This window comes from Lycium barbarum, chromosome 1 (assembly GCF_019175385.1).
Source record: "Lycium barbarum isolate Lr01 chromosome 1, ASM1917538v2, whole genome shotgun sequence".
Taxonomy (NCBI): Eukaryota; Viridiplantae; Streptophyta; class Magnoliopsida; order Solanales; family Solanaceae; genus Lycium; species Lycium barbarum.
This window is the reverse complement of record NC_083337.1, coordinates 7,044,210-7,116,298: the sequence shown is the minus strand read 5'-3', so window position 1 is coordinate 7,116,298 and position 72,089 is coordinate 7,044,210. Positions and strand designations below refer to the sequence as shown.

The following is a 72,089-nucleotide window of genomic DNA, read 5'->3' as shown; positions in this document are numbered from 1 at the left end:
AGAGACGTCTCCTTTGCCCAAATTCCAGAAAATACATGGTTCCACAGAGCTCTTAATGTCCATCATCCTTTTCCACCCATGGGACTGTCCTGAAGCCCTCTTCTTGGCTACTGGATGAAATCTTTTACAATACTTAGCTTCAAGAAAATCCCTCAGAAGAGACTGCTGAGTTCTGAATTTCCACCAACTTTTGGCTGAAAAGGCTTTGCAAATATCAGAGAGGGATCTGAAGCCAGTACCGCCCTCCTTCACTGGAAAGCATAAATCATCCCATGCTATCCAGTGTCTTAATTTGACGAGTTAAATTTGCACTGATATTAAATTTATAATTTTTTTGTATTAGTTAAGAGGAAGAAACAAAGGTGTTACACTTTAAGCTGTCAAATTTATGAATGCAAGGATTGAGAACAAATATGCAACTAAAAAATGTGGTATGTTGCTTCTCCCTGCACGATTTTGTTCTTGGAAGATTGTGGATTACTTTTAGGACTTAGGACTGAGGGTAATTTTTAAAAAATTTGCTAGAAGAAGGGATAAATTAGCCGAATAGCATAACAGTAGGGATACATTTGACCTAATAATATAACAGATAATGACGGAATTAGGATTTTAACTTATGGGGTTCGAAAGGTTCGAAATATGATGAAGTAAACATACAAAGAAATAAAGGAGACTCAACATCTACTATATATATAAAATAATTTTAACAGACAATGACAGAACGTCTTGAATAATCAACTCGTTTGTCAAGTAGAGTCTCACGAAATCTTCCCTCTTTGCCTTCAATTACATCCGAAAATGACTTGTAAACTTTATTATGACCGTCCGTCAACGTAATCCTGGACTTGAAGGATAAAATAAAAAAGGTTTTTCCTTGGTTGATTTTAAAATTTTCTTAGGATTTGGTCTATTCCACACATTTAACTGAGAATAAGAACAAAGGATAAAACAAAAAATCGTATGCATAGATATATTCCTGCCACATGGGAATTCACAACCAAATGTGTCATTGTTCCAATCGCCGTGTAAGCCCTATATAGAGGATAGGCTGGTTCGCTCAAAGAGGATCTTTTCTATGATCAGGTGCGAATCATGTTGTACATGAGCAAGCTCCGTAAGATCCAGTATAAGTGAACTAGATAAAACGGAATCATAATGTAGTTTTTAGCCGAAGTGGGTTTGGATGAACCCCTTGCACCCACGTGCCTTACGCCCTGATAACGGAGGGTCAATATAACCAATAACCAAGGTAAAGGGATAAATTTGGACCTTTTCCAATTCAAATGTTCATAAATGAGAAATAAAGAAATCCAAATTCATCCAAGTTGAAGTTACAATTTTGTGCAGATTTCATAGATGAACGCTAATTTGAAATCAACATATGAATGAGGCTTCCAAATCCTATGGCCAAACGCCTACTAAGATCTATTTATTTCGTAGGTGTTTTTGTCACAAATGTTTTTCGAAAAAGTATTTTTGGAAAGTAATTATTTTGTTCAGCTAATCAATTTGAAAAGAGTATTTATCAATATTAGATCAACAACTTGTGCTTGGTCAAAGTTAAATTACTTTTTTCAACTTCTACTACTACTTAAGAACACCTTTTTTCCATAAAAGTTTTGCCAAATGATTTCGGAAAAGTATATTTGAAAAGTAATCATTGTTGTTTGGCTAATCAATTTGAAAAGAATTTTTATCAATATTAGAGCAACAACTTGCTAGGTCAAAGTTAAATTACCTTTTTTCAACTTCTAAAAAATAAATTCTGCTACTACTTAAAAGATTTTTTTTCCGTAAAAGCTTAGCCAAAAACTTCAACTGTTTAAAATAGGCCAAAGTCATAGATGGACCTCTAAACTTGTCCTGATTTTCCATTTAGACCCCCCAACTGAAATGTTGACCATCTGAACCCCTGAACATAAAATAAACTGTCATTTGAACTCCTCGTGCCAGCTGGGCACACGCGTGAAGCTCACTTGCTATGACATGGAAAAGTAGACCAATAAAAATAAGCCATGTCATGTTACCTGTTATATAAAAAAAAAATAAGCCATGTCAACAAAAAAAATTAATTTTAACAAAAACTCTATTTTAAAATCTATTTGAATAATTAAAAAAAATTGAAGAACCCAACCCATCCTCTCCGATAGCCCACTTCACCGCCGCCGTTGCCGCCGCCGCTTCAAAAATTTAAATAATTAAAAAAATGGTGCTGTTTTTCCTCGGAGATTTATTTAAATAGATTTTGAAGTGGAGAAGCGGCAGTGGCGGCGGTGAAGTGGGCTATCGGAGAGGATGGGTTGGGGTTTTCATTTTTTTTTTAATTATTTAAATAGATTTTTAAAATAGAGTTTTTGTTAAAATTAAGTTTTAATGATTAAAAATTTTAAAAAAGAAAGCGGCGGCGGTGGAGGAGGCAGCGGCGGCAGTGGCGGAGGTGAAGTGGGCTATCGGAGAGGATGGGTTGGGTTTTTCATTTTTTTTTAATTATTTAAATAGATCTTTAAATAGAGTTTTTGTTAAAATTAATTTTTAATGATTAAAAATTTAAAAAAAGAAAGCGGCGGCGGCGCGGGAGGAGGCAGCGGCGGCAGTGGCCTCGGTGAAGTGGGCTATTGGAGAGGATGGGTTGGGTTTTTCAAATTTTTTTAATTATTTAAATAGATTTTTAAATAGAGTTTTTGTTAAAATTAATTTTTAATGATTAAAAATAAAAATAAAAAAAAAAAAAATTTGGTCTCTCACGCTCTATTTAAAGCAGTGAGCTTCACGCGTGTGCCCAGCTGGCACGAGAGGTTCAAATGACACAGTTTATCTTATGTTCGGGGGTTCAGATGGTCAACATTTCAGTTGGGGGTCTAAATGGAAAATCAGGACAAGTTCAGGGGTCTATCCATGACTTTGGCCTTTAAAATAAGCTGCCAAATAGATTAAAATCCTCACATGAATTTCATTTTCTACTTGTTCTATTTTAATGCTCTCATCACTATTTATTTCCTTGCTCACGTCAAGTATGAAATCTTCAAAGTAAAAAGCACATTAATCAAATTATTCAGACAGAATATATATCTCCTTGATGTAGACATGTTCATTCTTCTTATTTTTCCTTTCGTAATCTCTGATGTTAAAAGGTCCAAGCATACTTAGTATTTCAGACAAAAAATAGTGGATACATTTTTCTTATCAGTAATTTTAATTACGGAAAAGGGCCAAAATTACCCCTGAACTTTGAAAAATAGTTCATTTATACCCTTCGTTATACTTTAGGGCCAATTATACCCTTACAGTTATACTATGGGGTCAATTATACCCTTATGACTAACGGCTGCCACGTGGCATTATCCCAACCCTTCAAAATTATTTTACCCTCAAATAATTTTTTACCCACTAAAATAACTCAACAATTTTTTTTTCCAGCAAAAATAATATGAAATTATTTTTATTTTTTTTCCTGGAAAAAGTATCCGTATTATTTTTGCTCGAAAAAAAAATCGGGTCGGGTTGAGTTATTTTAGTGGGTAAAAAATTATTTGAGGGTAAAATAATTTTGAAGGGTTGGGATGATGCCACGTGGCAGCCGTTAGTCATAAGGGTATAATTGACCCCATAGTATAACTGTAAGGGTATAATTGGCCCTAAAGTATAACGAAGGGTATAAATGAACTATTTTTCAAAGTTCAGGGGTAATTTTGACCCTTTTCCGTTTTAATTATCACTTACTCAAATAGTCAAAGGTGACCAAATTTGCTTAATCAGCAAGTAGTGAATATGGTTCTGAAATGTATTCTATATTCTTAATCACCTTTGAGGTGCCTTCAAAATAACATTGCACATTTAATACTAGTAATCAATGAAAACTTCAAATACCTCCTTATCCTTTTTCAGAGCCTTGTTCTTGTCAATTTACAAAAGAACCAAAAAATTGCTCCCATAAAAAGGGAATGAATTGCAATTACAATTGCACAAAACTAGAAAGGATAGTACAAAAGAAAATAGCTCACTGAAGGGATCCCAATCTCTCAATTCTGCAAAGCAATGGCCCATGACATTCCGACCCTACACCCAAGTTTGAAGGAGCAAGCGTATAGTGAACTCAATTGTTTCATCATTAAAAAGCCAGACAAAGAATAAGTACAGTCAAACCTCTCTATAAAAATATATTACCGAAAAAAAAAGACAGTTGTTATATGAGAGTAATTTTACAAAGACCGTACTGTCATAAAGTTGGTTATTGCTGTTATAGGTAAAACACTGTTAAAGAGAAATAAGATATAACATAAAAAATCGGTTCCAAAAAAACTTAGCTGTTATAGAAAAGTGTTGTTATATGCGGATGTTGTTATACAGAAGTCTGACTGTACCAATTAAAAGGTTAAAAAAACATTAAACCATCAGAAGAATCCAATATGATCATTTGTAATATAGTTTCAACAAGAGGTTCCCCCTGCAAAGCGGGGACTTGGATCCACTGCACCTCAATTAGATGGATTATATCATCATAAGTAACTAAGCAACAGAAAAACAAAAACTCTTTACTAGTTACAAAGCAATAATAATCTCCGGATCTCATTTTTTTTTTTTTTTCAAAACCAAACCTGGGAATATAGAAATTGAATATATGAGTGCAGTGTACTACAAACACAATAAAAAGGGGTGATGAAGGAAAAGTACAACAGAGCAATACAATTATTATTGCTTCTAGTGAACGAGTCAGTCAAAAATGATTATTTCTTGCCAACCAGATTAAGAAGCTTTCATATCCCAACTTAAACATGTTAGATAAAAAAACAAATGTGTAGTATTCATAGTGAAGATAAACAGTAATTTCATTATTAATCAAGTAAACTCTCCAAAACAGGATCTTGGGAAAAGCTACTTTTTGTAAAATTGAACAAGGAAAAATAAAGAGGTCTCAGAAGCTAAAGGTAAAAATATAACATCAGTGGAGCTTGCATACTAGTAGTCGTAGTTGTTTATCCCGGATTCGGATAATCAATTAAATTTGTAAATGAGTATAGGATATGTGCTTCGTTCTTGATGTGTGTTGGATAAAGAAAGTAAATATTTGAGAGCACCTTAATAAAACGGCTAAAGATGATAGTTGGCTAGTAACACAAATGTCTGTGTATAATGTATGATACTTGATGGATTGAATGCAATAACAACAATAACGAGTGGCCTTGGCCGAATCAAATAATGAGAGAGATTGTATATATGAATTCTTCTATTACAAGTGTTCTTGGAAAGTAAAAGGAGCCAACCCCTCCAAAGGAGGGGGATATACCCTATTTATAGTAACACTCCCATGGTTCTCCTACAATATGAGTTAATAAAATAATGACAACAAGGACTGTTCTGCATGGATTTGGTGGGATTGGACTGACGGCGCCGCCTGACACACGCAAGGTAGGTAGTTGACTATTGCAGGACGCTACTGGCGCGTAGCCCGCACACACCGATCACACGGACCAACGGCTACTCGGACTAACGGCCACGAATGCTCGGGTCATCGGCTTGGAAGTTCTAACGATGTCGAAGGCAAACCTGTCGGTGCTCATGCCCAGCTCCGGTTCAAGAATTACTCCGGTCTAGGGTGAACGATATCGCCACCCCATTCCCATTCCTTTCTCCGGCTTCGTTCCCCCGGTTTGTCTCGTATCCGGTATTCACCGTATACAGATAGCCCCCACACTCCCCGGATCTCCGATCTATCGGAGTAACGGGGAGTGGATAAGTTCCTAAACCGGTGGCTCTCTCATCCCGACCTTACCTTCGTATTTTGGCGGGAACGAGCGTGTAGCGCATGCCCTTTATCGGCCACGTGTCTCAACCCTGGTGGTCCACTTCTGTCAACCGCCTTTTTCACGTCGTTTCGAGTCGCTTCAAATTAATGATGGGGCACGTGGCGCCATCTGATTGGTCGTCCTCGGTAACCGTTTCTCTCCCAACATGCCTATATAAGGCCTCCTACCCCTTCACTTTACCATTTTCACGTTTTGCATCCTCTTCAACCCTACTTCAATTCTGCATTTTTTCTACTTGCTCCACACACAACCAACTTCATATCTGGTCTCCCTATTGATCTATTGCTTCATACTGTGTGCACAAGAGTCAACCTTGTCACTGCTGCTGTCGAGTATCCTTTGTTCGAGCGTTGCTGTTTCAACTTTGCCTTTTATTGAACCATCAGTTCCTTCGTTCTCCTTAAATTCCTCTATTCGGCCTTCTTTCTTTCATATCTTCAGGATGTCCGAATCAACTTCCCATGATGCCCCATTGATATCGTCCCCGGGAGCTGAGCCTGCGTCCCCGGTTAAATTCGAGCCCACAGCATCGGATATCATACCGGCCAAATTTAATTTCAACAAAGACCTTGAGGTCGAAAAGTCTTCCTCCGTTTCAGACAGGGGATTCGACGTGAGGCAGTATCCCTCATCCATCACCGAGGAGAAGCTTGACATAGTCCGGGCCGATTGCGGGTGGGACACTCTTCCTATTCGGGTCTTCGCCCCCGGACCTGGTGAATCTGTTACCGACCACCGTGAAGGATTTTTGTACGTTTACACATACCCCTTCACTCTCAAGCTCGACCCTCCGGTGGATCCAGTCATTCTCGATATGTGCCGCATCTACGGCGTTACGCTGGCCCAGATTGGCCCAAATGTTTGGAGGGTCGTAGCGTGTCTCCGGTTATTGGCCAACAACGCCGAGAAGGAGTTCACACTAGCCCATCTGATACGCCTATACTCCCCGAGGCTGTTCCGGGGTGGCGTAATGAAACTGGCCAAACGCAGCCGGAATCCGTTCTTTGCGAAAATGGACGAAGACAGAGACCGGGGATGGTTGGAGCGATTCGTCCGGGTGAAGACCGAGGACATAATTCCAGCCGAGCATATGCCTTTCCCGGAGAAATGGAATAACAAGCGTAAGTCCCAAGCCTCAAATAATTGCCTTGGTATTGCTTTGTCGAATTTTGATTCTTCCTTCACACTGTTTCTCCTTTACTTTTGCCAGCTAATGGGTACGTTCCTCCGGTCATCCGGAATCTGAATGACTGGGTCACAGTGCTTCTCGCCCAGCATCCCTATGACGACCGGACATGGGCCCACTTGTCCCGTGGCCGATGGATCGCCCAAAATCACGGTAGCCCTCTATTCTTATTCTGCCGCATTCTCCTTTACTCGTTTCGTCCTCTGATTTCTGCTAACATCTTGTCTTTTCAGGTTTGCCTAACGGCTAGGTAGCCCCCAAGTCAGAATCGGGGACCGCCCCTCCAGCATCAGCGCCCGAATTTGACACAGCGGGTTCTTCCCGCGTCCTCTCCGATGCTGCAAAAAGAAAGCGGCCCTCCGAAAAGGGGCAGACGCCGAAAGGGAAGAAGGCAAGGAGTGTTTCCCTCCCTTCGAGGGAAGAGGCAGAGCCCGATATCATTGTTCGGAGAGTCGGCTCCGTTCCCACCGTGGCTCCAATACCGGAGGAGGCTGTCTCCGTTTCGCCCCTTCCTTCCATTGGCGCAGGCCTCTTGGTTCCTGCTCCACATCCAGGTGCGGAAGAAATACTTTCACCAGCTCCTCTTCGGTCGATTGACTTTGTCGACATTTCAGGTGAAACTTCTTCGGAAGATGCTCCCCTTCAAAGAAAAAGGTCCGGGGAAGCGGTTGCTGTTGAAGCCGATAAAAGGACCGAACCAGTACCGGAGAGCGAAGCCCCCACAGGCGCGCGTCCGTCTCCCGAGCACGAGCCTGCTGCAACTGTGGAGCCCTCGGCCTTTGCCGAATTTATTGAGGCTGCTCCAAGTTCATCTACCCCGGCTACGCGGGTGGATGATTTTGATGATATGTTCTCGAGAACCCCCCGCTACCGGAGAAGAAGCGGGCTTTGGTCATCTCCCTATTCCTCGGGCCACAAGGCCGGCCAACCGGATCTCCAAGTTAGGGGACAGGGACAGCTTGGTAAACATCTTCCCGGCCCTCAGCGTGGAGCCAAGGAGAACCAGATCGGCCGTAGTCACCGTGCCCGAGGACTGCAGCTTTCTGTCCCGCCCGGTGGGCGTAGCGAGCTATTTACGGCCCCTTATTTCTGACTCGGACAAGCACAAAATGACCGGGCTCACTTGGCAGTGCCTCATTAACGAGGGTATGCATGCAAGTAACCGGGTAAGCTCTTCTTCCATCCTTGTACAGTTTATCTATGGATTTTATCCTCACTTCGCCTAAGTCTTCTAACTTGTTTTACCTGTAGAGTGTGGTGTTGGTTAACGAAGCCTTCATCCGTGCCCAACATGAGATAGATGATCTTCGAGGCCAACTGGATGCCCAAGGCCGAGAAACGGAGAAGGAGGAAGGAGGAAGAGTTCAATCAGGAGAAGGAGGAAGAGTTCAATCGGGCAGCCGTGCTGGCCAACCTTCGTCCAGAGCTCGATGCGGCTAAGGACGAAAACCGTCGTTTGAAGAGCGAGCTGGCCGCTATGACCGATTATAACCGGAGCCTTGAGGCTGAAAAGATCGGCCTTAGACGGGATAAAGCCCAATTTTCTTCGAGGTTAGATGAGCTGGAGACCACGGTTACCCGACTCCGGGGGGAGCTGGACTCGGTGAATGCTGATGCAACAACCCTGGCCGAGAAGAACCGGCGGCTTGAGTCCGAAGCTGCTTTGTCCGACGAGCACAGGAGGGTGTTTGAAGAGAAAGCCGAGGAGCGATCTCGGATATTCCAAGGCCTAAGAACCGAGATCGAGGAGGCAGCTATTGCCAACGATGCCCTTAAGGCCGAGTTGGACGCAGCCATTGGTAGGATAAGTGTCCTTGAGGGGGACCGGGCTGATCTGGGAGCAAAACTGGCCAAGGCTGAGGCCGACTTGGAAGAAACATGGAGAAGCGTTGAGGAGGCTGAGGCTCATACTGCTATTGTTGTCGAGTATGAGAAGTGGAAGTCTCGGCGGATCACCCTCGAGCAAGACGAGCATGGTCTCTCGGATCTCCCGGCCCTGATACTCGAGGCCAAGAAGATGGAGGAAGAAGTCGATCGTGCCCTCGGGTCCGAGTCAGACGACTCCGAGCGAACTGAGTCCGAGCATTCAACCACTTCTAGTCATGCCGGATAGTATGGGGCTGGTGCCTTGCTTTTTGCTTTTTGCCTTTGTAGGACTTTGTTTTTCTTTTGATGTAAGGGACATCTGTTGTATAAATACAAAGTGCATTTTTCTTGCCTCTTCGTTTGAATGTTTGTTTACTGTTTTTGCTATAGCTGTTGATCTGTTCTAGGACCGGCCGACTCATAGTCGTTAATTCATTGTGCCCGCCGATTTTATCCGATATTTTGGGGCCGGTGGCTTGCCAAATTTTGGCTTAGATCATAGTGATCTCGTTGCCTTTGTCGAATTTTGACCAAGGTACCCGGTGTAGGGTATGCGAATGAGGCAGTGTCGAGATACGACGGTTATCGACTGGGCAAAGTATATTTAACCGAGAGTTGTTTTCCTAACTTTTGGTAACTTGTATTTGCAAAAATGTTTGCATATATGAGAATTTTAACTCTTTCTTGCTTAGCCGTAGCAAACGTAAAATGGGACACGATTTATTGTGATCGTTTGGTCCTTACATCGGAGGATATGGTCGGTGGCCGGGCCTTAGTTTTGCCATAGCAAAAGTTGAATGGGACACGATTCATTATGATCGTTTGGTCCTTACATCGGAGGCTATGGCCGGTGGCCGGGCCTTAGTTTTGCCGTAGCAAATGTTGAGTTTCTCCGTTTGTTGTAATCGGTGTCATCTTTGGTGTGGCATAGTACTCCCCTAGCACTTATCCGATCTCCGAGGTCGGGTGAGTGTTATTATGTCCCCAATCGGATGGTGCGACACCGGGTATTCGGGTACTTGCCCTTGATATTCGTTATGTAACACGTTGTACTTGTTGCCTCGTTAAAAACCTTGTCGGAAAACCCGTTTTGGGACAAAACCGTACTAAGGAAAAGAGTGCAACACGTGTTTTTAGATTTGGGTTCTAATTTTGTCCCACTCCTACCTTCCTGCAAAAAAGAGAAAAGTTAACGAGAGAATACGGGGGGACCGTACCTTAGCAGTAGTATCTCTTTAGGTGGGCCACGTTCCAGTTATTACGCAGACGTTGCCCGTCCATGGCCTCCAACTGATACGACCCTTTGCCCGTTATACCGGTTATCTTGTACGGGCCTTCCCAGTTTGGAGCCAGCTTTCCCTCGTTGGGGTTCTTGGTGTGCAAGGTAACTTTTCGAAGTACTAAATCCCCAACTTGGAAATGCCGAAAGTTGGCTCTTCGGTTGTAATATCTCTCCATCCTCTGTTTATGGGCCGCTATGCGGACCGACGCTCTTTCGCGCAGTTCATCCGCGAGGTCGAGCTTCACGGCCATGGCCTCCCCGTTTGAATCTTCGGTGGTATACCTGAAACGGAGGGTCGGTTCGCCAACCTCCACGGGGATGAGGGCTTCGGCTCCGTAAACCAATGAGAACGGGGTTTCCCCCGTGCTCGACTTGGATGTGGTTCTGTAAGCCCACAACACCTCCGGGAGTATCTCCCTCCAATGATGCTTCGATGCTTCAAGTCTCTTTCTCAGATTTTGGATTATTGTTTTGTTCGTTGATTCTGCCTGTCCGTTTGTACACGGGTGATACGGGGTTGACACGATTTTTTTTATCTTCAACCCCTCGAGGAAACTGTTGACCTTGCTACCCACGAACTGGGGGCCATTATCACAGGTTATCTCGGAGGGAACGCCGAAACGGCAGATGATGTGGTCCCATATGAAGTCGATGACCTCCTTCTCCCTTATCTTTTCGAAGGCCTGCGCTTCAACCCACTTAGAAAAATAGTCAGTCATAAACAAAATGAAACGGGCCTTACCTGGTGCCCGAGGTAACGGACCCACAATGTCCATTCCCCACTTCATGAAAGGCCAAGGTGAGATGACCGAATGCAGCAACTCTCTGGGCTGGTGAATCATCGGAGCATGTTTCTGACACCCGTCACATTTTCGGACAAAACTTTTCGTATCCTCGTCCATCCGGTTCCAGTAATAACCGGCCCTGACAATTTTTCGAACCAAAGCCTCTGCACCGGAGTGGTTGCCGCAGGTTCCCTCGTGTACCTCTCTTATCACGTACTCCGTTTCACCGGGGCCCAAACACTTGGCCAGAGGACCGAGGAAAGAGCGTCGATACAGTTGGTCGTCCACCAAGCAAAAGCGGGCAGCCTTGGTCCGTAGCGATCGTGACTCCTTCGGGTCATTTGGGAGCTTACCATCACGCAAGTAGTCGATGTACTTGTTGCGCCAATCCCAGGTCAAGCCCATTGTGTATATTTCAGCGTGCCCAATTTCTATGGCCGTGTTCGATAAGTGCACCGTTGCCCCGAGGTCGATTTCCTCCCCCTCGACCGAGGATCCCAAGTTTGCTAATGCATCGGCTTCGATGTTCTGCTCCCTTGGTACATGCTCCATGATTCATTCTTTGAATTGATGAAGTACCACTTGGGTTTTTTCGAGGTATCGCTGCATCCGTTCGTCCTTTACCTCGAATACTCCATTCACCTGGTTCACGACCAAAAGCGAGTCGCACTTTGCTTCGATTGTTTCGGCTCCCAAGATCCGAGCTAATTCCAAACCTGCAATCATAGCCTCATACTCGGCTTCATTGTTAGTCAGTCTAGCTGTTCTAACGGACTGTCGGATGACCTCCCCGGCCGGGGTCCCAAGGACAATCCCGAGTCCGGAACCTCTAAGATTCAAGGCCCCGTCCGTATGTAGAGACCAAACGCCCGTGATCTTTCCCGAGGTCAGCAAAAGTTCCTTCTCGACCTCGGGGACCATGGCCGGGGTAAAGTCTGCCACAAAATCGACCAAGATTTAGGATTTGATGGCTGTTCGAGGTTTGTACTCGATATCGTAACCGTTAATTTCTACAGCCCATTTTGTTAATCTACCCGATAACTCGGGTTTATGCATGATGTTTTTTAAAGGGTAAGTGGTTATTACACATATGGGATGACATTGAAAATAAGGTTTGAGCTTTTTGGAAGCGCTTACCAATGCTAATGCTAGCTTTTCCAAATGGGGATAACGGGTCTCTGCATCCCCCAAAGTTCTACTTACATAATAGATAGGGAATTGCGTACCTGATTCTTCTCGGACCAAAACGCCGCTTACCGCCATTTCGGAGACTGCTAGGTAGAGAAAAAGCGACTCATCGGCCTTCGGTGTGTGCAGTAACGGGGGGCTGGACAGATACTTCTTCAACTCCCTTAGGGCTTCTTGGCACTCCGGTGTCCAATCGAAGTCGTTCTTCTTTTTGAGCAAAGAGAAGAAACGGTGACTCTTGTCCGAGGACCTCGAAATGAAGCGACTCAGCACCGCTATCCGCCCGGTGAGCTTCTGTACCCCCTTTATGTTGTTCACGACCTCGATGTCCTTGATGGCCTTGATCTTGTCCGGGTTGATTTCAATTCCCCGATTTGACACCATGAACCCCAGAAATTTACCGGACATTACGCCGAAGGCACACTTCTCTGGGTTTAGTTTCATGTTGTATCTGCGGAGTACATCGAAGGTTTCCTGCAAATGCTTTAAATGGTCCTCTGTTTCCAGGGACTTAACAACCATATCGTCAACATAAACCTCTATTGTTTTCCCTATTTGTTCTTCGAACATCCCATTAACTAGGCGTTGGTAAGTTGCACCGACATTTTTTAATCCGAAAGGCATGACGTTATAACAGTAAGTCCCATAACGGGTGATGAAGGATGTTTCTCTTGATCCTCCGGGTGCATCCAGATTTGGTTGTACCCGGAGTAAGCATTGAGAAAACTTAACATTTCATGCCCGGCCGTCGCATCGATCATTCTGTCGATGTGAGGCAATGGAAATGAATCCTTCGGGCATGCCTTGTTTAAATCCTTATAATCGACACACATTCGAAGTTTATTACCTTTTTTGAGCACCACCACCACGTTAGCAAGCCAATCCGGGTATTTCACCTCCCGGATGGAGCCTATATTCAAAAAGTTTGTTACCTCGTCTTTCACGAAGGCGTGTTTTTGCTCTGACATGGGCCTTCTTTTTTCCTTCACCGGTTGAAATTTTTCGTCCAAGCTGAGTTTGTGGGACGCTATTTCCGGTGATATACCTGTCATGTCTATATGCGACCATGCAAAGCAATCGGCGTTAGCTTGAAGAAATTCAATTAATTTACGCCTGAGCTCTGGGGTAAGCCCCGTGCCCAGGTATACCTTCCTGTCCGGTAAGAACTCGAACAAAATGATCTGCTCCAGCTCCTCCACGGTTGACTTGGTCGCGTCCGAGTCATCCGGCATGACGAAGGATCTGGGGGTCCCGAAGTCATCCTCTTCATGTACTGGATCCGGTCCAGTGCACTTTAATTGCTATTGGGGGACCTGCCCTCTGGTTGTACCCTTCTCTTCCTGAGCCGGCTTCTCGTCTACTGCGAACATTTCCTTTGCTGCGGGCTGCTCGCCCCTGACGGTTTTCACCCCCTCCGGAGTGGGGAATTTCAGCAACTGATGCAGTGTTGAGGGAACTGCCTTCATGCTATGTATCCAAGGTCTGCCCAATAACGCATTATATTTCGTGTCCCCTTCGATCACATAGAACATTGTTTGCTGAATGGTGCCATCCACGTTTACGGGAAATGAGATCTCTCCCTTCGTGGTTTCGCTAGCCATATTGAACCCGCTGAGTACCCGAACTACCGGCACAATCCTATCGAGCAACCCTAGCTGTTTGACCACTCCCCATCGGATGATGTTGGCCGAGCTACCTGGGTCAACCAAAATTCGTTTAACCTTAGTTTTAAAGACAAGTACAGAAATTACCAGTGCATCGTTGTGCGGCTGAACGATGCCTTCCGCGTCTTCGTCATCGAAGAAAATAGAGCCCCTGGTCGAATGGTCTCGGATGCGTTTTTCATGAACAATTGAGACCTTGGTCCGTTTCATTACCGGTTCCCGAGGGACGTCAATACCCCCAACTATCATGTTGATCGTATGCTGGTGTTCGACCGGTTCGACCCTTCGATGAGCTTCCCACTCTTTGTAGTAACTTTTGGCTCGCTCGCTCAATAGATCTCGAAGGTGGCCATTTTTTAATAACCGGGCTACCTCTTCTCTCAACTGGCGGCAATCCTCAGTTTTGTCACCATGGGTTCCATGATACTCACACACCATTCTAGGATCCCGCTATCCCGGGTCTGACCTCAGTGGTTTCGACCATCGCATATCCGGTACTCGGCGGACCCCTATGGTTGACAGAACTTCCGGCGTCGCTCCTGAACGAGAGTCCCCGACTGTTTGACGGGCGCTCAACCAGCTTGCTACCTCGACCGGAGAGGTGGTTTGGGCTCTCCTTTGACCCGTCCGACCTGGAGTTTGGTCTCTCCGGGTGGGAGTATGGTCGAAACCTTTCTTTTGATGATTTAGACTTCATCTCATAACCCTTCCTCGACTTCTCGAAACCTCTATCAACTTTTAACTTTACCGGGGAGAGCTCGAACTGATCATCCTCTACCCGAATCTTCGATTCATACCGATTGTGGACATCGGCCCATGTCACGGCCTCGTATTCCAGCAAATTTTCCTTCAACTTGGCCGAGGCAACTGAACTTAGCATGTTGAGCCCTTTTGTGAAGGCTTGTGCGGCCCATTCTTCTGGCACCGGGGGTAGTTCCATCCGTTCCCTCTGGAACCGGGTGACGAACTCCCGTAGTAGCTCATCGTCCCTTTGAGTTATCCGGAATATATCGGCCTTACGGGCCTGCACCTTTATGGCACCGGCATGTGCCTTTACGAAGGCATCGGCGAGCATTTCAAAAGAAGTGATCGAGTGCTCGGGTAGATGGTCATACCACGTCAACGCTCCCTTCGACAGAGTTTCCCCAAATTTTTTCAACAATATCATTGCCTTCTATGGCACAAGTATATGAGGTCACATGCTCGTGCGGGTCCGTGGTGCCATCATACTTCTGTATGTCGGGCATTTTGAACCTCTTCGGGATCATTTTCGGGGCCACACTCGGTGGAAAAGGCCTTTGGATGTACTTTTTCGAATTCGGCCTTCAGTAAAGGTGGAGCCCCCGGTATCTGGTCCACCCGAGAATTGTATGTCTCGACCCTCTTTTCGGTCGAATCCACCCGTTTTGCCAAAGTCTCGAGCATCTTTAGGACCTCTGTCGAGGAGCCGGCTCCGGAGCCATCGCTCTCGACCATTCGTACTTCGTTTCTTCCGGTTCCGACTGTACCCTTTGCCTTTACCGGCCCTGCTTCACCCTTTCCGCTCTGCAGTTGGGCAATTGCTAACCCTTGCTCGGCGATTGCCGCCCTCTGCTCCTGCAGCATTTCAAAAATTAAACGTAAGTTAATCCCGTCGTTTGGTGCGTCCGGTTCTCTCCGGCCCCTATCCCGGGATATCGTAACGGAATGGTGAGTGTTGAGAGGATCGGTGGCCGGTAGGGCGGCGTTCTCTTGATCTAAGGTATTTTGCCGGTTGAGTCCTTCCCTTGAATCAATGGGGTTCGGATCAGCGGGGTTCGGCAATGCCCGCAGTCCGCTCCCTTCGTTTTCCGCCACGATCTCGGTATTATTGACATGACTGGATTGTTCGACGTCAGCCATTCGGACCGTTTTCACAGAGATGGGTAGGGACGCTTTTGGTTTCGATGAATATGGTAGAAATCAAGGCCAAAGACCACTATTATCCTAGCCCCACGGTGAGCGCCAAACTGTTTACCCCGGATTCGGATAATCAATTAAATTTGTAAATGGGTATAGGATATGTGCTTCGTTCTTGATGTGTGTTGGATAAAGAAAGTAAATATTTGAGAGCACCTTAATAAAACGGCTAAAGATGATAGTTGGCTAGTAACACAAATGTCTGTGTATAATGTATGATACTTGATGGATTGAATGCAATAACAACAATAACGAGTGGCCTTGGCCGAATCAAATAATGAGAGAGATTGTATATATGAATTCTTCTATTACAAGTGTTCTTGGAAAGTAATAGGAGCCAACCCCTCCAAAGGAGGGGGATATGCCCTATTTATAGTAACACTCCCATGGTTCTCCTACAATATGAGTTAATAAAATAATGACAACAAGGACTGTTCTGCACGGATTTGGTGGGATTGGACTGACGGCGCCGCCTGACACACGCAAGGTAGATAGTTGACTATTGCAGGACGCTACTGGCGCGTAGCCCGCACACACCGATCACACGGACCAACAGCTACTCGGACTAACGGCCACGAATGCTCGGGTCATCGGCTTGGAAGTTCTAACGATGTCGAAGGCAGACCTGTCGGTGCTCATGCCCAGCTCCGGTTCAAGCATTACCCCGGTCTAGGGTGAACGATATCGCCACCCCATTCCCATTCCTTGCTTCGACTTCGTTCCCCCGGTTTGTCTCGTATCCGGTATTCACCGTATACAGTAGTATTATTCTTGTAGGTCCTTGTCTTTCGATAGTATTTTATCATGCTTATTTCTAGTACAATCTTATTGTTTCTTTTACTATGCTGTCCAATTATCTTGCTGCTATTACTGCTTATTATTACTAATGCTTTTTCATCTCTCCTTAAGCCGTGACGTCTATCGAAAATAGTCTCTCTACCCGTCAAAAGGTCTAAGGTCTGCGTACACTCTACCCTCCCCAAAACCCACCTAGTAGGATTATACTGGGTATGTTGTTATTGAAGCTTAAAGCTCCTCATATTGCACGGACAATTACCATACATCACCGGCCTGTAATTAACAAAAGTCATTATTCCTTAATAAAAAAAAATCTTTTCTCAAACATTAATACTCAATTGGTATTAGATAAAACCATTACACCAATTAAGGTTAAGTCAAAGACTTTTATGCCTATTAAAACTTAATAAGTAAAACATTTTCTAGGAAACATAAGCTAATTGTAAAAAACATACTCCCCCCGTTTCAATTTACATGAACCTTTTTGAAGTACAAGGGTCAAACTCTATAATTTTGACATAGATTTTCTAAGTTTGTAAAAATAAAATTTATATATTTAGAAACTATGTAAGTCACGATAATTTATAATTCAAATAAATTAGAAAAAAATGTAAGGAAAACGTGGTCAATGAACCACCTCGTAGACTTCCCAAATAATAATAAGTTCACATAAATTGAAACAGAGGAGTATGTTTTAAACAAAGTAAAGGCTCAGAGAAATAAACAGCTCTATCGATCATGGAATATCAGAAGCAGAACTGGCATTAAACCTGAATTTATATCATCACTGCCAACTTTATCAGATGAAAGGCTTTTACAGCATATTTGCCATAAAACATTGAAAATATAAGAAAATGTTGGCTCATATTAAGAAATTTACCATTAAAAGATGAACAATATAGCAGTGGACTTAGGAGTAAAACAACAGGAAAAATTGCGTAAACCCTACGTGACACCGCAATTACTATATGCCTCGTTGACTGGACCTGGAACCTTTTTAACCCAAAAAATAACTTTTAGAACCAAACTAACCCTTTAAAAAAAAAACTAGGCTTAACGCACAGAATCTATGCGTGAAAGGGCCAAAGTGTACATTTACACTTTGGTCCTTTTACGCACAGATTTTATGCGTGAAATCCACTGCCCCCCGCCCCCCCGACCCCAACCTTTATTCTTTGGAAATCAAACTCAAAATTAAGCTCTTTTCCGTACTTTGACCAAAGATTAGTCACGTTTCAAAACACCGGAATATAAATATTTTATATAGAACTTAATATTGCGTACAATAATATCGGCTCATTACATCAAGTTTACATATACATTTGGATCGTCGTTATAGGTAGGGGTGGGCGTTCGGTTGTTCAGTTCAGTTTTTTCAAAGTTCGGTTCAGTATTTCGGTTTCGGTTTTTTTTAAGTGGAAACCGAACACCGCACCGAATTAGTTCGGTTCGGTACGGTGTTTTGAAGTTCGGTTCGGTTTCGATTTTCTAATTCGGTTTTTTGGCATTGGTTAAGCAATAGTCACCCGTTACTAAATGATTCATGATCAATAGCAGCAGCCAGCAGCCAGCACCAGCACTAGCCAGCAGCAGCAGCAGCCAGCAGCCGCACCAGCAGCCACAACCAGCAACCTGCAGCCTGTCACGCCCCGAACCATGGCCTGGGCGAAACACGACACTCGATGTCTTACTGCATGTGACCGAGCGAACCACATGGCTTGCTGAATCATCATGAGGCATAACATGAGCGGAATATAACGTGAATGCATGATGAGCCTTTATAAAACGTAGTAAGTCATAATACTTAATAAAAATACTTGTTTAAACATGAGTGCAGAAATAACATGAATGAGCCAAAATGGTCATACTACTCTGAATGTCTGACATAACATAACTGACTTGTCTAGTCTATGAAACCTCTATCATGAGTCTGACTGGAAAACATACTTACTGGGACAAGGCCCCCAGCATACCTTAGATGCATAACTAATCATAAAACAAAAGTTGACTAAACCCCGAATGAGATGGGCTCACCAATAAGCTGATACGAATGCTATCCTACTGAGCAGATATGTCGTCCTGTATATCAGTACCTGCATCATGAAATGCAGGCCCCCGGGCAATAAAAGGGGACGTCAGCACATTGAATGTACTGGTATGTAAAGCAATTGAAAGAAATAACATGGGACATGGAATAACATGATAAGAACTGCAACTGAAAACCTAGACATGAACATGAGCATGAGCATGAGTACATATATATATAACATAAGAAAAACATGATAAGTAGGGAGAGCATTTCATAAACCGACATGTGATATCACCACGTGGGTACGTGGAGTCTGGTACCTCGCCGGACCAGCAGAGCCCTCATACCTTGCCAGGGTATAAGGTAGTAACGTGCCTGATGGATCCATTTAGTGTAAAATTAAGGTATCGTCCTATCCGGGCGGAGCGATCCTTGTCCTATGGTGGCTACATAGTTTCAGGCTATCCGAGCCTTCTCGGTAATTCGTGCAACTCCCAAAAACATGAACATAATATAGTTGGCTAAAAAGCCCATGATTTTCGTGAATTAACTTGTACTTGTCTTGTAATCATGATTTCACGAAATAACTTGTAAACATGGTTTCATGAAGAAATATTAAGAACTCAATGATGGAATTATAACAATTCATACATAATATAATCATGGACATGGACCTAGGGTTATCATGAGCATGGTATTGAAACCCTAGTTTTAGTAGAGAATCATAATTTTAAATTCCAGAATGCTCAGAAATCCTTGGTACCAGTTTACGACTTGAATTACGGCCCGTATACTGAAATACGGTCACTATTCATGGGCGTAAACCCCCATCTTACAACTGAACAGGGAAATTCCAATTCCCACATTCTTTATCTGATTTTCTAAGTCTAGGATCATGGTCAATGCTTAGGTTAAAGGTACGGGGTGTTACAATATCTCCCCCTTGGGATCAATCGTCCTCGAATGATGGGTCATGGTTAAGAATATGGCTGGGCTGGACATGGCTTGAATACGTGAACATGAAAGAAACATGACGTAAAACATAAGAGCTTGACATGGTTACGTGGGAACATGGTCATGGATCATGAGAACTGAGTACGTGATTACATGGAAACATGTACATAGGGAATATGAAACCGAGTAGCGCCTACATGAATGAGAATCATGAAACATTTGTCCTCGATTTATGACTAGTGGTTAAGAATCGCTACTAACTCTGGAATCTACAAAATTTATGATAGGACTTCCTTCATAATTCGGACCCTCACGACATTTCTCAAATGCTTGTTAGCTAACTAAAGTACCAACACACAACTCACACGGTATCTTAATACGCATGATGTGACATAACTTGATTACTACATCTTGTATGTAGCTAACATAAATAATGAGTTGGCTTGAACACACGGACATTGGCTGAATGATTACATAATTACTATACACGTGGGTTGGAAGAAAATCCGTAGGCATGAATGACATGAGTACTGGAAATAGGCACGAACATGACATGATTACCTGGGTATGAGACGCATGACGTGGGACATAAATACATGAAACTTGATGACATGAATACATAAGTGCTAAACTGTCATGAGATATAAATACGTGTAAACATGGATATTGTAACATGGGATCTGAATGTCGAAAACATGATTGTTACAACATGAGGGTTGAATACTGAGCGCGGGTAGGATTTGGACACTTAGAGACTTGATCATAGACGTTCGTATGTCACCATGGTAATATGAGATAGGAGTATGACTTAGGCTTTGAATGTAAACGCAACTCGATGTGAATGCGACAGACTTGAGCCGTATAACAAGAATATGCTCCTAACATAGGTATTCATAAATATCTAGCATAGGCATGACATGAATACATCGAATCTGAGTAGAATACTCTTGAGATAAGTATCACAGGTACATGAAAAGATGTCTATTTGTATATAGGAATGCACCTTACTTCTGATTATCTTGTTAGCTGTTAATCATGATTATGAATACCTTAACTCATCTTGCTCATTCTCGTGAGCGAATTATAGAGGATTGAGAGAAAAGGAATTATTAGTACTATTCACATGAGATACTTTGCTTTAGAGAACAGACATGACATAGTGCATTGTCCATGGAGGACGTAACGTAGAACATGCGTTCATGGGAACGTGATTCATATGGAATGAAACGTGAATAGCATGACATGGGGCATGGGACCATGAAAAATATGGCGTTTATATGAGTACCTACATACCATGGCGTATGGACTTGAGTTCATGAGTATTGAAGTAAGACTAAGGCATTAGTCTGACTTGCATAAAGCACAAGTTGCAGGCTAACTCTTGGGTACTCAGAGACATAAGGCATGGATAAAACATTACCTTTAGAATTTAGATATACCGAAAGAATAGGACATGGTTCAACATAGCTTACACTTATCACCGTGAGTAAACACCCTTGTTATAAATAAGACACATGAAAGAATAGATTATAGACATGTATAACTCGTTCCTCGAGTATCTAAGACATGGGTAGAAAGTCACCTTGAACATAACGAGGCCTAGATACTTAGCGAAAGGAAAAAGGAATCATGTCATCATGATAGTAAAACATTAGCTAAAGGAACATAAGCACGAATTACATAGAATCATGGGTAGGACATCCATCGTGGCTTCATTGTTATCTAACAAAATAATTGTTACGATACTGCTATAAGTGGGATGCATAGCGAAATGGATTGGGGCACAAGTATGAGGTAATATGGATAAAATAATCATAGGGGTCAAGATCATCATCAGATTTGAAAAGCACTTAGATGCTAGAACACGTACATGAGTATAAAAGCATGATAGGTACGTGAGACCTGAATGCGGTTTTTAACTTTAGACATGAGCACACCAGAAGTGCCAGACATGAAAGGACATTCCCTTACATAACTTACTATCGTATGAAGTCTTAATCCTTGTATCTTAAACGCGGAGTATCAATCTCTAACATGGGAATGATATGGGTATGAAAGGCACAAGTAGAGTACGTATGGGCATTAGTACCACATAGGACATGAATTACTCTGGAATTGGAACTGTTACACCCTTAAAACCCACTATTCGATCTAGAACTTTATCTCATAACATAATTACCTAGTACTTGATCTTAACAGCATGACAAAAATCACACTCTACGCACCTTATCTTGGCTACGTGAAACTGTGACCCTCTGACATAATCTCCTTAACACCTATCAACTTATAAAGCACATAGTTTATATCGGCACCTTATCGCACAATCTCCCCCTTAGTTCAAAAGCTGACTTTTAAAGCCTGTGGGTCCCTTGAGTTAGCGATAAGTGGTCATCTAGTGGTTCTACTAATTTTCTCTAACATACTGACGACTCATTTCTTTGGTTTACTTCAAGCAAGTCTTACTTACTGGGAAAACTGGATTACTTAAATGAACGGGTTTCTAATGTACATAACTGGCATACTAGCTTTGTCATTCTTGAGGAAAACTCTTTTCTAATAACCGTTAAAGGCTCTTCTTCTGTAGCTTGCTCTCTTATTGCTTAGATGGTTTTTTTCTTTCACCAATTTCTATACCTCAAATTTAACTTAAACCCTTTGGGTTCTAACACGCATTCGGTGTATTCACACAGTTTACCCACTTAGTAGTGCTAACTTAACTAAGTACTCAAATCGTACTTCTACTAACTCTGCTGAAATTTTTTAATTCACTGTATCTATTCACACTTACTTACTATGTTTCTGTTAACCACTTGCTAACATCATATTCTATAATTCTTCTCTGAGTACTAAAGTGAAGCCGAAGGTTATTTCTAACGTTTCCTCCTTATCTGACTCTATTCTGGGGTTGTATACTAGCTTTCTGAACTATAGACATGAATCACACTTAGGAAACCTCATCTGTCTCAAACAAGGAATTGGAACAACTAACCCCAAACTCCCTATACACTTTCAAAATTATATCATACTATACACATCAGGGATAAGTACTTAATCACATAACCTAAGAGGGAATTATCATATCTCTCATCAAACTAACCCTACAAAAAAAAATCAGTATCGTCTGCTCATGGTTTTCTTATCGCATCAGTCCCTTCCTAGTCATCTACATAGATCATATGGCAAATACGATTTGAGTCTTAGGCTATTTCCTGCTCAAAACTACCATGGACAATTTATGCCTGCTGTAGTTAACTTCCTAACATGTTACCTTGTAGGGTCTTAAATCTGAACTATCAACTGCACAATAACCACCTAAGACATAATAGATCTAGGGCATAATATCTCATATGTAACAAGGAGGGAAAATTATTGGCATACCTATGACACATGTGACGGCACATCGGAGTCCTGGCTATCTACCATATCATGATAACGTGCTTGATCCCCACTTAATCCTAATACTTCATCCTTATCAGTGCCTTGGTCTGCTAGTGCCCGAGTACTATGGGCTGTGAATGGTGTTGTTGAATTGGCTATGCCTAGTCTGGGGGAACGAATTGCACCACCACCCTTAGTGTTACTATTGTACTTGATTGAAGGGCATTCTCTTTGCATGTGGCCTTGGAGACCACAATTATAACACACATCTGAACCCATCCTACACACTCCTGCATGTCTTTTTCCACACTTACTGCAAATGGGGTGCGAAAAACCTTTGTTATCCTGTTTCACTTGTGGGCAATCTTTCAGATAGTGATCCTGCCAGCCACACCCAAAACATCTATGGGTGCCATAGCGGCACACCCCTTGATGTCTCTTATTACACTTGCAGCAAATAGGATTATGAAAACCCCTCTTCCTCACATTGGTCTGAGCTAGGACATTAGTGGTACTTGAAGCAGGTTCTGATGACCTATAGTCGCAGAATTGAAAAATTAGAACTCTCGGAGTCTGAGAGTTCGTCTCTGGGGTCGCATCAATGGTAGGCCTCGGGCCTGAAGTTGCCTTTCTCTTAGTAAACATTTTCTGAAAGAATGCAATGCGCACGAGTTAGAATAACTCCTGATAACTCTATCTGAAAGCAACACATCAATAATGATTAGTTTCACATCTTCCTCATCCATTGAGACTAGGCGTATTCGGTAGAGTTGAAAGAAGTGAGACAATCTTAAATGTCTTGGTGGTCAACTATTTATATGTGTGGCGCGCACACACATATAAAAGTGACCCCACTGGACACGGTTTCATAGACTCCCTAAGACACCTCAACCTAGGCTCTGATACCAAGCTTTGTCACGCCCCGAACCATGGCCTGGGCGAAACACGGCACTCGATGTCTTACTGCATGTGATCGAGCGAACCACATGGCTTGCTGAATCATCATGAGGCATAACATGAGCGGAATATAACGTGAATACATGATGAGCCCTTATAAAACGTAGTAAGTCATAATACTTAATAAAAATACTTGTTTAAACATGAGTGCGGAAATAACATGAATGAGCCAAAATGGCCATACTACTCCGAATGTCTGACATAACATAACTGACTTGTCTAGTCTATGAAACCTCTATCATGAGTCTGACTGGAAAACATACTTACTGGGACAAGGCCCCCAGCATACCTTAGATGCATAACTAATCATAAAACAAAAGTTGACTAAACCCCGAATGAGATGGGGCTCACCAATAAGCTGATACGAATGCTGTCCTACTGAGCAGATGTGTCGTCCTGTATATCAGTACCTGCATCGTGAAATGCAGGCCCCTGGGCAATAAAAGGGGACGTCAGCACGTTGAATGTACTGGTATGTAAAGCAACTGAAAGAAATAACATGGGACATGGAATAACATGATAAGAACGGAAATTGAAAACCTAGACATGAACATGAGCATGAGCATGAGTACATATATATATATAACATAAGCAAAACATGATAAGTAGGGAGAGCATTTCATAAACCGACATGTGATATCACCACGTGGGTACGTGGAGCCTGGTACCTCGCCGGACCAGCAGAGCCCTCATACCTTGCCAGGGTATAAGGTGGTAACGTGCCTGATGGATCCATTCAGTGTAAAATTAAGGTATCGTCCTATCCGGGCGGAGCGATCCTTGTCCTATGGTGGCTACATAGTTTCAGGCTATCTGAGCCTTCTCGGTAATTCGTGCAACTCCCAAAAACATGAATATATATAGTTGGCTAAGAAGCCCATGATTTTCGTGAATTAACTTGTACTTGTCTTGTAATCATGATTTCACGAAATAACTTGTAAACATGGTTTCATGAAATAACTTGTAAACAAGGTTTCATGAAATAACTTGTAAATATGGTTTCATAAAATAACTTGTATTTAGTATGTATGTATCTTGTATCATAGCATGAAAGTAACTATATAATATAGTTGCATGAAAACTTGTAGACATGTAGGATATTCATGAAATAATCATTCTTAGTTAAAAACATGCATGCAAGAACCCATGGAATACAAGATATGGGTTTTCATAGATTACGGACGGATTCTCAATAATCATAAAAGAAATATTAAGAACTCAATGATGGAATTATAACAATTCATACATAATATAATCATGGACATGAACCTAGGGTTATCATGAGCATGGTATTGAAACCCTAGTTTTAGTAGAGAATCATAATTTTATGGATTATGAGGCGTAGGGAAGAACAATGATGTTCCCACACGTAGATAGTAACTCTACATACCTTAGTCGCTCCAAAACTTGAATTAAAGACTTGAGCTTTGAAGAAGATTTCCAAAATCTTGAATTCTTAAACCTTGAGATGGGTTTTCTTGAAAACCCTAGTTTTGGAATGATGATTTCTTGTTTAGATTACAAGGATATGTATTAGAATTGACTTGGAATAATTAGAGTAGGCTTACCTTGGTGTTCTTGATGATGGAAGAGGGTAGGAGGTCGTTCTAGGGTTTGAAGGAATGAAAAATAATGATTTAAACTGATATGGATGAATATATACTGTTCTGGAAAATTAAATTTTCGGCCCAGTTAAATACTGTCCGTATTTTAAAATACTGTCCTATTTTGAAATACGGTCCGTATTTTGAAATATGGACTACACTGCGTCTCTTCAGTAAAATGGCCATAACTCTTTGCACAGATGTCCGTTTGACCCCCATAATATACCGTTGGAAAGGTATTTTAAAGATCTACAACTTTCATCAAGGAAGGTTTCTCAAATTTCAAATACGTTTTGAAATACGGGCCGTATTTTGAAATACGGTCCATATTTAACCATTTGACATTCAAATGTCAAATTTCAGAATGCTCAGAATTCCTTGGTACCAGTTTACGACTTGAATTACGGCCCGTATACTGAAATACGGTCACTGTTCATGGGCGTAAACCCCCATCTTACAACTGAACAGGGAAATTCCAATTCCCACATTCTTTATCTGATTTTCTAAGTCTAGGATCATGGTCAAAGCTTAGGTTAAAGGTACGGGGTGTTACCCAGCCAACAGCAGTAGCAGCAGCAGCCGCCAGCAGCAGTAGCAGCAGCAGCCACCAGCAGCAGTAGCAGCAGCAGCAGCCACCAGCCAGTCCAGAAATAAAATCAGTACCTTAACAGAGGAAACCAGTAACAACATGCAGCAAAACAGCGCACACGGTAAAAACGAGCAACACAAATAAAATAAGTTTAAAACAAATACATCCAAACAGCACAAATTTCTTAAAATCTAGCTCCAAATACAAAACATTAGCTGTCACGAACTAAGTCTTAAATCCATCGTCTTAACACAATACTAGCAATCACAATTTGGTCCAAAATTTACCAAATTCAAAACATAAGCTTAAATTTGAAGGCGAATTTGCCTCTCTTGTTGACGCTCAAGACATTTCTCAATATGCTTCAACAAGGAACTTGTGCCAGTCACTCTTGGATTATATTTAAGTATCATACCGCATGTCAAGCACCTTACTTTACGCCCTTCTTCATTGTCTTGAACTATCGCAAAGTATTCCCAAACATGTGAATGAGCTTTAGGAGGCATGGTTGAACTTGAACATGATAAGAAGTAAGATAAAACCAAAAGTTAGAATATAACTTTCAAGATAAAAGAACAAAACTACAAAATAAAATATTGAACTTACCACTAGTAGCAAAAAATAGCAAATTGCAATCAAACATAAACAATGCAAGGATCTTTTCCACTATTTGCCATCTCTAAAGATAATTTAATCAAATATGTCATACAACATAAATAAGAATATGATTTTTGCACTAAAACACACAAAAATATATAAAACCTTACCAAGTTCAAGTTTCTCAAGATACTCCAAACTTTCTTCCACACTAACGGGTTTAGTCTCTTCTCTAAGCTAATCTTGAGAACAAATAAGAGATTGCACATATTTAGGAGTTAATGAACTTCTAAATGGATCAGGAATACGCCCACCGGTACTAAATGCACATTCCGATGCCACACTAGAAACCGGAATAGCCAATACATCACGAGCCAACTCTGAAAGAACGGGAAATCTAGGAGCATTTACTTTCCACCAATCTAAGATCGAAAACTCAACACGTTCATCTTCAAGCTCTTGATCTTCACTAATGTATCTATCCAACTCCGATTTAGCACCCGCACACCCAGAATCTTCTTTTTGTTTCTTCAAGTGAAGCTTAGCTCTCAAAGCTTTTTTTTTCAAAAAGGTGTCAAAATTATAAGATACATCAGATGAGCATTGAGATGATGAAGATGTAGATGGAGATGATTTATGATGAAATTCTCTTGAATAATTTTTTAGATACTCTCCAAACAAAGATTTCATATAATCATATACTCCTTCGCTTACTTTCTTTCCTACTTCCTCACCAAATAGCTCTTCAAGCCCAAAGTTAACATACACAAACTTATTATGAGGATCCAACACGGAAGCAATAAAAATCATTTTGTTCATTTTTTCGCAAACCCCCCAATACTTTTTGAACTTTTGTCTCATTCGCTCAGCCATTATACTCAAACTAACATCTTCACTTTCTAAACACATTTTCAAATGTACATCAAGCTCACATATATCCTCAAAATGAACATTAGAAGTAACGTAATGTGAACCTGAAACATTTACGGTGAGCTCATGAAATCTTTCTAGAAACTTTACCATATTCCTTACATTCGCCCAATCATCACATGCGACAGGACCTGCAACACTTCCATCTTCAAGAACATGAGTTGAAAGATAATTATTAAAATTCTCATCAAAAAGATCAAAGCTATCAAAGGCCTTCTCAAAGTGTTGTGTTGTATCCAACATCAAGTAGAAACACTTGCTTCGGGCACTTTACAACTCCAAAAACGGCGACCCGGATTATCTTGGGTCTTTGCTATTTTTAATTTACAGTAATAACCGCATTCACAAATATCGGGTTGTATAGCAAACTTTGAAGTTTCAAAACTTTGAAACATATTTTTGGAAGTGCAAAAGTGTATTGAAATGGTGAAAATAGAGGAAATGAAAGAGAAGAGTATGTTAGAAATGGGAGGTTCTGGTGGGTTTTGTTACGCCTTTCACGCACAAAATCTGTACACGAAAGGACCAAAGTGTAAATGTACACTTTGGCCCTTTCACGCACAGATTCTGTGCGTGAAGCCTAGTTTGATTCTTTTTTTTTTAAAGGGTTAATTTGGTTCCAAAATTTATTTTTTGGGTTAAAAAAATTCCGGGCTCCTCATTGACTAGCTATGTTTTTCACTGAATCAGAAAACAAGCTAAAGGTGATATGAGGCATTTTAAAATTAAAGACAAAAAAAATTAACATTTAGTCGTTGATTTGACACAGATGAGCCATGGATAAAGGGTACAAAAGGCTATACTGCAACACCTAGCAGCGAAATATTGATCAAAAACACATATTAACTATCACTTTTTCATGAATTTTCATCAGAATTATTACAAATTATTTATCAAAATACGCCTTAACTATCAGTTGTTCCATTTTCCTACCTCAACTATTTAGCTAAGAAATGAAAACAACTGATAGTTGAGGTGTATTTTAATAAATAGTACAATAATAGTTCAGGCAAGAAACTCGCACACTTAAATACTAAAACCCTTCATCTTCCTTCTTTTTCCTCTTAAAAAAACTGTTTCAATGATTGAGACTTTCTCAGTATTTCTACCAAATCTTGATTTAAGCTAAAGATGAAAATGAGTAATGAAACAAATAAGTGTAAAGTGAATAAGCTCTTAGGGGTTGTTTGGTTCAAAACAAGAGTTGCACATTACACAAAGAACTAAGTGGAAAATCAGCATGAAAAAAAAAAAAATCACAAAATTTGGAAAGAAAATGAAGGGATCAAAATGAATAACCTGACAGAACAGAGAACCAGAAGCTTAGAGTAAGAAGAATGGCTATGAAGAGTTTTGGCTAAATATGTGAAACCCCTCGTCTTCTTTGTTCAAAGATTGAAATTTTTCTCAATGTTTCAGTCAAATCTTGATTTAAGCTATGGATGAGATGAGTAATGAAATGCTCCCTTGGGATAAAAAATAGTTTCCGCTTAATCATCTGCACATTGTTGAGAAAATACTAACCCCTGAAAAAAAAAATTGATTAAACTGTTTCTAATTAAATAAATATTCAAGCTTGATCACATAACATTTAATAAGGGTGAATTTAGAAAAAATAAAGTTAATTTTTTTTTTATTTGATAAGTAAATATCTTTTTGTCCAAAAATAATAATTAAGTGAACATTCTTTTTTATTTGGAGGAGTACTATCTTAATTTGACTAGACACGTAACATAAGAAAAAAAAATGATGGAATGATTTTTTAAAATAAATTTGTGATCTAAAATAAATTTAAATTAAATTATTTATAATTATAGAAATGTAGTACATCACGTACAGTGGGACAGGAGGAGTAAATAAAGGAGTGTGTAAAGCCATGCTTCGGTGGGCATGGTATGGAAGATATCGATTACCATGTTGAAATTGAAATTTTTTATATTGTGATTTTGATATTATGGTATTTAGTACGGTATTTGGTATGCATTTTTAAAAAATTTGATATTGGGTACGATTTTCGATATTCATAAAGAAAATATTGAAATACCGAATACCATACTGAAGTATATAATTACATATACAATTCATATATCTTAATATTATAATACATACTGACAAATATATAAACTGGTATTATTAGAAAACTAATTGTTTAAACGTTAAAACTTTGACTATTCTAGCTTGATTTAAACGTTTTTTTTTTGTGTAATTGATTTAAGAAGGGGATTACTTGTACGTTTTTTGAATATTTTACATATGTAAGGTGTTTAGTACATAATAATTGAGACATTTCTTAAGTAACGGAAGTCATAATTCTCCATGACATGAGTATATGTAAGTCGAAGTTGGATAAATTATGGTAAGTTGGATAAATTATGGTACCCATATATCGTACCGTAAAATATCGAAATCAAACTTTAAAATACCGAATCATACCGAATTAATTTAGTACGATAATGGTATAGTATTTTTAGAAATCGAAAATTAAAATTATCGTATTGAAGTTTCGAATACCGTACCATACCGTGCTTCAACTGAGTTGTCTGAAAATGGGACAAGTCTGACACTTTGCAACAAAAAAAAAAACGCGTGAACTCTTTTTTGGTCCAAACTTTTTGGGATTTGAAATTTGGTTTATCCAAGTCTTCTTCTTTTCTCTTTTTAATCTTTTTTTTTTTTTTTTTCATAGGCTAGTTTTCTTTAATCAGATGGTTCCCAAATGGACGGTGTGTCTTAAGATTACATGTGACACATCTTAGAACTGCTACTTTTTTTTTAATAATATTTCCTCGTTTTAATTTATGTAAGATAATAGGTAGTCTCGTTTATCGTTTCATATTAGTAGTCGCATTATCGCGCTACAGTTTTTTGAGATTTGATTTCTGTTACTACATGTTATTTCTTATACTTTGATTATCTTATTTTATCTGTGGTAGTTATTGTCCATTTGCAAACTGCTTCATCAAGGCTTAGTTGCTTTCGTTATTTTCATTCTCATATCACTCTGAATTCCTTGACCTTATCTGACCTCTTTTTATGCTTTCTATTGAGCCGAGGGTCTTTCGGAAACAGTCATTCTACCTTGGTAGGAGTAAAATCTGCGTACACTCTACCCTCCCCAGACTCCACATTGTGGGATTTCACTGGGTTGTTGTTGTTGTTGTTGTTGTTTAATTTATGTTGTTGTTGTTGTTGTTTAATTTATGCAAGAATAATTTAACTTAATACATGTTTAAGAAATAAAAGAAGATTTTAAAATTTCATGATCTTAAACGAGTCACAATATTTGTCTGGCAGTAAATATTTGAAGCTTACAGTTTTATGGGTGGGTAGGTTACAACTTGGATCTTTTTTTGCGCCAAGAGTGCTAGTAGCTTTTCACGTCTGCTTATCTTTAGACCCCTAGGGTTACCTGCTTGTTTCTTTACATTCTGTTTATCTTATTATCTTGCTGCTTTTACTTTCTTTTATTACTGATGTCTTTTCATCTTTTCTTGAGCTGATGTTCTATCGAAATCAGTCTCTCTACCTTGTAAAGGTAGAGATAAGGTATGTGTACACTCTATCTTTCCTATACCCCACCTGATGGTACTATACTAGATATGTTGTTGTTAATGTTGTTACAGACTTAAATATGATATAGCATTAATTATGTAAAGACTTTGAAATTTTTTTAATACCTACCGCCAAAAATTACTATATATAATATGGGCCAATTAAATAATTTTTGTAGTCCTTAGTTGTATCTCAACTATTTAGTTGAGCGTTTTGCTAATCAAAAGAACTCTTCCAAATTTGCCCTTTTACTTGCTATCTATTGCAAGTTGTACCAAAATATGTTCCAAATAAATCAAGACACTTTCATACCTTTTTGGGAATTACATGGCCCCTAATTAGTTCAACTTTTTGCAAGTGAAGTATGTACCATAACTTTTTTTGTTTCATATATTTAGCCCTACTTTATTCCTTTATTACTTAGGTTGCCACTTTTAATTTGGTAACATAAATAAAATTGAGACTCTTTAAAATGCTTAAAAAGTTGCGGATGGACACCATATAATACTACTCCCTCTGTACCGATATATGTGATACACTTTCATTTTTATTCTATCCAAAAAAGAATGATACATTTTTTTTATGGGAGAATGACGTATATATACATAAGAATATAGGGTATATTTACAAAATCTGATGGTACTTTTCAGTTTACAAAACATAACAATAGATTTCTTACAAAACATATATAAATATTTTCGCTCAAGGCATAAAAGTTTCGCTCAAGATTTGTGTATGAAATGTGTATATCTCGCTCAAGGCTTAAAAATTTCGTGCAATATTTTATGTATGAAAATTGTATGAAATATATATATCTCGCTCAAGGATTAGAATTCTCATAATTTTCGTGTTTGAAAATTGTATAAAAATGGTATGAAATATGTATGTAAGTATATAAAATACAACAACATTGTATACAATTTTCATACACATTTAATACAATTTTAAATCTCGCTTCGAAATGCATATGAAATTTAATACAACTACAACAATATTGTATACAACTTTCATACACATTTAATACAAATTTAGTACAAATGTTTCTTCTTGTTAAATGTACAGAAAGAGAATTAACACTAAAAAGCTAATTTACATCTCCATTTCTCTGATTTGTTGAGCAGTGTGTCTCTGATTTACGGGTCGGAGAGAATAACATTTTAGTAGGGTTTGCGTTTGGATCCATAACCCAAAACACTCATAAATGTAAGAAAGATCCAAAACTCAATAAATTCAAACAAAAAACTCCTATATCAATTCAACTGAAACAGTAGATCTAATCTAGAATGGTAGCAAAAATGAAGAAAGCAAGGAGAGGATGGGACGTGAAGGAGGACAACAATGCCCTGTATATAAAAATGGACATGCCTGGGCTTCACAAGGAGTACGTGAAGGTATCAGTGATAAATATCACAGGAGAAGGCGAGAAAGAATCGGAAGACGAAGAGTATAGAAGCAGGTATTCAACTAGGCTGGAAATTCCTCAAAATTTGTATAAATTGGATGAGATTAAGGCAGAGGGAAGGGCTGAGCTTTTTAACTTTCCAGATCCGTTATGTTTTGTAATTATGTTGGTATGGTTTGTAAATAAGAAAAAAGTATCCTTATATTTTGTAATATAGAATCTTAAGTAGTATTATTAGGTCATTTTTCCTTTTTTTATTTGACAACAATTTAACTTGAAACTTTACCTTTTACGCTTAATGAGATGATCTATAACCACACAAATATCTTTGGCTTATTTTAGACCACAAGATTCAAAAGTCTTCCTTTATTTCTTAAACTTCGTACCCAATCAAACTATATCACATAAATTGGAACGGAGGGAATAATAACTTTGAAGACCTCATTTGGTATTGAGAGAGAAGTCTTTAAATGATATTTCCACTTTAAATTCTAAGATTATTAAATTTCTTTTGATCTTATCTCTTACTAATAGTATTTTTATTTTGAAAATATAAATTCAGGTATGATATTTTAACATAATTTTGTATGGTAGGAAAAAAAAATCAAAATCAATACTTTAGAAAAATAAAAGCGAGAACAAATAAAATTAGTAGATACGTCGTTGCATGGGGACATGATTTAATTATTTAAATTTAGTTGATCCTAACTTTGGTATGTTGTTGTTGTAGTTGATCCTAACTTGCTTGAGACTGATAACAGAGTTATAATATTATTATTGGCATAAAATTTACAAATTAATATTCCATTTAGACTTCAAGCAAAAAAGGGGAAAGATGTTATTTCCTCACATGCAGTTTTTGAAAGAGAAAAGAAAGTTTAAATTAAGAAAAGTAGCTTCGTATTTTAGGTATATATATGATTTAATTAGAATTAGGATGTACTAATATCAGTATGAAGTGTCAATTTGTTAGATTTTAAATTTTGTCTTATTTATAAGTAAATTCACTAATTCCTTAACAAAGAATATATGTAGAATGTATAATTTGATACCTTTTACTTGAATCGGGTAGTTCATAAAACATGAGTGTTATTAATCGTGCATATGTAAACCACAGGATTTTGCATTGAAGTATATTATGGTATCAAAACTTTTCAAGAATTATTATACTAAGATCTCTGAAAATAAAAGAAAAAAAACTTTTAAATTTTATTCAATTTGCTTAATTAAGCTAGGGGTAGAGGAGAATAAAAAAGAAAGGGATATAACTGTGCCTACTAAGTGGGCAGCTCCTTAATCCTATCTTTGCATTTATTTTTAATAACTTTTAAATTTTTAACAATTTATAACTTTTGAAGTTTAATTTTGTTATTTATCTTTTCTAACTCTTAAACCATTTTTAGTTTAGCTAAACATCGGCTTTTATGATATCATTTTTAGAAAATATAGCAAGAATCAGTGATGAAGAAATAAAAGGATCATTCTATATATAGAAATCTTAGCTGAAATATCGTATTACGTTCGTCGTAATTTAAGTATTTTAATTTCCTTTTTAGCATGTCCCAAAAAAAGTGCATCTTTCTATATTTAATAAGTTTTTCAATTTCAAAACTCTACATGTCAAGTTTAAGACCACAAGATTTACAGAACTCCACATTTCTTTAATTTAAGACTACAAAATTAGAAGTTTCATTTCCCAAGAAATTCTTAAATTTCTTCCGGAAACAGATTGTTTTTTAAACCCCATGCATAGTCAATTTAAGACAGTTAAATAGGAACAGAGGGAGTAGAAACTGGTCCACTACTCTTATAGTCAGTTTGAAATTATTTTAAATACATCCACCTATATTTGTTTACAATAGCATTTTTTTTTTTTTCTAATTTAAGCTATTGTAGAATTTTTGCTTGATTTTGGGTCTGGACTCAGAAAGGGCTTCTCAAAACTAGTGATCTATATACTTCAAAAAGCACTAGTCAAACAGTCACTTTCACAAACTGATTCAATTTTCTAATACCTACGGCCAACCTGTATCAACATTAGCTAATGTAGTTACTTGTAACAACAATATTCACGCTTGACAATAATCAAGGAATAAAAATTGAGTAATAAATGTAATATAATATGTTTAAATATACTAAATATTTAAATTTTAATTTTTTTAAAATAAATAAATTTAAGGACCTTTGAATTAGATGGATTTAAACTTGACTTGTACTTGAATTTAAGGACTTGAATTTTGATCTTAAACCTTTACGGGGTAGGTATAAGGTTTGCTTTTCGGGATCCCACCTGTGAAATTACACTAGGTATATTAATGTTGTTGTAAATGCTTGAATGCTTTTAGGTTATAGAGAAATTTGTGGCTTTTATCCTCGAATTTTCTATGATTTCTCATTGCGAATTCTGGTCCTGAGGACCCTTATTTATAGTAGTGGAAGAGAGGAATTGTGATGACAACAAACTCGCTTTAATTTGATGATCAAATAACCCTAAAAGGAAAATAAAGTATAAAAGAAAAACTGATATCTCCCTTAAATACAACAGGACAAAAATAGAGAAAAGGGCAGTTGAGAGAGCACAACAATTTCACTAAAAACAACCAAAGAAAGTGCTGATTTATCACTCTGTGGATATTTCTCCCATTTAATTCCCACTTAACAGAATTTGTTCACCAAAGAAGGATTCATCAAAACCAAACTAGAAAACAAATAGGTAAAAAAATAATCATAAGTTGGTAGATATTTTTAATAATTACTCCCACCAACTATTTATCAACCTCATTAACTTCTATCAACCTTTATTTATGTTCTAACTTTTACCAACCTTTATTTATGTTCTAACTTCTACCAAGTCATAGTTACATTACTATTCATGTTAAATTTTCTTTTTTATTGAACTAAAGTTTGATCAATCGATGTTGTATTTTTTAGAAAGGCCTTCTAGTAGCGTAATAATTTTGTTATGAATTATGACTTTATCATTTGGTAAGATTGTATAAGAATTGAGAAAGTTTGATAGTTTTCACAACTTATGGGATTTTTACGTCTATAAGAAAAAATATAACTTAAGAAATTCAAATTGCATGTCTAAACATGATTTCAAATCATATCCAAACGGCTCCTTAAAAACAGCCAAAGAAAGTGTTGATTTATCACTGTGGATATGTCTCCCATTTAATTCCCACTTAACAGAATTTGTTCACCGAAGAAGGATTCATCAAAACCAAACTAGAAAATAAATAGGTAAAAGAAAAATTAATTTCTAACTTCTATCAGGATAGCTAATTGGATGGGTTTAAGATTTAGTATTTGGTTGATATTTAGTATTGGTGATTTTTAATATAAATACACACACGCCTGGCATAGGCGGATCCAGGATTTGGAGGTTCCGGGTGCCGCATCATCCAAAATAGTAAACGGGTCGATTTGTTCAATTTTGGGCTACGGTTCGGATTATTATCCTTTTCGATTTATGTAGACAAATTAACCAAATATGCACATTTGTTTTTGGTTATGTTCTCTTTTAGATATTATGAGATGGAAGATACCTAAGGCCTTATTCTCTAAAAATTTGAGAAAGAAAAAGATTTTTCACTTTAAAAAACTGAACCTATATAAACCATCTAATACCTTTACCTCATGTATTCATACTCCATTGTCTATGCATGTTGTTGCACATATATAATTGAGAAAGAATCAAGCATTGTAACTTCAGCCCGGTCATTTTCACTTAACGTGAACGTCGGTGAAAGATAAAAAACCTTCAAATTTTAAAAACTCTAACATAATAATATTAATTATTTTTAAGAACTTAAACCTTTTTTAAAAAAAAATATATAATACTATTTAAGTATATTTTTATTAATATTTATGTGATGTTTTAAAATTTAATACTTATTAGCATGGAATACGCACACAACACGCATATCAAGATATTAATACTTAAAGAAAGAAAGAAGTAAAAAGAGTCAAGAATTAATTAGAGCAAAAAAGAGTCAATTTGGTTTAATAAAGAATACAAGTAAAAAATAGAATTTAAAAACAAAAGATAAAAAATAAAGATGAATAGAGCTGGGCGTGTACTTTCTAGCAAGCAAAATAACAAACCAAAACAAGTAGAGAAGAATTAATCAAAAGGATTAAACAATTGGAAAAGAAAAGAGCTGAAAAGTGTATTTCAGCAGCAAACCAAAAGAGGCGCATTGGGTTCGAACTCCCGTCGCCTGGCTGGAATACCATGCCCATTGCCAGTGGCACCTTTTGCTCTTTTGGTATTCCGGGTGGCAAGTATAAGACATATCCTATTTCTTATTCATAGATACATTTATATACAGAGTTTCAACCGAGGCATCTGGGTGCTGTGTCACCCCCACCCTTCTACGTAGATCCGCCCCTGACACCTGGTGTCGAAAATAGTGGATTCAAGTGGTGTATGCAAAAGCTTGTTACTATATACCAATGTTTACACTAACCTAAATATGTTAATTATGGTTGAAGTGAAAACATACATTTATTAATTATGATTAAATGATTAAAAAAATGCATGTCATGTGTTCATTAATTTGGTTTACGCACCAGGTGCGGTTAAGTTTTTACCATATCCCTTCAGAGAGGCGAACCAACCTTAAGGGGCTGGGTACTTGGGCACCTGAAATAATTTTTCCTTTCAGAGGGAAAGGAGAGCATCAGGAGTGGAGCCACCGTTATAGTTATGAGTTGAGCAAAACTCAATAGCTTTAGTTCAATCCCGTGTTTGTGTTAAAAAAATTATTTTAATATGTATAAATCATCTATTCAGAATCATGCATAAAAGCAGATAGCATGTTATGCTTGTGCTTTCGAACCATATTGGAGCCTCAAATCTTAGTCAATTGCTAATCAGTAAAACAAGTTTATACAATCAAATTTGCAATTGCTAATCAGAAAAATAAGTTTATATAATCAAATTTGTGAGATTCGTGGTACATATCTCCAGGAAGTGATGGGAAGAGATGCAGTGGTGTGTGATATGTACATTCTAAAACAACATAAACCGATGCCCAGCTTCAACTGCAACTGGATACAAGCATAAACATTAACAACCCAGCAAGCATATAAACAAAACAGTGCAGAACTAAATGGAGTCGAACTCATCAAATCCGGCTTGAATCTCTCCCAAAAATGTATCTTCTTACCCAATCACCGACCACTAAATACCTAGTGCGCCAGCTAACTTGCTTGCTGAAATGCAAATAAAATATACCAGATTTATACTCTTTGAATACAGAAGGAAAAAAGGTATACACTCCCTCTCCCTCTGTTCTATTCTATGTCTTAGTTTGATTGGGCAACAAAGTGTAAGAATGTAAAGAAGACTTTTGAATCTTATCGTCTTAAGCTAAAGGCATGTATAAAACATATCAAAAATACCCTTTAAATCTTGTGGTTTTATGACATGCCATTCTGAGTGTAATTAAGCTCCCGTTCGGCCATAGATTTTGGGATATTTTGAAGATTTGTTTTCAAATCTTTGTTTGGCCATCAAATTTTGACAGATTTTAAAGACAAATCTTCAAATCCCAAATTCTGGCTCAAACCTGTTTTTGGGCCAAGATCTATGTTTCGGCCTTTTCAAAACTTTTAAAAACTATATTCTATATATAAAAAAAAATCTATTTATGACCTAACTAATTCTATCTACCATGTTTCTCCATTAAAGTCATATCTACCATATTTCTACAATTAAAGCAGTCTCTTCTATAAAGTGAACGAGCTAAGCTAGTTACCACCGTTGTTTTTTTTTTTTCTTGAACGGATGGAACTTTGTACTGTAATTTGAATTGTAGTTGCTAGTAAATGTGTTATTAACAAATTGTTATTAAAATATCATGTCCTGCATAATTTGAGATTAGCAAGTATATATGTTTTGTATGGTCGGGCAATTTTGATAGTTTTTAGAACTTATGGGTATAAGTAATGTTTCATGTTTTTCAAAACAAAAAGTGAAATGCGTTTCAGAACTTGAAAAACTTAACCCAATTTTTTTGGAAATCTATGGCCAAACGCTAGCTAAGGGTAAAATGCAAATGTTGAAATTTAAAAACTCAATATAGTTTGAATAATGACATTAAAAGTTGAATTAATAGTTATCTTCAGTTTCAAATCTGTATAGATACTTCAATTATAGGTGGTAGTAAAACTTACTAAATATAGAAAGATGTATTCTTTTTAAAATAGACTAAAAAGGAAAGTAACTAACTTGATATCATATGCAAGTCAAACTCACAAAAGCTGTCAATTATTACCTAGCATACACAGAGTACCATAGCCACTGTGTGCTATGACCCATAGAAACCCAGTCCCCAGGAAGTTCTGCTGCTACTTGCTCACCACCCAAAGGAACAAATTGCCCTAAATGGCGATACCTGAAATGAAACAGGTCGTCAAGTCAAGGATAACTGAAAAGTAGGATCGATGCCTCGGTTGATATATATCATATATTCAATCATGGTAGCATAAGGAAATTTATTGTGAATGCGCACGTATCTATTTACCAATGGGAAGGAGGTCAAAAGCCAAGATCAGAGTGTCGATAAACTACATGTGCAGCTAATAAATAAAGAAGTTGCTGATAAGCACAATCTAAATAAGGGCGAAGCTAGAGTTCTAGCTACGCGTTGGGCAGAACTCAGTAGCTTTAGCTAAAACCCTTTAACTGTGCTAGGAAGTCCACTTAATATAAACAACAACAACAACAACAACAAGAAGTACTCAGTGTAATCTCATAAGTGAGGTCTAGGGAGGATAGGATGTACGCAGACCTTACTCCTACCGTTGTAGGGTGGAGAGGCTGTTTTGGATAGACCCTCGGCTCAAAAGAAAAATCCACTTAATATGTACACACAAAAAAAATTATCTACAAAACAGAAAGTTGCTTTTTCTAGAATTCAGAACCAATGAACTTAAAATTCTGAATCTGCCTCTATCTCGATGGTTCTCTACATTAAACACACAGCAGACAAAAGCAGAAATGTTAAAGGACTGGTGACCACATTTCTGTTCTCTGTATTAAAGACCGAGATGTTTGTTTAACAAAAAGAATGTATGTTGGAAGGAAGACCAATTTTAGAGAATGAAATTCTGTTCATGCTTCAGCTTCACCCCATAGAAGATGAGGCAAAATAGCAAAAGCCATGTATAGAAGTGGAAACAAGCAAACAGCAGTTAGTTTTCCCAATATGCTTTCATGCAACAAGGAATATAAGAAACGGAAAGGTTCAAAAACCGAAAACTATACCTGAACGGTAGAAATGCATGACGCCCAGAACCTTTAAAACGACGAGGACCTGCAGGATTACTATGGGATTGATCCCAGCGGTTAAAGCATCTAGCAAGATATGCACCTTGTTGAGCAGCAACCTAGCATGTGAAAAAATAAGAAATGGAACTAAGGCCTCGTTTGTCCATAGAAATTTTATCTTTATTCTCAAAAAAAAAAAAAAAAAAAAAAAAAAAAAAGAATCAAAACATTGTTTGTGTTAGAGAATGCATGTAGCCACTCTTATGTGTAATGTACATAGCATAACATATATTTAGGGATAGCATAGCAGATCTTTAGGGATTGATAGAATATATCTTTTGATTATTTCCTTAATTAGCATAGCTGTAGATGTATATGTACCTATCACATTGTGGAATAGAATACATCGAAATTACTGCGATACCTTGGTCAGTAACTTGGCATCAGAGCCAAGCATGTGTCTTTGTCGGAATTAGTTCACTGCCTCGCCGGAATTGGTTCACTGCCTCGCCAGATTTTTCGCTGAGGTGAGAAGTGGCAGTCACAGCCTACATAGGGAGAATCGTCTCCCTCCGATCTGTAGAAACCAAGAATCCGATGCCCGGATTCCAAGTACGTGAAGCTCTAGCGCCGGCGATAACTTTCCGGCAGGATTTCTCCAGCAGCGAGTGTGAGCATTTGATAGGTCCTATTTGGTCTGATTCTTTGGCTCCAACATCGCGAGATAGAATTCGGCGTATTTTCGTGTCTCCTTCATCATCAGATTACAGTAAACAACGGTAATCGCGTTCTACGTTTTGTTTGCCCTTGGTTCTGGCTCGGAATTATTTTTCTTTGACATTTTATGATACTGTTCCTTTGTCTCGTTACCTTGGTTTCTCCATAGCTACTTTTTTGGAATCAGATTTGAATTTCGACTCTTGGTTTCTTAGTCAATATTGTTTGGAATCTATTACTGTTGGGTGCTTTATAGTACCATTGTTAGGAGCTACTGTGCACAACACTTTGGTTAGTCTTTTCTGGTTTGTTGGTGGGGAACGATAGTTTGGTTAAGCTCTCTGTTAGAAATTTCTTTTTAGCTACTGTGGACTTGCTTGAAAATGACGAGTAACAAGGGCGGAGAAATGAAGACTTTGGCTAGTATTTCTACTGTTCATAGTCCGTCTTCCGATAAAATGATTTTGCTCTCGGCTTAGGAGTTTGTTAAGTTTTCTCAACATCAGAAATCACTGAAGGAATCCACTTCGGTTAATGCCTTTGCTGGATCAGATAAAACATGTCTTATCACCTCTTTAAATAAATGGGTGATTGACTCAGGTGCCACAAATCACATGACAGGTAATCCTAATATTTTTTATAGTTTTCAATCACACAAAGCACCTTTTCCGGTTACTGTAGCTGGTGGATCAACTTGTACTAGCGTTGGATTTGGGACTGTAAAAACAACTTTCTCTATTACCTTGTCATCTGTCTTAAATCTATCAAAGTTGGCGTTTAATTTGATTTATGTCAGTAAAGTTACCAGAGACCTTAATTGTTATATCTAATTCTATCCGGATTATTGTCTATTTCGTGATCTTACGACGAATCAAGTTATTGGTAAAGGACATGTATCTGGTGATCTCTACATCCTTGATGAATGAGAGCCTCGATCTATTGCTTGATCTAGTGTCGTGTCTTCATTTGAGGCACATTGTCGATTGGGAAATCCTTCTCTATCTTTGTTGAAGAAGCTTTGTCCTCAGTTTCAGAGTATTTCTTCATTGGATTGTGAGTCTTGTCGATTTGCAAAACATCACCGCATCTCGTTAAGTCCAAGGGTTAATAATCGGGTTGATTCAGCTTTTGAGTTAGTTCATTATGATGTATGGGGGCCATGTCCTGTTGTTTCCAAAACTGGGCACTAGTATTTTGTCACTTTTGTAGATGATTTCTGTTACACCCCGGAAAATTTTCGTTCGCGCACAGTGGATCGACTGGCAAAGGACAATTTCGAGTATCGAAGTAGCGATGTTTTAAAGATATTTAGGAGAAGAATTATAATGCCCCTTATGTTGGTAATTAGGATCCAAGTGAGTTTCAAGAAGTACCCACAAGCCAAATATAGGCACAAGCCATCAAAAAAGGGCGAGTTAAGGAAACACTTTCGGAGGATCTGGTTTGTAGGGACCAAAACTCCATTTTTAAGTCGAAATTTGGGAAAAACACCACAGTATAAAAGTTGTAGATAATTGAAATATCTTTCCAACCATAGGTGGTGGGCCCTTACAGCACATCGGGATCAAAAGTTATGGCCACTTTACGGCAGATAGTTCATCACGTTCTGGCATGACCTGCGACGACAACATGCGACTCGCATGTTCGACATGCGACTCGCATGTTCGACATGCGACTCGCACATAGTGTCGCATGTTGTGCCAGTGAGAGTTGATCAACTGGCATGACCTGCGACACAACATGCGACTCGCATGTTCGACATGCGACTCGCACATAGTGTCGTATGTTGTGCCAGTCCAGAATCTTCTGGACAATTATATATAGACCCAATTTCGTTTCTAACTCATTTTTTTTCCCACCATTTTAGTCCTAAAACCTCTGGAACCCTCTCCAAACTTTCATCCACAAGAAAAATCAAGGGAAACCAAGATTAACAACATCAAATCCATGAATCAAAGTGTATGAAACTCAAGTAAGGTTCATCTTCCTCAAGGAAATCCAAAGAGGGAAAGTAGGGTTTTGGTGCTAGAAGGGAAAACTCCACTCAAGGCTTGTCCAACCATCATCCAAGGTAAGTTTCATGACTATTACATGTTGTTTAAGATATTGTAAGGTTAAGGTACTCGACTTGTAGAGAAGCATAGCAAATGGGTCATTCAAGAGTGAATAGTGTCATGTTTGGTTAGTAGTTGAATTGAATCATGGATTATAGGGTGTTGTGAGTATGAATAGGTTATAAATGACTTGTAAACCCTGAGATAAATGTGAAACGTGGGAAAATACGATATCGAACCTATAACCATAAATGTGATGAAATTGGAGAGAAATGGTGGATTTTGCTAAATGCACATAGATGATGATTGTTGATTGTGATATTGTGAGTAGCATTGGGAATGTTGGGAGTTGATATAGAACATGGGAAAAGTAGTATAAACAAAGGAAGTGCTGCCCAATTTTTCCTAGAAATAACGACGCGTTCTCATAGTTATTTAGCTAATGTACCTCGCATTCTTTAATGAAGGTGACGACGTAACATCGGAGGTGAACGAGAGACCGATAGCTTAGCTAAAAGACAAAGGTATGTGAGGCTAGTCCTTCCTTCTAATGGCATGAATCTCTTAGCTTGAATTCTTATTCCTTTCATGAGCTCTCACCTTCTAAGAAGTTAGAGGCTTATGCCTATGAATGCCTATGTGAGTTAAGCTATTCGATGTGAGGATGTTATTCCTTGCCTACACTCACCTTATGTACTAGTCCTTTCAAGGTGAGGCAGAATGTCCATAATGGCTCCATAACGTAACCGGGGGATCACGACCTTACGTCACCCCGATATGGTAAAGTTTATCATGAGTCTTATATACGCATTAGGATGAGATAAGTAATTTATGATGAGCATATTATTATGAGTATTTTGCATTGAGCATGTCATGAGCATTTTACACCGTGCCTAGTTGGCCGGGCAGTCACCGCTAAGGCGGGCAGCTATACGGAGACACCATGACCTTCGGGCATGGGCAGACACCACTAGTGGGCGGCATGAGATGGTACCCCGGACGCGGGAGGCCTGGACGCGGGCTAATGTTATTGATTATCACACCGTTCCGATATGGACGGGCAGCTTGCATATTATGCATAGATGAGATTATGATGAGTATGAGTAAGACAACATGCAATACTTCTTTTATGATTGCTATTCAGATTCAGATGTTTCATATTGATGTTCACATTATATTATCACTGTCTTTCTTCATTGTTTATGCCTCTCATACTCAGTACAATGTTCGTACTGACGTCCTTTTTCTTTGGACGCTGTGTTCATGCCCACAGGTAGGCAGGGAGGAGACCTTGCTCCAGATTCCTAGAGTTTCCAGCCGATTAAAAGCCCTCCATTGCTCCGGAGGTGCCTATGACAATCTTTTGTGTACAATTGTATATGTGTCAGTTCATAGAGGCTCGTAGATACTCGATGTGGGTTGTATGGTCTCATGGAAGGGTCATTTTGTATGTATGAACGTATATGTATTATTTTGCTAGCCTATAGGGCTCAAGTATATACAATGCTTTTGTTTCCAAATGAAAATGGTTTTCTTATAAATTAACTATGAAGTGGATAATAGATTGATAAATAGGCTAAGGAGTAGTAAAACGAGTGGTGCTCGGTGGTTAGCACGGGTACCCGTCGCGGCCCCTAGCCGGGTCGTGACAATTTCTCTCGAATGACTTGGATTTATTTGATGAAGAGTCGTTCTGAAGTATTTACTCATTTTTGTGCCTTCTATGCTTCAATCAAAACTCAATTCAATGCTTCCGTGCGTATTTTGAGGAGTGATAATGCTAAAGAATACATGTCGGAATTGTTTCAGTCCTACATGAGACAACACGGTATTCTCCACCAATCTTCATGTGTTGATACGCCCTCTCAAAATGGAGTTGCTGAGAGGAAGAACAAGCATCTACTAGAGACAACTCGGGCACTTTTGTTCCAAATGAAGGTCCCTAAACAGTTTTGGGCTGATGCTGTCTCTACAACATGTTTTCTGATTAACCGCATGCCATCTACTGTCCTTACTGGTAATATGCCTTGCAGTGTTCTTTTTCCAAACAAGTCACTATTTTCGGTGAATATAAGGTGTTTGGAAGCACATGTTATGTACTGTTTGTTACCAAGTTGGACCCCAAGGCATTGAAGTGTATTTTCTTGGGCTATTCTCGCCTTCAAAAGGGGTATCGGTGTTATTCTACTGAACGTGGAAAAATACTTGGTTTCAGCTGATGTGGTATTTTCAGAGACTACCCCATTTTTTATGCACCTCTCATCTCTACGAATCAGGGGCAGGAAAATGAGTGGTTAGTCTATCAGGTTACACGTGCTTTAACAGAACAATCAAATGATGTTGTTCCTCCGATTCCTAGTTCTCCAGTTGAGCATCAATCAATTATTGTGCCTTCAGCTCCTTATCTATCTGCGCCAGCAAGACCACCAATTGTTCAAGTTTACTTAAGGAGGCAAGAGACAATTGATACATGTCCTGCACCAGTTCCTCCTTCATCAGATCTTCCTCAGCCTGATCCTCCCAAAATCTTGACCTTCCTATTGCTCACGGACTTGCAAATCCACATATCCAATTGCTAATTTTGTTTCCTATGATCGCTTATCCTCTACGTCTAGATCTTTAGTTGCTTCTCTAGACTACATCATTGTACCCAAAACAGTGAAGGAGGCTCTGAGTCATCCTGGATGGACTAATGCAATGCTGGATGAAATACATGCCTTAGAGGAAAATATTCACACATTGGATTTAGTGGATTCACCTAGTGGAAAGAAAGCAGTGGGATGCAAGTGGGTCTTTGTGGTCAAAGTAAATCTAGATGGTTCTGTGGTGAGACTTAAAGCCAGACTTGTGGCAAAAGGGTATGCTCAGACTCATAGAGTAAATTATTCAGACACCTTCTCCCCGGTTTCCAAACTCACTTCTGCCGCTTCTTCATTTCTCTAGCTGCTTCGGAGAATTGGCCTTTGTATCAGTTGGATATTAAGAATGCATTTCTACATGGTCATCTCCGCGAGGAGGTGTACATGGAGCAACCACATGGTTTTGTTACTCAGGGGGGGTATAGAAAGGTCTGTCATTTGAAGAAGTCCTTGTATGTCTTGAAGCAGAGTCCTCGGGCTTGGTTTGGAAAATTTAGTGAGGTATTCAAGAGTTTAGACTGAAAAAGAGCAATATGACCATTCAATCTTCTACAGGCAATCAAGAATTGGAATTATTCTCCTTGTTGTATATGTTGATGATATCATCATTCAGGAAGTGACTATGCAGGAATCTCTTCTCTTAAGTCTTTCTTGCATATTAAGTTTCACACGAAAGACTTAGGACAACTGAAGTGCTTCTTAGGAGTGGAAGTAGCTAGAAGCAAGAAGGGGATTTTTTTTATCTCAGAGAAAGTATATTCTTGACCTAATGGAAGAAACTGGAAAGTTGGCTGCCAAGCCTGGCAGTACTCCAATGGTTCCTAATTTGCATCTTATGAAAGATGATGGCGATCCTTTTGATGATCCAGAAAGACACGAGGTTAGTTGGAAAATTAAATTATCTCACTGTAACTCGTCCAGATATTTCTTTTGCAGTAAGTGTGGTTAGTCAGTTCATGTCGGCGCCCACAGTTAGATATTGGACAGCTTTGGGGCAGATCATATGTTACTTAAAAAGAGCTCCTGGAATTGGCATATTATATAGCAATCATGGGCATTCTAGCATTGAGTGTTTTGCAGATGCGGACTGGGCTAGATCCAAGATAAATAGAAGATCTACCATTGGTTATTGTGTCTTTGTAGGAGGGAACCTGGTAGCATGGCGGAGTAAGAAACAAAATGTTGTATCCTGCTGTAGTGCAAAATCTGAATACAGAGTTATGTCACAATCTACGTGTGAGATTATGTTGATACATCATCTGTTAATTGACATTGGATTGAAGCATACTATCCCAGAAAACTTTGGTGTGATAATCAAGCTGCTCTTCATATCGCCTCAAATCTAGTTTATCATGAAAGAACTAAACATATTGAGGTTGACTGTCATTTTATTCGGGAGAAGATTGAGGAGAACTTGATTTCCACTGAATACGTGAAGACAGGAGGGCAACTAGCTAATTTGTTCACAAAGGCGTTGAATGGAACTCGAGTTGATTATCTTTGTGACAAGCTGGGCATGATCAATATCTATGCTCCAGCTTGAGGGGGAGTGTTAGAAAATGCATGTAGCCACTCTTATGTGTAATGTACATAGCATAACATATATTTAGGGATAGCATGACATATCTTTAGGGATTGATAGAATATCTCTTTTGATTATTTCCTTAATTAGCATAGTTGTAGATTATGTACCTATCACATTGTGGAATAGAATACATCGAAATTACTGCAATACCTTGTTCAGTAACTGTTTGGTTATACGCTGGACCGATTGTTTGGTTTGTTTATTAAGAAAATTTTGTCAAGTGAAAAAAAAACCTTTTTTCCAAGTGAAATGCATGTCCAAACACAACTTCAACTTCCAAAAACCATTTTTCCACTTTAACTTCAAAACTCTTTTTTCCACGTTTCAACCAAATATATGTCCAAACGCCTGCTGAAGCAAAACGTGGAGTAAAACGAGTGATGGGGTGGAGGGGGAGAGGGATGGGGGATGAAAGCCGAACTATGGAAGAAGTACCTGAGCAGTGGCAGGTAGACTTTTCATCTGTGAATCTACCTGAGAAAGGGCCAGCTTAAAACCTTCAATATCTACCTCTCTTTCATTTCCATCTGAATCCCGGAATAAGTCTGTGGCCTCTAACAAATGTTTGCTCTTCAAATACAAGTCCACTTGAGGATAACGGATAATTATGTCATCAAGAACATCTCGAAATTCCTCGATGGTTAATGTTCCAGAATCATCCTTATCCGCAGCTTTGAAAATGGCTGAAATATCTTCCTAGAACACATAGTTTCACAAAATGAAAATTTAGTAGGGAAGATATAAAGGCAATAAAACATAGCATCTTGCAAAAGTAACTAAGGAAAAAATAAGGGATATAATCATCGTCATGGAACATATGTTTCATTCTTCTGTTGTTTCTTTTTCATTCATCTTAATGATATTGTTAACATGCCAAATATTCTAACCATGATCAAAAAGTTAGAAGTAATTAACTTCAAAGATAGTAATTGTGGGCCTCTTTTTATGAAATCAATTTCATCGAAGAATTGGTTCATCTAACGTTTAAAAGGCATAGGGGACTAAAAACTAAGGAGATAATTCTTACTCGTGGTTCTTGATGGCTATGATCATGATATACTTCTCTAAGGTTATTGGGGGTAGTAAACTTAATTGAAATTTAGAAGTGCAGTTTCTAGAGAGAATATCCTGAGATCCAATTCCTTTTTGAAAGAATGATGAAATGAAACACTCAAGCTCATAAAATCATTTTTGCAACATTTGAGCCATTTTATACATGGCACAACAAACTACAACTATTATCCATATGGACCCTAAAGCATGGACTGTAACTGTCAATATCTGGAAAAGATATACTACAGATCAAAAATTGATGAAATATTTCAGTATGGTTTTTTGAACTAAGGCTTCTTTACCATTACTTTACGTTGATCTACAGATGCACAATCACCAAGTGCGTACACGTTACTACAGCCCTTTACTCGTAACCATTCATCAGTTGCTAGGATACGTCTTTTTTCCTGCAAAAGGGGAAATGAGAAAGTTAAATGGTCATTACTTATTTTACTTGCCGTGCTTGCCAGTTAGAAACTTTTAATTCTCAGAATATAACAGGCAAAAAGTAATAGCTTATTTGGACAAGCTCCTCCAAGGCCAAATTTATTTATTTTTTCAAAGTTGAGGTGTCCGGCCCAGCTTTTAGGAGAAGAAAAAGTGTTTTTGAGTAGAAGCAAAAGTTATTTTTGAGTAGCTGAAAGAAGTAGCTTCTCCCAAAAGAACTTTTTTGAAAATACACTTAGAAGCACTTTTTAGAAGCTTGGTCAAACACTAATTGCCGCTCAAAAATACTTTTCAGATTGATTAGTCAAACAAAAACTACTTCTCACCAAAAGTATTTTTTTGAAAAGAACTTTTCAGAATAAGCTGATTTTAAAAGTTTTGTCAAACATGTTATAACACAAAAGGTATGCAAGGTACCTGGCCAACTTGTTCCATAAAATCCTTCACAAATGGACGAGTACTAACTCCAGTTGACCATACAACCATCCCGTAGGGTTTTTCAACGTGTTCTCCTGTAGATTTTACTTTCACTTTGATGAAACGTTCAGAGACATTATTGACCCGGCAACCTGTCAAGACCTCAATTCCATCTCTTTGAAACTTCTGTTCAGCAAACGAGCTTATTCTTTTATCGAATCTGCAGAGACATAAAATTGCGATTTCAGAGTTGTTGATTCAAAAATGCTGAAATGTCTCTCAAACTGAGTGGAAATTATGATCTGAAATATATTCCATTATCCAAACCAGTTGATATGACAACCAAGGCACCTACCGATGTGTCTGGCAAAGCAGAATCATATGAGAATGTGAACAACTTCAACAAGATCTAACAAATCCAAGAAGGAAGTGATGAATTTTCAAGTGATTTGGGATAGGTTTGAAGAAGAAGACAAGGATAAAATGTATTAAGTTACTATGCCAGCGTTCCTTTTTAGTTCATACATTTGTAAAAAGCAAGTTTGAGGTTGATAACTTTCTTCTTGATTTTTATATTTTTCCATTACTTAAGCATCCTTCTTTGTAATATCATCACAGGGTCTAATATAAAATCTGTGATAATCATAGAATATCTAGTTCTCTCTAGCTCTTATTATTTGCACTTTTGTTAATTAGTAGAGGGTCGTTACCTTATTCAAATTAGTAAGGTAAGGTCTAGCCCCTCTTGTTTATACTTCTCCCTTTTGACGATTAGTTTTTATTATTAATAAAAGGTCGCTAGACACACTGTCTAAGGGAGTAAATTTGATATAAATAAAAATAAAAAAGTTAATTGATATAAATAAAAATAAAAAAGTTAACATGACAACCCTCTAGAACAATAACGTTTATGAGTTTTGCAACTCCACGAATGAAAAGCCACATGTGTGTCTAGTTGTCGCAAGCAAGAAATGTACTTTATTTCGAAGTGTATATGAAGTATGATAAAGGTATGCCCACAATAAGGGATCGTGTGAACTCGGCTCTCTTTTATCTTCCTTGCTCTCAAATTTTCCAACATCACATTGACACCAAAAAGGATGTAGAATGCATTATAAGCAGTGGTAAAGTCAATCTAGGAAGGGTGCATCTTACGTATTCAGGATATGATCTCCGGACTGGATAAGTGTTATCTTCACAAAATCCTTAACGGAAGGATATATTTTTACTAAGTCCTCATGAACATAGTCATGTAGTTCAGCGGCAAATGCCACTCCAGTTGGACCCCCTCCAACCATAACAAAATGGAGGTTGGTCCTTCGCTCTTCTTCACTTATGCCGGGAATAACAGCTTTCTCAAAACAATCTATTATTGTCCTGCGTATCCTTTGAGCATCTTCCACTTCCTGTGCGAGACACGATTCATTTATTTTCACATAAACAAAAATTTAGCACCTCGAGAAAAATATGAGATGTCACAATCAGATCAGGTTCAGAATGCATAAAAACGCCTCCCTTGCAGAGGCAGAAATATCATGCATCCCTGACTAATAGCCTGTTTGGCCAAGTTTCTGGTAAGCCAAAAGGGCTTATTTCAAAGATTTGAGGTGTTTGACCAAGCTTTTAGGAAAGAGATACGTCATCCGTCTCAATTTATGTGACACTCTTTTCTTTTTAGTCAGTCCCAAAAAGAATGACACCACTATATATTTAATAACAATTTAACTCTAATCTTTCCACTTTTCCCTTAATGAGATGATTTATAGCTATACAAGTAACTATTGTATAGGGTACCACAAGTTTCTAAAGTCTTCTTTTTATACTTAAACTTCGTGTCTAATCAAACACCTTCACATAAATTGGGACGAAGGGAGCAAGTATTTTTGAATAGTAGCAGAAGCTGAAAAAGATAGCTCTTTCTCATAAACGTTTTTGGAACCTTGGTTTTTCAAACTAATTAGCCAAATACAAACTGCTAATCTCCATAAGTACATTGCCAAGAAGCATTTTTGACAAAAAAACAATTTCCATAATAAGCAGATTTTGGGAGCTTCACCAAACAGGCTATAAGGCAATGGAAGAGAATCCTACCTTCAAAATGTGGCAATGTTCTATAACACCTGGAGTGTTAAAAGTATTTGCTTGAGCTCCTACTGCTATGACCAAATAGTCATATTGTAGGGAGAAATCATTATGTCCCGCCAAATTATCATTGATGCCAGAACGGCAAAATACTTTGTTGTTTTCTAAATCAATCTTTAGACATTCTGCTTCCCAAAAATGAATTTTTCCACTTCTCTGCCAGACCAAATAACAAAAATTAAGCAGGAAGAGGCAGAAGATTCATCAAAGGAAAATAAACAATTAAAAGAAACAAGCCAAATCTTGGATAAACTTAGCATATGCTAAATGTTAAATGCTTCATACCAAGTTAGAACAAACAAAAACAGAACAATAAAAAACCTAGCAAAAGAGGAAGCATTGAGGGTGCAAAAGAATCTTTCTAAGCAGCAGTACAGAAAGCTATAATCAGTAATACCAAATCGTGTGAGTACAACATAAAATTATAAGGGATAATTACATTTTTGGACCGCTCAAAAGGATATTAGCCAGAAAATGTATAGGTTTTGTATATTAAGTATAAATATAATATACACTACTGTATACACAGAATATACAAAAATATAAATACAATATACATAATTTGTGTATAGGTTTTGTATATTTTGGCTAGCGTCCGTAATTAATTTCAGACGACAAGCCTGAAATAGAAAACTCCCTTATTATAAATTATATGAAAACAAAAACCGGAGATACAGATTGGCTCCAAGTTGATTTTTGTTGGTTACCCAAAATAAGTTCCTTATCAAAGCTTGTCTTACCTTCTTTATTATGTTCCGAACGGGCTCTACGATGCTTCGTGGCTCAACTGTTCCACATGTTATACTAGGTAATAGTGGTGTAAATGCAAAATAATTTCGCGGTGAAACCACTTTAACATCATAAGAAGAAATATCAAGATCTTTTAGGAAACTGGTACCAGCCCATCCTGTTCCAAGCACCACTATTCTCTTCTTCTTTTCTGGTTCTGATTGATTCTTTTCAACAACTTGTTTTCCACTCTCGACGTTCGATTCTGCATATACCAATAGACCTCCAGTACTGTAACAAGCAGCAGAAAAGTACTAAGTAACAAAATCCTCGATCAACTATGGGAGGAAAAAAAATCACTCTTTAACGGAACCACAACATTTCATTCATCAAGCATCAACGCTTCAACTGAGTCCTGCCCTAGATTACTCCCTCCAATCCAAAAAAGAATGACACTTTTCTGTATTTAGTAACAATTTAACTTCAAACTTCCTATTTTACCCTTAACGAGATGATTCATAGACACACAAATATCTATAGCTTATTTTAGACCACAAGTTTAAAAAATTATCCTTTTTTCTTAAACTCCGTGCCCAGTAAAAGTATAATTTAGAAGGCCAGAACAGCTTATAAGAACTTGTCCCTATCGTGATATCGACAAACGTATCTCCCTCATACAACTTAAGAGGCATATATCTAGAACTACAAGACAAATGATAAAGTAAGAACTCATGATCTCTTCTTTTTTGATGAAGAGCTCATAATCTCTTCTTAGTCAATAGATAGAAGTGTTAAAAGTCAAACTAGTCAACCTCTAACTTCTTAAAAGAAATAGTTATTGGTCATGATTTGTACAAGCATGGCTCGTTAAAAACTATATTCCCCACTTTTGGAATCCATAGGACAAAATTTGTCTTCGTAGAGCATCCGATTTACTCGAGCTATACTCCACAAAAATCAAAAAGACTGATCTCCAAGAGTTTACATTATTATATACAACTTCACACTATTTAGACCAGCAGTTGGAGTCTAAACAACAGATCACTTGAACACATTCAACTATTGGTTGTAATGTAATCATTTGTTCCACTTCTTTTATTGGTCAAATTGGATAAATCAGAATGAGATTTCAACCTCTAGGTAAATAACTTAACTTTCAACCAAGTGCACTGCTAACCCTTTTGTAGCATGGGTTCCAAAAAGTAATACTAGATATATTTTAAAAATTATACATACAATATACCGAGTTTGATCGGGTGACCATGGGTTCACGTTTTTACGCCTAAAACACCCCTGCTGAGAATGGACCAACTATTAAATCTTTGGGGGAAAGTTTCTTTTACCTAGTAATCTATTATTGACAACTTCGTCCCAGCTTTTTTCGCTGTTAAATCCTACAGAACAATATTCTAGATTCAAGACTTGTCTCGAACAAGAGAGAGAATCAAGCAAACAAGAGAGAGAATCAAGCATACAATCTTTTTATATAGATACTCTAAATACGCTCCCTATGATAACTGAATTCATAAATTATACACACTACAAGTAACGTCTACCGACTGAATACAACAACAACAATAACATACCCGGTGAAATCCCACAAAGTGAGGTCTGGGGAGGGTAAAATGTACGCAGACCTTACCTCTACCAAGGTAGAGAGACTGTTTTGGGTAGACACTCGGCATAGGAACAAGCAATTCAAAGCCAGAAGAAAAAGGAATAACGAACAAACCATGAAAACAGAGTAATACAATAGTCAAAGTAGAAGAAATAACAAATAGTAACTCACCGTGATCACCCAAATTCTCATTATGTTTTTAAAAGATGACTCCCATCCAAAAGAAAAATTGTCAAAACTCTAACCATCCCTAGTTATTTGTCTAATTTATATACTTAACCTGAAGGCAACAGGATCTAAGAGTAAACTCTAGAGGGTCATCCAACTTGTATGACAAACTTCAAAGCAACACAAAATCAAGAACCTCAAAAGGAAAAAAAGAATGAAACATGGAAGTCAAATAAAGAGAACAACATTGGTAGTATTACACAAAAAACAAAAAACAAAAAAAAAATCACAAAATTTGGAAAGAAAATGAATAACCTGACAGAAGAGAGAACAAGAAGTCTTGAATAAGAAGAATGGCTATGAAAAGCTTTGCAAAAATATGTGAAGCCCCGCATCTTCTTTCTTTTTTTCCACTTATCAAAATTGTTCAAAGATTGGAACTTGCCAATGTTTCTTTTCAAATCTTGATTGATTTAAACTACGGAGGAAATGGTATTTAATGAAACAAACAAGCAAAGGAGTGTAAAGTGATGAGTTGTCTAGAAGTACAGTCTCTGACAATATTATACTCCCGTCAGTTAATTTGTCAGTACATACTGAGTTTAAAAAATAAAATAACATTTTTAAATGTGTGTCCATTAAATATTGTGCTCTAAAATTTATCAAAATTACTAAATAGAAAAAGAGACATATTTTTTACGATAGGAAGAGACACATTTTTTATAATAGATAAAAAAAATTAAAAAAATAAGACAGTTAAATTGAAACGGTGAGAGTATACAATAAACGTGTCAACTTTTTTTTGGTCCAAACATTGGGATTTGAAAATTAGTTTATCCCAGTCTTCTTTTTCTAATCCTTTTTTTAATTATTTTCCGTTGTCTTCTTTTCTAAATCAAATGTCCCCAAATGGAGGGTTTATCTTAAGTTTACATGTGACACGTCTTAGAAGTGCTAATTTTTAATATTAGTGAGTAAGCCCGCGGTAATAAAAATATCCTCATTAAATTTTTTAAATAATTCTTTTATCATAATGAAATATTACAATTATATATTTTAAATTTTAAATATTTGAAATACCTTATTATTTGTCAAATTCAAAAAAGTTAGATTAGATGCATGCGTTTCTCTGAAGTAACTTCTTGTATAAATAAAATCTGAGTGAAGATAAATTATTTTCTTTAAAAAGTATGTAAAGGAAGAAACGAATTTGAAGAAAAGCTGACGTATAGTCAAGTTTTCGTACTTTTATCATTCGTTGCTTAAAATCTTAAAAGAGCCAAAAAAAACAAAAAGATACAAATGGAATAAAGAACAAAACTGGATCTCCCATCTATTACCCTAAATCTTCTAAATCAAGAACTTTTTATTTTCCCTTCTTTTTGTCTCTATATTTTGAGTATTTTTTTGTTTTTATTTTTTCTTTTTTCCTAGAATTTCCCATTTATTTTTCTAAAAAAGATTTATGTATTCCACTTTTTATTTATTTATTATTTATTTTGACTCTTCTTTACCTTTTAGAACCTGTCAATCTTTTCGATATAAAATAATTTCCCCCCCTCAAAATCATCAAATTATACTAAATTGCGGAAATCTTAAAAATAATACATTCCTTACTTTTGGAAGTTTCTCCTATAAATCCAATATAAAACTTCATGAAAAAAGAATTACTTGGAAGAGATTATTCATATGAAGAACGGGATCCAACACCTTCAATCTATTGGAGAAATAAAATACTACAAACGGAGATAAATGAATCAATAGATTTGGCAGGAGTACATTTGTGAACAATATGTTTACATTTAAGTCCTTATATAAGTTAAATCCAAAGTTTATATAGCGTGCATTAATTTTACAATGGTTTGAATTGCTTATTTTTCACATCAATTTCTTACTTTCCTACTTCTTCCTGATCCACTTCGCTATCTTCGTCACTATTTTTACTTTCTTATTTTATTCTATTCATCAACCTAAATAAATTTTTGAATGACATGTATAAATCTAAGTCCTTGTATAAGATTAAAATAAAAGTCATATACGTGCATTTTTTATGTTGGTTTGAATTGGTTATTTATCACATCAGTTTTTTCTTTCCTACTTCTTCCTCCTCTTCGCTACCTTCGCCGCCATTTACTTCCTCGTTTTCATCTATATCAACCTAAATATATTTGTGAACAATATGTTATAAATCTAAGTCCTTATATAAGGTTAAAAAAAGAGTTCATATTAACTTTTCCTGCTTCTTCCTCCTCTTTGCCATCTTAGTTATCATTTACTTCCTCATTTTCTTCTATTCGTCAACATAAATAGACTATCTTATCAAAATTACTGAGAAATGAAATAATTAAACAAAATCAAGAAGAAGAAGAAGAAGAAGAAGAAGAGAGAGAGAGTAAAAAAAGAAAGCATTTTAGATGAAATTAAAAAATAAGGAACAAAGAATAAATCTAACTCCTTGTATAATGTTAAAATAAAAGTTCTTATAACGTGTATTTTTTACACTGGCTCGAATTACTTATTTTTCACATCAACTTTTTTCTTTCCTACTTCTTCCTCCTCTTTGTTATCTTCATCACCATTTACTTCCTCGTTTTTTTTTCATCAACCTAAATGGATTATCTTATCAAAGTCACTGAGAGATTGAATAATTAAACAGAATCAGGAAGAAGAGAGAGAGAGAGTAAAAATGAAAAAGCATTTTGAACGGAATTTAAAAAATAAGGGAAAAAGTGGCCTATAGAACAAAAAATCATACCTTTAGCAAAGGGTTTATGCCAAATAAACGACCCATCATCGATGAAGAAAACAACGATGTAGAGATATTAAGAGGCTTGGTCCAATCTGGGTATCAAAATCTGCAGTTGAATACTCTAAGTAATCTCAAAATTTTCAAAGGAAAAAGTACTACACTTTTTCTAGGAAAATGTAGTATTTCATGAATATATAATTTCAGAATGAAGTAATTTACGAAGAAACAGATGGAAATTGTACAACAAAAACTGTAATCAATTTGGAGGGAATGTTATCGTATGGTATAATGACGCACTTCATAAGAACCTTGGTGTAACACCCCGTACCTTTAACCTAAGCTTTGACTATGATTCTAGACTTAGAAAACCAGATAAAGAATGTGGGAATTGAAATTTCCTCTTCAGTTGTAAGATGGGGGTTTACGCTCATGAACAGTGACTGTATTTCAGTATACAGCCCGTATTTCAAGTCGTAAGTTGGCAACAAAGATCACTGAGCATTCTGCAATTTGATATTGGGAGATTTCATTGTTAAATACGGACCGTATTTTGAAATACGGCCCGTATTTCAAATCTTATTTGGAATCTGGGAAAACTTCCTTGATGAAAGTTGTAGAGATTTGTAATACCTTTCCAACGGTATATTATGGGGGTCAAACGGACATCTGTGCAAACAGTTATAACCATTTTACTAAAGAGTCGTAGAGTAGTCCAAACAAAATACGGACTGAAATACGGCCCGTCTTTCAAAATACGGCCCGTATTTTTTTGGGCTTAAAATTTAATGTTCCAAAATAATATATATTCATCCATATCAGTCCAAATCATTATTTTTCATTCCTTCAAGCCCTAGAACGACCTCCTACCCTCTCCTGCCATCAAGAACACCAAGGTAAGCCTATTCTAATCATTCCAAGTCAATTCTAATATATATCCTTGTAATCTAAACAAGAAATCATCATTCCTAACCTAGGGTTTTCAAGAAAACCCATCTCAAGGTTCAAGATTCAAGATTTTGGAAATCTTCTTCAAAGTTCAAGTCTTTAATTCAAGTTTTGGAGCATTACCAGGTATGTAGGGTTTCTATCTACGTGTGGGAACATCATTGTTCTCCCCACGCTTCTTCCTCCATAAAGTATGAAGCTTCACGAAAACTAGGGTTTTAACCATGTTCATGATAACCCTAGGTCCATGCCCCATGTTATATTATGTATTAAATTGTTATAAATTCTTCATTGTGTTCTTGATACATCATTATGATTATTGAGAATCTGTCTGTAATCCATGAAAACCCATACTTTGTATTCCATGGATTCTTACATGCAAGTTATGACTATTATGATATTTTCAAGAAATATATACTACATGTTTTACAAGTTTTCATGCACTTATATTACATAATTACTCTCATGCCATGATATAAGATACATACATGCTAAATACAAGTTATTTCATGAAACTATGTTTACAAGTTAATCCACGAAAATCATGGGCTTCTTAGCCAACTATATCATGTTCATGTTTTTGGGAGTTGCACAAGTTACTGAGAAGGCTCAAATAGCCTGAAACTACATAGCCACTGTAGGACAAGGATCGCTCCGCCTAGTTAGGACGATTCCTTAATTTTACACTGAATAGGTCCATCAGGCACGTTACACCTTATACCCTGGCAAGGTATGGGGGCTCTGCGGGTCCGGCGAGGTACCATACTCCACGTACCCACGTGGTGATATCATGTTGTCGGTTTATGAAATGCTCTCCCTACTTACCATGTTTTTACTCATGTTATATATATATATATATATATATATATATATATATGTATCCATGCTCATGCTCAGGTTTTTAGTTTCACTTTTTACCCTGTTATTCCATGTCCCATGTTATTTCTTTCAGTTGTTTTACATACCTATACATTCAATGTGCTGACGTCCCTTTTTATTTCCCGGGGGCCTGCATTTCACGATGTAGGTACGGATTTACAGGACGACGCTTCTGCTCATTAGGATCTGCTCGTATCAGCTTTATTTGGTGAGCCCCACCTCCTTCGGGGTTTAGACATTGTCTTTCTTTTATTGGGTATACAGTTAAAGGTATGTTGGGGGCCTTGTCCCAGCAAATATGTTTTCATGATCAGAATTTTGTTAGAGGTTTCATAGACTAGACAAGTCAGTTATGTCATGTTAGACTTTCAGAGTCGGTTAGCCGATTTGGCTTATTTATGATATTATCCACATTCATGATTTAAATGAGTATTTCTATATTATATGGTGACTTCTCATGTTTTATAAAAGTTCATCACACTCATGCTATATTTCCGCTCATGTATGCCTCATGATGATTCAGCAAGCCATGTGGTTTGTTCGGTCACATGCAGTATGGCACCGAATGCAGTGTTACGCCCAAGTTATGGTTCGGGGCGTGACACTTGGCAGGAAAGAATTCACATGATAAAGAAACTCGTAACTAAAGAAGTGTAAAAAAAAATGCGAATAGTGTTTTTTTTCCCTTAATGAAATAACCTCTTTATTTATGTTAGTTATCGTGTTACAGCACCTTATCAAAAAGTAATTAGTTATCGCGTTACCGCACCTTATCAAAAGTATCACAATTGGTTGGAAAGTTGTGACTGTTCCATTATTAGTTATGGCAAACGTTTCGGTCTTTTTTTTGGAAGGATGAAAAATTGAATATTTAATTAAAGAAATAAAGTAAAAGGCTAAAATCTGACAAAAAAAAAATGTAAATACTACATTTTTAGAGCGCCACGTAGGCAAGCCTGTGTCCTGCAATTATATATATATATATATATATATATATATATATATAGAGAGAGAGAGAGAGAGAGAGAGAGAGAGAGAGAGATTTCCTAGTTTTATTTTAGGCTATAACTTGATTCGATAAAGAGTTTAAAAAAGAAAAACAATTAAATTTATGATCTTGAACATGTCATATCATTTGTCTAGCTATAAAACTTTAATATTTATGGTTTTAAGAAACATCTTAGAACCACTATTTTAATACTTCCCGTTTTAATTTATGGGCCTTATTTTTTCTTCTAATTAGTCTGTTTTAAAAATAATTTTTTTAATCCAAACATTTTTATTTTATCCTTAGTGACACACTCTTATAGGAATGACATGATATATTTAAGATAACAAGATTTAAGGAATATTATATACTGTATAAAACATTTGTTTAGTTTTAAGACCAGAACATCCAAAAATCTTCTTTATATTCTTAAATTTTAAATTTTGTTAAATTAATTAAGACAGATAAAATGAAACAACGGGGTAGAAAGTTTATCTAGCAGCCGTTCTTAGTTATATATTGCTTTGTCCAAAATGTGTAAGTAGTCGTATAAAAAAACACATAATTAATAGATGAAGAAGATTACTAACTATATGAGTGGAGTCAATGAGTGATTAATTAAGAAGGTTCATTACATTAAGCTAGCATCATTACTTATGATAGCAGGCGTTCATACGATTCCTAATTACAAAATATGTATGTAAAGAAAACTTCAAGTAATGAGGGGTTGAACTTGTGAAAACTATGTTCAATTGTAACGTGGACACTTAATTATTCTCTTGAAGAAATATAAGAATCAATTCAAATAGGGAAAAGGGTCAAATTCACCCCCTAGTTTTGAATATTGCCTATATTTCTCTTCGGTTATTTGATCGAGAGGTCACGAGTTCGAGCTGTGGAAACATCCTCTTACAGAAGTGCAGGGTAAGGCCTTCGTACAATAGTCTTGTTCCGGCCCTTTTCCAGACCCGCGCATAGCGAAAACTTAATGCACTGGGCTGTCTTGCCCTTTATTTACCTTCTGTTATTGTGATGCTCAAGTTCAAGTTTAAGTTCACACGATACACGCACTTTTGAGGCTCAATGTGATGTAGCCTGAAAGACTAATCTGTGCAGGCTTGGACCCGAAGCGAACAATACGTGTCATGAATTTGAGTTGTGACAGTTGTTATAAAACCCGGCAAAATTCACCCTATCTCTAGCAAACATAAAGATTACCTTCAGTACAATTATACTATTCCGTCAAGTGAATTTGGTATTATTTTATTAGATGAGATCGGATTAGACGATCTAAGACTTGAATGGATGCACAATATTTGCTAGCCAAAAGTTAAATATTCAAATAATTGAATTTCGTTTGTCATATTGTTAATGAAAATCACGAAAAAGTTGTTTTCTTTCTTGTTAGGTCAATGAATCTGAGAAGAGAGAAACGGGGAATGGGAATGGAAATAAATGTGTGGACTGTTTTTGCATTTGAATTTATTTAATTTCTGTTTGTATATCGATTTCTTTTTTTTTGTTGAATTTCAACGTCCTCTATGTCATGGCATAAATGATAAAACTAGATCTTGAAATTGACAGGGAATTAATGATTCCATACGAAAATTCTTATATCTTAATTTGACGAGTTAAATTTGTAATGATATTAAAATTATATTCTTTTGTATTATTTAAGAAAAAGAAGAGAAGATGTTATAATTTTATCCTAATAAAATAAGCTGTCAAATTTACGAATGCAAGGATTGAGAACAAATTAAATAAACTAAAAATGTGGTACGTTACTCCTCTCACGATTCTATTCTTGGGAGATTGTGGATTAACCAATATTCAAAAGTAGGGTTGTAGATTTGAACCTTTTCCCATTCAAATATTGATAAATGAGAAATTAAAAAAATCCAAAATTCATGCAAAAGGGATGAGATAGCTTGTTTTCTAAGATCTATTTTTGAAAGGTATTTTTGTCGCAAATATTTTTTGAAAAGGTATTTTTGAAGAGAAACGGTTTGTGTTTGGCGAATCAATTTGAAAGTAAAGAGCTTCTATCAATATTTGAGCAGAACTTGTGTGCCTGGTCAAAGTAAAATATTTTTTTTCAACTTCTAAAAAAAATACTTTTATTACTACTTAAAAACACTTATTTGCTCTTAAATACTTGGTCAAACATCAACTTTTTAAAATTAGCATTTAAAAAAGAAAGAAGAAGTTCGGCCAAATAAATTAAGACTCTCACATGAGTTTCATTTTCTACTTGTTATCTTTTAATATTCTCATCACTGTATGTTTATTTCCTTGCTCACGTCAAGTATGGAATCTTCAAAGTGAAAGGCACATTAATCAAAACATTCAGGCAGAATATATATCTCCTTGATGTAGACATGTTCAGTCTTTTTTCTTCTTTTTTTTTCCTTTCGTAATCTTGAATTTTTGATGGAAATAGTGTCCTTTGAGGAATAAATTCAATAAATGAATTTATCAGAATTTTCGTAACTTAAATGGTGAAAACGCATGTCTGATATAACACTTTTAGTGTGCGATTTTCACGTCTAAAAACAGACGATCCATTAAATATATTTCTACTTCTTGTATTTTAATATTCTCATCACTATATATTTATTTCCTTGCTCACGTCAAGTATGAAATCTTCAAAGTGAAAAGGCACATCAATCAAAACATTCGGCAGTATGCATATCTCCTTGATGTAGACATGTTCATTCTTCTTTTTTCCTTTTATAATCTTGAATTGAGTGTTCTTTGAGGGACAAATCCAATAAATAAGTTTGTTAGAATTTTTATAATTTAAACGGAGAAACTGCATGTCTGACATAGCACTTTTAATGTGTAATTTTCACGTCTAAAAACAGACGATCCATTAAATATATTTATACTGAAGGTGTTCTGCTACCCATAAGCTTTCAGTGTGGATATTTTAAACTTTGGAGAAAGGCACATCTTTTCAAAAGCACCTTCAGTATAAATTTTTAAATCAGAGAATCTGAAAAAGTAAATTTTTCTTGTATGATGTGACAACTGAAACAACTTTTTCAAAACCTAAAGGCTCATACCTGATAAGGCATTTTCAACCTAATGACAAAAACAATCTTCCTTAGACGGTTTTCTTTTCATTTTTTTTCAATCTTATTTTTTGCTTCATAATAATTTATTTGTTATTGGTAGATAATTTTTTAAATCAGTATGTTAAAAATATAACTGCATACTTTTAACATTTTATTACTCCATCTATCCCGATATATGTGATATAGTTTGACTAGGGAACAAAGTTTAAGAAAGAAATGAATACTTTTAAAACTTGTGGTTTAAAACAAGTCATAGATATTTGTGTGACTGTAAATCATTTTATTAGTAAAAGGAGAAGTTTTAATTTAAATTATTTCTAAATATAGCAATGTATCATTCTTTTTGGGACAAACTACAAAAAGAAAGTGTATTACATAAATTGGGACAGATGTAGATGAAAATCTATTTTTTCCGATTTGGTTTGATTATTTTTTTCCGATTTGGTTTGATCATATACATCTGTCCCAATTTATGTGATACACTTTCTTTTTGTAGTGTCCTAAAAAGAATGATACATTGTTATATTTAGAACGGAAAAGGGCCTAAAATACCTTTGAACTATTAGATTTGGTACAAAAATACCCTCCATTTACCTTTGGGGCCTAAAATACCCCTGACGTTAACCTTTGGGACCTAAAATACCCCTGGCGTTAACCTTTGGGGCCTAAAATACCCTTATTTTTAACGGACCCATTTCAAGACCCAATTAACAATTTCATTTATTACGAGGCAGCTTCTAATTGGTTAATAAAATAATTAACTTAAACTAATTAATCCCCCATTTAACCCGTCCAACTAATAAGGCCTACCCGCCCAATTAAATCCCCTTTTATCCATATCAAAAGAAACCCTTGAACCCATTCAACTGATAAGCCGGACCCTCGAACGGTGCAGACATTTAGGTGATGATTCAACCAATACATGAGTTATTTATTGGTGAATCATGAATGTATGAAGCAACATATATAGCAATGCAAAAAAAGAAAATAAAAAAGAATATCACTTTTACAGGATGGTGTTTGACTAATTCTACTTTGAAAGTTTGAACTAAAATAAATTAGAAACAGTGTATTTCTGTTTCATGGTTCGTTTCCTTCAGTGTTTCATGTATTGCTTGAATCACCACCCAAATGTCTGCACCATTCGAGGGCCGGACTTATCAGTTGAATGGGTTCGAGGGTTTCTTTTGATATGGATAAAAGGGGATTTAATTGGGCGGGTAGGGCTTATTAGTTGGATCGGGTTAAATGGGGAATTAATTAGTTTAAGTTAATTATTTTATTAACCAATGAGAAGCTGCCACGTAACAAATGAAATTGTTAATTGAGTTTTGAAATGGGTCCGTTAAAAATAAGAGTATTTTAGGCCCCAAAGGTTAATGCTAGGGGTATTTTAGGGCCCAAAGGTTAACGTCCGAGGTATTTTCAGTGGCGGATCCAGGATTTTCACTAGGGGGGTTCGAAAAAAATAGCAAAAGCTAAATATAAAAAATTATGTTGTCCCTGGGGATCGAACCTAGGACGCTAGAGACAATTTTGAACACCATGGACTACTTAAACTAACCTTTTGCATTTGTTTAGGGTGTTCAAAAGTTAATATATGTACATAAACACGAAAAATTTACCCTATATATACACTGTAATGTTTTGCCGAGGGTGTTCGGGTGACCACCCTCACCACCATGTAAATCCGCCTTGGGTATTTTAGGCCCCACAGGTGGATGAAGGGTATTTTTGCACCAAATTTAATAGTTCAAGGGTATTTTAGGCCCTTTTCCGTATTTAGAAATAATTTAAATTAAAGTTTCTCCTTTTACCTTTAATAAAATGATTTACAGTCACACAAATATCTATGACTTGTTTTAAACCACAAGTTTTAAAAGTATTCCTTTATTTCTTAAACTTTGGTCCTAGTCAAACTATATCACATATATTGGGACAGATGGAGTAACAAAATGTTAAAAGTATGCAGTTTTATTTTTAACATACTGGTTTAAAAAATTATCTACTGATAACAAATAATTATTGTGAAGCAAAAAATAATATTGAAAAAAAATGAAAAGAAAAGCGTCTAAGGAAGATTGTTTTTGTCATTAGGTTGAAGATGACTTAGCAGGTATGAGCCTTTAGGTTGTGGAAAAGTTGTTTCAATTGTCACATCATACAAGAAAAATTTACTTTTTCAGATTTTCCGATTTTAAAAATTTACACTGAAGGTGCTTTTGGAAATATGAGTCTTTCTCTAAAGTTTGAAATATCCACTGAAGGCTCATGGGTAGCAGAGCACCTTCCGTGTAAATATATTTAACGAACCGTCTGCTTTTAAATGTGAAAACCGCACACTAAAGGTGCTCTGCCAGGCATGCGTTTTCACCATTTAAGTTACAAAAATTCTGACAAACCCATTTATTGAATTTATTCCTCAAAGGACACATTTCAGTCAAAAAATAGTGGATACATTTTTTTATCAGTAATTTTAATTGTACTTACTCACAAATCATTAAAATATGGAACTAAGAAAACTTCAAATAGTATACGGTTGAACTATAGAAACTACATTCAGATTGCAATCCTAGTGAATTACTTATAAGAAGTTGGCCTGAAATTAAAAATATGGTCAATAGTGATTCATGCCCATTCTACTTTACTTGAGGTTGATGTGTAATAATTATTGTTGCTTGAAATGATTGCAAAAAATAAAATAAAAAATGATGACGCATTGTTATCACTTAGACAGAAATGAATCCACTTTACCCCCTAATTGAAAATTTTCAATGAGATTAATAACCTTGAACAACACTTTCCACTAGCATGTTGACCTCATTTACATCAACACAATTTTAATGAAATCATAGTTTTATCTAATGACAATCTACCTAGCTTAACCATGTATTCTCTTTATCCACAACGTTAACCCGTTAAATATAGAAACTTTTTGGAAAAAACCAAAAAAGCAAGACATTTAAATTGGAACGAAAGGAGTAGCATGATAACGTCCAAATTCATTCCTCGAAGAGAAAGTGTACACGGTCGTATGCAATATAATTACCCAACTATGAGTCGGGGTCAAATTCCACAAGAAACAATATACTAGGCGATCAAGCAAGTAAGGAATTTTCACTTTCTACACTAAGCCAAACACTTGATAATATTTTGGTTTTGAGAAAATTCTAACTAATGCAAAAATGTAAATTAACCTAGAAAGCAAGTAAAATGATCAATGACCACAAGCATGGATACAAGGGAAATTACTCTCAAGTAGTAATCCAATGTATTTTACAATTTTATAACTAAGAGCGAGTTTATGTTAATTGATAATGGTTTCAAAAATCTCAGTAAAAGTCTTCCAATCAAATCAATGAATTTTACTCTAAACTTTTTCAAGCTTTAGAGTGTGAAATTCGGCACTACCAATTGAATCTCAAGTTAACTATCTTATTTCTAACTCAAGTTATTAGATGAGGGTTAAGCCCCAAATCCTTGCTATTAACTCGTTTTCAAGCAAAGTAAGGGTATTTAGGCACAAATAATGTTGTACACCGTTAAATGACATTAAAGCTTGAAGAGTTAATAGAGAAACAATAAACCACTCAATTAGAAATAAAAATTGTTTAATACATAAGCAAAATAAGAGATTCGTCCAAACTAGACATATGAATATTTGCGTAAACAAGATTCAAGCATTGAAATGAAATACCACCACACATAAATATTCAATACATAGCAAGAGTAGAAGAAATGCGTAAAGAATTTCTCATTGGGTGCCTCCAAATCTTCTCTTCCAAAGTGTTGGTGATGAACCCTAGGTCCCAAACTTGTGTAAAAATGGCCAAAGATGAAAGATATTACTCCCAAATCTTTCTTTTATAGTTCCCCAATTTTGCAAAGTCAAAATATGACAAAAACAGCCTCCATATTTACAGATTTTCGAAATTGCAGTTCTGGCCCATTTTTGCACTTTTAGCCACTTTTGTCATTTTCTTCACTTTGACCTCTTTTTGACTTGTTTTTCACTTGATTTCTTCATGATCACTTCTCAATCATATAAACCTATAAAATTGAAGTAAGCCATAATAAATGCACTATTTTCTCAATCAAACAATTCAAAAGTTTAAGATTAAAGAAGAAATAAGTTGGAAAATACCAACTTATCATAGCACAATTTAAAACTATTACCACCACTTTCCTCAAATAGTCAAAGATGACCAAATTTTGTTAATCATCAAAGTAGTGAATATGGTTCTGAACTGTATCAGATATTCTTAATCACCTTTGAGGTGCCTTCAAAATAACATTGCACATTTGATACTAGTAAATAGTAATCAATGAAAACACCAAAAACCTCCTTTTCCTTTTTAAGCTCAGATCTAACTCATCAAGAACCTAGGCCTTGTTCTTGTCAATACTGAACTTCACAATTTACAAAAGAACAGAAAACTTGCTCCCATAAAATATGGAATGAATTGCAATTACAATTACAATTCTGCACAAAACTAGAAACAATAGCCTTCCAGGATATAGTATGGGACACATGTCGAAAATCAAGAATAGTACAAAAGAAAATAGCTCACTAGAGGGATACATATCTCTCAATTCAGCAAAGCAACAGGCCCAGGGATATGGGTATCATATATACAATTTAGAACCATTTTCACCACTTCACTCAAAATAGAAATTTTCTTAATCAGGAAGTGGTGACTATGGTTCTCAACTGTATCAGATACAAAAATAAGTACCAATTAAGAGATAAAAGAAAAGAGTGTTGTTAAATGGCACAACCCATTTGGCACAACCCATTTGGCACAACTGTCACAACCCATGCAAGGCCAACGCAAAATGATCAATATACCCCTACCTCTCAACGCTCCAAACCAGCCTATTTTTCCTCCAATACAATGTAATGATTACTTAAGGGCACACTTACGCACTTTTTGCAATATTTAAAACGGATACATACACCTAGACCATATACATACACCTATAAATCTGTATGGTCTACACAACCTACAATCTACATAATTTATACGGTGGGCTAACTTAAACAATATACAAACTCCTAATTGTTTTTTTTTACAATAATGCCTTCTTTTCACTATTTATGTGAGGCTATTTTATTCCTTAACAAGTGAACACTTTCTTATTTTAATCGTAAACTAAAAATGCAATGTTAAATTCAATATTTTTCCTTCCCTAATTAAAATGCTTAGCTAGAAACATAAAGATAAATAAGAACTTAAAAAGTTTGCTTTGACTATTTCTTTTACTCAAAATTTAAAATGGGAAAAAATATTTGATCACATGGACTATTTCTCTAAAAAATTATTTGATCAAATATTCAATTGCAAAAATTGTAACTATAACAATCATCGTAGACAATTAGATTTAGCTATGTGTTTATAAACTAGCTAGTGTTGGTCCTTGATCATGTAAACATCCTAATCTATAATTCTAGGGCAAAGGTGCATATATACCCCTCAACTTTGTGATTTAGAGCAGATATACCCCTCGTTATAAAAGTGGTGTATATATACCCCTGTCGTTACAAAATAGTGCAAATATACCCCTGCCATTATAAAATGGTGCAAATATAACTTTTTTACCAACGGGATGTTTTTTTAAAAAAAAATCTTTTTGGTTATTTTTTAATTAAAAATATGTCACGTGACTTTAAAAAAAAAGTCTACCTATTTTTGTAGTAGACATATTTTTCTAAAGCCACATGATACTTTTTTTCGGGTGGGTCGGGTCTGGTTCCTTTAAAAAAATGGGTAGACTTATTTTTTTAAAGTCACAGAGATATTTTTTTAAATGAACCAGACCAGACACACCAGAAAAAAAATTACCTTGTGTCTTTAGAAAAATATGCCTAATAAAAAAAATAGGTAGACTTTTTTTTAAAGTCACGTGGCATATTTTTAATTAAAAAATAACCAAAATGATTTTTTTTTAAAAAACCATTAGCAAAAAGGGTATGTTTACACCATTTTGTAACGGCAGGGGTATAATTGCACCATTTTATAACGATAGGGGTATATATAAACCACTTTTGTAACGAGGGTTATGTTTGCTCTAAATCGCAAAGCTGAGCGGTATATTTGCACCTTTCTCCATAATTCTATTCAATTTTAATCATATATACTTTTAACATTTATCTAAAGAAAAAAAATTGTATAACAATTAGAGATTAATGTTTTAATAAAAGTTCACATATACAATGTTATTTATGGGCGGTTATTTAAAAAAAATCAATAATATTTAAGACTAGGTTTCGAGAAATTAACAACGATTATTTAGAAAAAAACAAATTCCTCCATTATATGTAGAAATTGAGATTGCAAATTTCGGTGTATTTCCTTGAAAGAGAAGAGCACCTATGCTTAGAAATAAAAGAATAATATTTAATCCTATACAATTTTGTCCAAATTCTATGGCTAGCCTATAACTAATTTTATTAGAGTGCAACAAATCTATATTTTTTATTGAATTTCCTATTAAATATTGAAAAGTCATTTATTTGACCATTTTGCTCTATTAAACAGGCAGCTAAATAAATATCCGTTCCAAGAAATGACGAATGCTATTGCAGCAAAATTGGTCAAGGTTCACGTTTAGAACCTTTAGATCCCGAGTTCGAGTCTAGGTGAGCACATATAGTGAAAAGCATTTTTTTTCATTTTTTCTTTCACTTAGATGATCACCAAACTTAAACAAATCAAGTACCAAATAACTTTATATAATTTTGTCCAAATTCTATTGGCTAGCCTATAACTAATTTTATTCCCTTATAATGTAATTAAAAATGACTTGTCCTTGTTGATCAAAGATGTTTGATCGTATAGCTGATGTTGTTTTTGTCAACTTTGTGTGGCTGAGATGCAATGTTGGCAAATTTTGATATTGGGCTGCATTTCTCCTCTGCTGAATATTTGGGTTGTAGTTGTTTGGGCTCAATTTCTTAAGCAGCCCAACTGATACCCTTCAAATGATAATCCCTCTCTTTTAGCTGACTTTTCTAAATTACAAAACTCATTTTATAAATTTTTGCTTTATAAATATATATTTTTGAATTTATAAGTTTACATATGTCTTTTTTATATTAGACGGAAGCAATAAAACTTTTTAATTTGCTAAAATACGTAAGTAAAATAAAAATAAAAGTGGTATCAAAGCTGAATTTGACAGAAAATAAGCTCTGATACAACTTTTAAATGATGTTATAAATATAAAGCATGAAAATTTACTTTTTATAGCTACTTTTAGTACCTATTTAATGGTAATAACTACCCTTTAATTTAATTAATAATAGTAGCTAAATATTTTTCTAATTTACTTATTATAGCTACCCAAGTAACTTGCAGTTACTGGTGCACAAATACACCGTAAAACACGCCCATATCCCAAATCCCCTTTTTAAGTAATAATCCAACTCACATAATATACATTATGATTCTCTCTTTTTTCATAAATTTTTGCCTTTTTTTCTCATCAAAATCTCTTCATTACTTTCAACCACGATTTATTGTGCCGAGATTTGTGGTGGTGGTGTATTTGTGTAAGTTTTCTTTATATTTGTGTATTTTGTTCACAGTAATTCCATATTTTCAACTATTTTCAAGCTTTTCAACTTTCAATTATCAGGTTTTCCAATTTTAATACCAAAAACATCAATTAATGGCAGATGAAAGCATATCTAGTAGGGTTACTAGAGGTATACCCCCTACTGTTCAAAATTTAGATTGTCCTTCTTTTTATTTGGGTATTTCTCAGCAACAACATGATGTAGATGCAGCTTCTGCTGAGAAATTGGCTGCTGAACGGAGATCAAAGAAAATTCAATATCCTAACAGACTTAGAAATCCTTCAATTGTAAATTTGGAGAACAAAATTGATTCTGATACTGCCACAAAGAGGAGAAAAACCTTTGATGTGGCTTTTGTTAGCAAGGGGAAAAATGTTGTAGAGACAGATGCAGGAGAACAACAATTAACAGTGAAGAAGCAGGTATTTTTTGATTTTTTGTATATATTTTTTGAATAAAATTGTATTTTAGATGTTGCTCAAATTCTGTTAAATATATGATTTATGTATTTGACCTCATCTATAAGTATATATAAATGTATTTGTTGTTCATGTTCAAATTTAAAATTTGAATGAGATATGTATTTGACAAACATTTAATAACCGTATTTGTTATCAAATTATGAACTTCGTATCATGTATCTGTAATTTCACAGATTTGTGTATTTTTTGAATTATTCAGAGATTTATGTATTTTTTCAAAGTCGGTATGTGTATGTGTCAGCTAAATGTGTATTTGAACAAATTAGAAAGTTAGATTCACATGTGTTGTACATTTGAGTTGATGTTTTTTTTTTTTATTTTGTTTGCTGCATTTAGTACACATATATTGAAAAACACATATGTATTTGATTATATATTTTGATTCTCATGTGTTGCCATTATATTCAAATTTTCAGGCCTCCAAATTCCTGGTTAAACGTCCCCCCCCCCCCCCCCCCCCTTATCGATAGACAATTCCAGCTTTTTCCAAAACTATTTTTGGGAAATATCTGCAAATGCAAGTTGACACTGAGGTTCAGGATCAGTTGTTTAGGTGTTTTATGGTTAGGGAGTTGAAGCATAGTAATAGCGATGCGTTTGTTATTGATATTAATGGGACGGAATTGACATTCAGTCTTTTTGATTTTGCATTAATTACTGGTTTGAAGTGTTATGGTCAAGAAATTGTTTTTGATGAAGGTGACAACAGACTTTTGGAAGAATATTTTGGTGGTTCTGTTAACAGTGTTTCAAAGATGACTTTAAATAAGTGTTTTGAAGATAAAGATTGGAGTGTTGGTGATAACGCAGATGAATATGCTGTAAAGATAAGATACAGTGGAAGAGAAAAAAGATTCTGATGATTCAAATAATACTGAGGTACGAAATAACCTGAGTCTAATTCAACCATTCTTTTTTTTATATATATATATATATGAATCAGACAAGTGCTTGACTAACATTTCTTTTTGTATTTTGAGTAGGTGATCGTACAGGTGCTAGCAGATATAGCAGCATCAGAAATGGCTAATGAACAAGTTCAAGAAAGAAAAGACCGGGGAAAACACTAGCTCGAATGTCTTAGAGGAACCCGAGGCAGCAGTTTGTAACACGCAGCCTTTATCTCAGTGGTTGTTTCCTGATGAGTATTACCCGAGCCAAACTCCGAGAAAAGAAATCATTTTGCATCCATCAGTGCCTCGAGCTACACGCCTCAGTAAATACAAGACATCACCATACATGACAGATTTTGGTATGTATTTATTCAAGTTTTTAATTTTGTTGATTGTATTTCAATATGCAATTGTTAATGTTTAAGTAGCAAATACACAGGTAGTAGTTCGGGTACGGATCATGTTCCTGTGTTTGACAAAAAATAACCATTCGAGCAAGATCCCATTACCGGTCCTCTAGATGTACAGATTGTTGATGAATATCGTATTTGGCTTCGTAAGGGTCTGCTTGTGAAGCATGATAGCAAGTATGTTTTGATTCCACTATTACATATTGTAATTCAACATGTAGGCGAATAACTTAATGTATTTGTTTATTTTGTTGCTGCAAAAAAAATTACAAAGACCATTATAAAAAAAAAAATGGTAGATTTTTATCATGGTGTCAAATACAATTTTGGCATCACAAATGTTGATGATAAGAACTGGTTTTACCTTTTATCGATGGATGGCCAACTTTGGAATGATGAGGTGAATTTTATCAGGAATGACATACACGGTTTATTAAAAATATTTTATGTATTTGACTGTGCTATAACTAATGTATTTTTGATCATTTCAGCACATTGACGTCGTTTCTACTACTTTCAGAAGAAAGGAAAATATGACAAAAGGAACAATTACAGGTTCACTACTGTTGATTGTCTATTCAAGCAGAAAATTGATGTTGTCCACCATGCATTTTACAATGTTGAAACCCAGACCAACGTGGCCAATGAAGAGCAAGTCTTGTGTGAGTATGTTAAGGGCCACAGGCTTCTTGCGAATGTCCCGTGGCATACGGTTGACAATGTGCTAATACCAGTC

The 72,089-nt window shown here is 36.6% G+C and overlaps 1 protein-coding gene and 1 non-coding gene across 2 annotated transcripts; both read right to left on the bottom strand.

Moving 5' to 3' along the window:
- Positions 1-17,215: 17,215 nt before the first annotated feature.
- LOC132619276 (small nucleolar RNA Z223) lies at positions 17,216-17,307 on the bottom strand. The gene has a single exon (XR_009574651.1). It is a non-coding gene; the product is annotated as a small nucleolar RNA Z223 (small nucleolar RNA).
- Positions 17,308-37,351: 20,044 nt separating this feature from the next.
- On the bottom strand, positions 37,352-53,912 carry LOC132630742 (external alternative NAD(P)H-ubiquinone oxidoreductase B1, mitochondrial-like). Its single transcript, XM_060346319.1, has 10 exons — positions 53,667-53,912; positions 51,577-51,856; positions 50,786-50,992; positions 49,850-50,100; positions 48,695-48,914; positions 48,133-48,237; positions 47,213-47,473; positions 39,780-39,901; positions 38,788-38,907; positions 37,352-37,723 (listed from the first exon to the last, which is right to left on the bottom strand). The coding sequence occupies exons 1-10, from the start codon at positions 53,744-53,746 to the stop codon at positions 37,636-37,638; spliced, it is 1,734 nt and encodes a 577-aa protein (XP_060202302.1). The 5' UTR covers positions 53,747-53,912; the 3' UTR covers positions 37,352-37,635.
- Between the last annotated feature and the right edge of the window lie 18,177 nt (positions 53,913-72,089).

Bases quoted from the DNA above. Each gene is read 5' to 3' on its own strand.
- LOC132630742 (XM_060346319.1), bottom strand. From the start codon at position 53,746: ATGCGGGGCTTCACATATTTTTGCAAAGCTTTTCATAGCCATTCTTCT. The intron at 48,238-48,694 runs GTACCTTGCATA...CCCCTTTTGCAG, and splicing joins TTATGGAACAAGTTGGCCAG to GAAAAAAGACGTATCCTAGC. The intron at 47,474-48,132 runs GTAAAGAAGCCT...TATGTGTTCTAG, and splicing joins TAGATCAACGTAAAGTAATG to GAAGATATTTCAGCCATTTT.